At 38.6% G+C, this 72,089-nt stretch overlaps 1 protein-coding gene across 2 annotated transcripts; it reads left to right on the top strand.

Moving 5' to 3' along the window:
- Window positions 1-617: 617 nt before the first annotated feature.
- LOC149256696 (5'-adenylylsulfate reductase-like 3) lies at window positions 618-42,475 on the top strand. Of its 2 annotated transcripts, none has more exons than XM_089460840.1 (4): window positions 618-1,152; window positions 40,870-41,057; window positions 41,203-41,327; window positions 41,427-42,475. In XM_089460840.1, exons 1-4 carry the CDS (start codon window positions 973-975, stop codon window positions 41,897-41,899), a joined length of 966 nt encoding a protein of 321 aa, XP_089316966.1. In that variant the 5' UTR covers window positions 618-972; the 3' UTR covers window positions 41,900-42,475. The 2 variants fall into 2 exon arrangements, with proteins under 2 accessions (XP_089316966.1, XP_089316967.1); XM_089460841.1 differs by having other exon boundaries at window positions 41,215-41,327.
- The last annotated feature ends 29,614 nt before the right edge of the window (window positions 42,476-72,089 follow it).

Raw genomic sequence — 72,089 nt, forward strand, 5'->3', positions numbered from 1 at the left:
AGAATATTGTTACATGTTTTTTTAAATGTTTATACTTTAATTCTTTTTATAATTAATGATAATAGTAATTTAAAATTAAATTATAATTTAGTTGATTTTAATGACTTTTTTAATCTTGACAAATTGAGATGTATCATGAGGTAAATATTTTGGGCCTGAGGGTTAGCTTAATTGGTCGAGTCCTCGTCATTAAAGTACCTTTGCTATTGGTCGAGTCCTCGTCATTAAAGTACCTTTACTATTGAGAAGTCACATGTTCAATTTTCTCGACACTTTTGGGACCAAGTTATGTGGTTGAGTTGAAAAAAAGTGATCCCTTTAGATAGATCTAACAGTTATGATCTTTGAAGTCCATGAACTACACGGGAAAAAAAATAACAAGGTAAATGTTTATAATAATTTTACTGATCGTTACAAATCTTAATTCTCATAAATTAAAAGAAAATTGAAGCCCTACGACCTTTGTTTATTTTACATTACAAGTTTTATTGAGTAGAGCATATTTTTTTGTCAAATTTTCCGATTGTTGAAAATTTTTAAACAAGGTAAAATTCCACCCAATGCTTTTAATACTCCAAAACTTATAAGCGTTAGAGATCGCTTTTTGTAAATGCTCCTAGAAAGAGGGATGGCATCCTAAAAAGCTGACGGGCCTTATGCCATCCATTACACCGTCGGGGATAGGATACTCGGATGTCCGTCGGTTGTTGGAATGTCAGCGGGCTGGATATTAAATAAAAGTGGAATGATCCGGGAAAGAGAGAGCAGGTCGATGCCGTTGAATATCACTTGTGCACACGATCGATAAGTAAAAATATCTGATAACTTTCCTCCCTCCGGTCTTTCGCTTTACCTTGGATCTCAGATTCAACCGTTTCTCTTCTGCGACCCTGAAAGGGTGACCGTGAAGGATCAGAAGGGTGGATTGAATAGCGCGCAAATTAATCAAGGCCATCATTGAATTAATTGGACATGGCCACTTTGGGCGTTCTGCTACTGCAATTTAGTTTAATGGGAATGGCGTTGGCAGGGCCCTTGGGATTTTGTCCAATCCCCAATCTACAGGATACTTTTTCGGACAAATGTATGGCTTCCGATTCAGATTCACCACCACGCGGCGCTTCGGGTTTTCTCCCTGACAGAGTTAGAGAGGTATCTCTCTTCCTTGCATTGTTTTAATGATTTTGTAGGGCTTCTTTCATTTTCAGGGTTTGGGAATTAAAATGGTGGGCAAAATGGTAGAAAGTTACTTGAATCGAAGTTTATTGCCATGTTTTATAATTCAATATTTATGACGTCTAGTCCCATATAATTACACGTAAATTGATAGTATTGATTGCTGCTCAATCACCCAGTATATTTCTGAACTTGTTTTAAGGATCGCCAGGGTTTCACGTTTTTGTGTTGAAATTCAAGTTATTTTGGGATACTCCCTCCTCCATTGGTTTGGGAACGAAAATAATAGACAGAAAGACAGACATGTACTCGAATCGAAGCTAACTGGTTGTGTTTAGCCCAATAGAATTTTAAATAAATGGATAGTATTGATGGCTTTCCAATTACCCATTAAAATTACAAACCTGACAGGTAAGGTTCAGGGTTCAGAATCACTCCGCTGTGGTCTAGTGGTAAGCTGGAGCACGTGCCATGATGATGACCTAGGTTCAAAACCCGGCGGGTGTTTTCCCCATGATATTGTGGTTGGCTATGTCTTCACCATGCGTAAGGTCATGCTAATGTGATAAAAAGTTGATTTGGTTCTAATGCTGAGGTGTTGTTAATGGTGGTCACCGTGCTAATGCGTATTTTTGCAGATGAGGCCAGTTGCAAGTACCAGGTGACTTTGATGGAAACACATTCCTGTTAGTAGTTGCTTTGTAGCATAAGGTGTGTTGTAAAGCTGATATCGTAAGGAGTTAAACAAGCCCATTTTAAAAGCGCTTGACCAATGACAAAGATTCAGTGCTGAAAAATTGCACTTGTAACTTGTAAAACATAATTGAAAAGGGTGGTGTTGTCTGTCATCATTTTTGTCCTTGGATGCTTTGCTTGCATGCAAATTTTAGACGGCATTAGCATTTAAGAAGTAAAATGGAAAACTGGCCATGTTATTTTCCCCTGCTTTCTGTTTTGAAATATCAAATATGTACAGTTCCTGTTTCATCATCTCTTGCTTCGCACTGTGTCATGCCTTAGAAATTGGTATAAGAGCTGTCAACAGTGGTGCTTGGTATGGAATGGTTGATATTAGGAGTACAATTTTAGTTGAAAATGGGGATTAGTTTAGTACATGTCAACCAATTATGTTTTGACATTGAAATAGCTTCTGAAATTTCAAGCCCTTTTCTTTTGGAGCAGAAGTGGACTGCAGGAGAATTACAGTCGCATAACTGTCAAGAAATAAGTTTTATGATAACTACCCAATTGAACAGCACACTGTTCTTCATGATCAAGTTTGCTATTTTTGAAGGATATAGTGTTTTTGTTGCTTGGAATGTGCATGCAAGTTAGTCTTGTTTTCTCCCCTTTTTGATAACTTAACGTATAAACCAATTATGTTTGCCAATCCAAGTATCCTACTTGTTCAATCACTCCACATTGTGACTTTGTAATACAGTTGTGCAAGCATGAAAGAGGAAAAATGTGACAAGATAAGATAATTTTCCTTTGAAGTCGAGTGTGCAATTCTCTTACCATCTATAAGGCTGAAGGAAGAAATCTCTTTGTAGATGATTGGCTAGAAGAACTAGATCTGATCCCGGGGATACCTCTTTTTCTAGAATAGATGACATACTATCGTAAGTTGGTGAGGAGGGATGCCTATTGCTTTGGTGTAAATTGTGTCAGAATCTCATTAGGCAACCCTTTATGGTTCTCTCTATCAAATGTTGGATTGCATTTTGGGGTTTGATAGGTATAAGGTTGGAATGATGCAACTCTTTAGTTGCCTCTTGGTGGCCTTGTCCACTGGGGGCATTGAGAAGAAATATGTAATCTTTTGAATAGTGTTCAGTTGAGTAGGGGTTTGGAGGATGTGAAATCTAAATCAGTGTTGCGAACATCTGGATTTTATTGTGATTTTGCGCCTAGTCGAAGTTTGCCAATTTTTTCCACTATTTTGGAGGTATCTTAATTTTGCTGATATTTGCCGATTTTTACCAATATTTTTTGCCTTTTTTTACGATTTTTTGGTTTTTTGGACCCTAGCTGATTTTATCTTGATGCTGATGTTTGCAACATTGATCTAAATATGAAAGCCTCTCTGATTGTAGTGTTGAGTATTGTTGCTCTGGAAATTGAAAAAGGGTGGAGAGGAGTTATGAGGCTCATTGAATAAGAAGTGGAGTAGATTGTGTATCTCATAGTGTAAGGGGAATTTGCATATATAATGCTCATTTGTTTCTGTCCTTGTCTCTTGTTTATGCCAAATTTGATAAATTTTGTCCTCTTGCAAGATCCAGTGCTTAGCTTCCACCCAAAGTTGATGGGAGCTCACTTTAAGTTGTCCTGATCATGAGCTTATGCATCCAATTTCAAAGCAGAGAAGGGGACCTTATAATGAGGTTGTTATTTAATTGTAGGGAATGCCTTACATAAAAGGCCGTATTGGGTCTCGACTCTCAATCCTCTAGGGGTGGTGATCTAAGTGATCTGTATGTGGTAATGTATTGCCTATAAATATCCTCCTTGATAACTCCCATTCATTTGTTTCTTGCTTATTAGGGAAGAGGTGTCTAGGAGCATCCAAGGACCACACGAGCTACGAATGACAATTTATTGATATACCAAATGATTGAAGTAGGAAATATCAAAGTACTAGCACCACACTCTCTTGGGGTATGTACTAGGTAATGGCATCAATGAAGTGATAAGCAAGATATGGGTACTTATCCTTGCTCGTCATTGAGTTTGTAAATCTTTGGAACATGATATAGTAGCCCTACTAGTTTGATGATAGTCTTGATCTGGAAAGGGTGTGCCACAAACTTTGCTTGAATGACGGGTTGGGGAACCATCCTCTTGCATCCATCTAATAATGCAACAAAGGAAGAGCGTTTGAAGCGGGTCGACATGGGTTGGCTCCCCAAGCCATGTTGACCCACTTCAAACGCTCTTCCTTTGTTGCATCATATAAAATTGCGGGATTAATGGAGGAGTTCTTGAGGTTGAGTTTGGGTAAGATTTCGTATAACACAAAATTGCGGGTCTGGACTTTGACGATGGAGTTCTTGGGGTCTAGTATGGGTGAGATGTCAAATAACACTATTTTTAGTAATATCTATGCTCTTCCCTTTATTATGTAATATTATTGCCTATATCAAGGACAAGGTTTGGCTTCTAGGTTATAGAAGTCCCTTACTTGTAGTAATACCAATAAAGATTCTATTAATGTTTTTGAGAAAATTGTATCTTGTGTTTGATGTGTGCACATTATAAGTTTGTGTTATAGATTAATATTGTACTCATTTCTTATGTTCTTGTTTCTATCACTCAAGCCTTGATGAGTGTTGATCAAACATAGATTAGGCAAGAGCATTAAGTCTAGGAAAAATTGAAGATTAATAGGTTTACCCTTAATTGAGAAAAGTAGGTTCATGATTGAGAAAAGTAGGTTTATGTTTGAATGACTCAGGCACAAAGTTTGGCATGTCGTAAGGTGACTTGGTAGTATATTAAACTTTAAATGCGTTTAGATATTTAAATGTTATACCAAGTTTTGGGGAAATGTGAATGGGGAAACACATCCCATTGGACACGTGGATTCATCCTTGAAATTTTAGGAGATTCCCTAGGGTGATGTTGGGGTCCTTGCCACAGGGTGTTTGTTTTTTTGTTTTGTTTTGTTTTTTTAATTATTTATTTATTTTAAATAAATGAAAAACACAAATGGTACATTTATTTGTCAAATGTTAACGTATGAAAAAGAATGATATTTATCAAGGTGTCTTTATTTCAAGGTGGGTATGTAGGCATCTCGAAAGGATGTACTTTAAAAATGGGAATGTTTTCATTCTTGGTTGGAATGCTTCTCCTGGTCTTCCTCAGCTTCCCCCAAAAAGGCTTGTGGTGAAATGTTTTGGAAAAGTTTCTTTGTTGTGTGATTGTAGAGAGAGAGGGGAGTATGCCCCTTACCTTAGGGAGTGCATCCATGTGTAACATTGGTTATTTATTACGTCGAGTCCATGGGATTGAAGCTTGTATGTAGCCATCTTGAAAGGATGGAAATGTTTCCATTCTTCGGTGGAATGTTTTTCTTGGTGTTCCTTAGCATCCCCCACAAAGGTTGTGGTGAAATGTTTTGGAAAAGTTTACACAAAGAGAGAGGGGAATGCGCCCTTACCCTAGGGAGTGCATCCTTGTGTAACATTGGTTATTTATTAGGTTGAGTCCATGGGATTGAAGCTTGATCTATGTCAATATCCAAACTTTACGCTTGGACTCTTCTAATCATTTAGATATTGATGAATGCTCTATAAGGTTGGCCCCTAATGCCAAATAATATGACAAGAATTATGACTTTGTTCCTGGGATTGGTGTTACATCTTTTTGGTTGAGCTGAGAGGCTCATTCTACAACCCAGTGTGATGGTGATGTGTAATTCTGTCTGTGCTCAACTTGGCCCCTAACTTGGAATTGACACGTGTCTCTTAAAAAATACTTTAAATAAAAAAACATTGTCGGCTATAATGAAAAGATAAATGATTATACATATTTGGTCAGATTTAATCAAAACCATTTAAAATAGCAATAATCACATTTTCATTGTGTTCACTTGGTTCGTTGTTAATATTACAATCCAATATGAAAAAGAACTTTTATAAATAATTTCAATATAGAACTAATATATTTCGATATGAACTCTCTCTTGTATGTGTATATACATTTTCTGTGTGTGTTAATGTTTTCCTTAGTAAAATATTTCAATACTCAAGGAAAATGCAATTAAAGGTAAAATACTTTAGTTACTTCTTAATAATAATAAATTATTCAATGTCAGGCCAGGCAGTAACTCTCTAAAGGCAGAAAAAACTGATTCGTGTATATTCCATAGGTAACTCATTGTTATATACAATAGGGAGTGATTGTTCAGTTCATCTCCCGATGACTGTTCACCTTCCCAATTTATTTATTTACATAAAATTCCCAATCACGAAGATTAGGTGTCAACATTCCCCCCCTTAATCTGAAGGGATGTTGGTGAGTCCAAGCATCATTCTGAATCGTTCAAGCTTTTCCCTTCCAAGTGCTTTGGTGAAGATCTCTGCAATTTGCTCATTTGTGGAACAATGACGGAGATGGATTGTTTTGGCCTCAACATGATGTCGAATCAGATGATATTTAGTATTGATATGCTTTGTTCGATCATGGAACTTTGGGTTCTTGCCCAACTTTATTGCAGAGGTGTTATCAATCATGAGTGGAGTTGATTGTACTTGTTTTACCTGCAAATCTTCAAGAATTTTCCTCAGCCACACAATTTCTTTCGTTGCTTCAGCTGCTGCCACGTATTCTGCTTCTGTTGTGGAATCTGCTGGAACTGATTGTTTGCGTGATCTCTAGGAGACAACTCCTAATCCAAGACTCATAGCATATCCTGAAGTAGATACCCCAGTTTCTTTGTCTCCATCAAACTCTGAATCAGAGTATCCAATCAAGCTGAAGTCGTCCACCTGTGTATACTTGATTCCAAGGTCTTGAGTTCCCTTCAAGTACCTTAGAACTCTTTTTGCGACAGACCAATGTCCCTCACAAGGCTTTTGCATGAACCTGGAGAGGATTCCAACAGTAAATGAAATGTCTGGTCGGGTAGTAGTGAGGTAGATGAGACTTCCTACAAGCTGTCTATACTTTGTTGCATCCTCAAATTCCTTTCCTTCAATAGATGTGAGCTTTAAGTTTTGTTCCATTGGAGTAGAAAGAGGATTGCATTCTGTCATGCCAAATCTGTTTAACAAATCTCCAATGTATTTCTTTTGAGAAAGAAATATGGCTTTTGGATGTTGGGTTACTTCAATGCCAAGATAGTAATGAACATAGCCCAAATCAGTCATTATAAAACTTTTCCCCAATTCCTTCTTTATGGATGCAATGTAGCTTTCATTGTTCCCTGTCACTAAAAGATCATCTACATATACCACAAGATACACAACTGTTTTGCCAACTTTCTTGACAAACAAAGTTGCATCCTCAAGATCAAAATGATTGAAGTTGAGTTTCAGAAGATGCTCAGTTAGTTTTTCATACCAGGCTCGCGGTGCTTGTTTGAGGCCATACAAGGACTTCACAAGTTTGCATACTTTATGTTCATGTCCTTTCATAGCAAATCCTTCAGGCTAGGACATAAAAACATTCTCTTTTAGATCTCCATTCAAGAATGCAGTTTTTACATCCATTTGATGGACTTTCCAACCGTTTTAAGCTGCTAGTGCAAAGAGTGTCCGGATGGTGGCCCATTTTGCTGTGGGAGCAAAAGTTTCCTTATAATCAACCCCTTCCTTTTGTGCAAAACCTTTTGCCACAAGCCTAGCTTTGTGCTTGTCAAGTGAGCCATCATCTTTGTACTTGTTCTTGTAGACCCACTTGCAGCCAATTTGTTTGGTTCCAAATGGAGGATCAACCAGCTTCCAAGTGCCATTCTTTATGAGAGCATCATACTCCTTTTGCATCGCTTCTTTCCATTCATCATGAGAAGCAGCTTCTTTGAAGGAAGTTGGTTCAAAATCTGTAGACAAGTTCAATTCACAATCATAAGTAACATCCATATCAACAAGTGAATTAGAGTCATCTACATCACCTCCATTTTGTCGGTTTGAATTTCTGGTTCCTGTTTTTCCAATTTCATTAGGATGAACACTTTCAAGTGTCTTTGTCAGCCACTTTGGGGGACCTTTTTGAGATGGTCCAGGCTGCTCTGTTGATTGAGTTGGGATTGAATCAAGATTGAGTCTCCCAATTCTATCAATTACATCACTTAAAACATCATCCGTTGTTGGAGTTTCATGCAGGGGAGATTCTTCTTCAGAAGAAGATTCCACATGTTGATCTAGTATAGGAATCCCCCCTTCAAGATGTGGAATCTGATTATCAAATTCTTGAAATGATTTCGTTTTTGCGAATCTATCCAAGCGATCAAGTTGCCGCTCAACAACATTGTCAGATTTGGATGATTCAAGAAAAATGACATCTCTAGATACAACAAACTTTTTATTTACTTCATCATAGAGGCGGTATGCTTTAGAGGTGTTTGAATACCCCAGGAAGATACACTTACGACTTCTAGCACCAAGTTTGTTTCTATGTACCTTTGGTATCAAAGCATAACAGGTTGAACCAAAGATCCTGAGATGTTTTACCGAAGGGACATGTCCATACCACAATTCATAAGGAGTCTTGTTTCTTATAGCATTAGATGGACATCTATTCTTTATATATGCAGCACATAGAACAGCATCAGCTCAAAACATTATCTTTACATTTTTGAAGAAAAGCATGGACCGTACCATATTCAAGATTGTTCTATTCATTCTTTCAGCTACACCATTCTGTTGGGGATTATAAGGCACAGTTGTTTGATGTTTGATCCCATGTTGGCGAAGATAGTGTTCAAATTCATTTGATGTATATTCTTTTCGATTATCAGTGCGAATAGACCCAATATGAGATTGTGCATCATTTTCAATCCATTTATGAAAATTCTTGAATGTTTGAAAAGCATCAGATTTGTTCTTCAATAAATAAACCCAACACATTCTGGTGTAATCATCAATAAATGTCATGATATATTTATTTCCATTTGCAGAAGGAACAGATATTGGACCACATAAATTTGAATGAATGAGTTCAACCTTCCTATGTGCTCTTGAATGTGAATCATGAAAAGATTGTTTTCTATGCTTTCCTAGAATGCAAGCATCACATTGCTTATGTTTCCTAGGAATTGTAGGCAAACCAGCAACACCATTTTTCTTCAATAAGCGGAGACTGTCATAGTTTAAATGTCCAAATCTAGCATGCCATAATAAACTTGATGGAAGTGTACCTTCTTCATGATGAGTAATATATGAGAAATGTTGTGCATGAGCAGAGGTTCCTTGCAGTTTGAGAAGTCTTTCTTCTTGTATTCCCCTCATGACAAGTGAGTGGTCAGATGCTTTTCTTACCTCAAGTTTGCCATCAAACATATGAATGGAGTGACCTTACTGGCGGATGTGGACCAAGGACAACAAGTTTCTCTCGAGCTGTGGGAGATATAGAACATGATCCAGAAGAAAGTCTGGAAGACCAGGCAATTTAAGCCTGATTTTGCCAAGGCCTGATGGCTTGATTTTTGACTGATCTGCAAAGTATACTGCTCCATCAACATTGTCAGTGAAATCTTCAAAAAAATCTTTTCTATGAGTCATATGACAGGTTGCTCCTGAATCAAGCAACCAATCATGGTAGCTTGCATGTAGAAGCATCATGTGATCCATTTCGTTTGCAGCGAATGCAATGCAGATCTGCCTATTCTCCTTGAGAATGTTTGCCCCCCTGCCTCTGAAGTATCTTCCTCTTCCTCTTCGTCCACTTCTTCCTCTTGTAGAATCTTGAGCAGGATGCTTTTCTTTATGAGCAAGGCACGCAGTCTCTTCAGAAGATTCTGGAGCTGTCTTCTTTCTAAAGGCTTTCTCTCTTTCAGCAAACTTTTTCACAAGAGAGTCAAAGGTTATATCTTTAAGATTTCCATTTGCTTGTAAAGACTCAAGATAATTGGAGTAGGTAGGATAGAGTGCCTTGAGAAAAGCAATAAGAGGGATATCCAGCTCAACCTTAGTGGATTTAAATATCATGCATTATAGACTTTACTTCAGATGCAAGAGCAAGAGGATCATTATTTTTCAGTTCAAGAGTGAAGAGTTTAATCATGAGTTGAACAACTTCAAGTGCAGAATGTGAGTCATAGAGTTCTTTCAGCTTTTGTAAAGCTTCAAAGGCAGTTGAATATGATGAAATATGGCGACTTACTTCTTCATTTACAGATGCTGCGATTAATGCATAGGCTTTGCTGTTCTTGTTTTCCCAAATGACGAGCTCTTTGTCTGATGTAGGCTGCACTGGGTCATTGTCTCCTTCTCCGACACACACTCCTTTCCACAACTCATTGAAGATGAGGGTGTGTTTTATCATCCGGGACCATTCAGGATAGTTCTCCTTGCCAGTGAGAACTATTCCTACCATAGAGATGATTGAATGCATTCTGTAAAAAATACTTCTGCTGATAAAAAAAAACTTTTGCTGATAAAAAGAACTTCTGCTGATAAAAAACTTCTGTTGATAAAAAACTTCTGCTGATATACAATGAAGTTGTACTCAAAAGGGCAACTCTGCTGATTTCAAATTCTTTATGCACTCTGTTTTTTTTTTTTTTTTTAAATGTCTCCAAAATTTATAAAATATCCTCCCCTTTCATTTTCTTTTAAACAAGAAAACCATTCAATATATATATATATATACCACAGACTTGGACAATATATATATATACACCCACAGTGCTCAGCATTAATACCCACAATGTTTTCCCCGGATGCACTCAGCTTTAATACACATTCAATGCTCGAATATAGTGAGCGGATTCAGCTTTAAAACGGCGTTAATAATGCAAACGCATTCAAGCATTCAAACATTAATAATGCAAAGGCATTCAAACGTTAATAATGCAAGGCATTCAAACGTTAATAATGCTGCGCATTCAATAAAACGATAATACCACTGCCGTGAGCACTGAGAATTCAAAACTCAAAACGATAATACCACTGCGTCGATTGCAATTGAACAGGCGTTCGCAGGAAGGCAAAACGACAATCACCGTTGCTAGGGATTGAACCCGGGTCACACTTGAGTAATGCCATCGATGGCAATTGAACAGAGCGACAGTAGTGCCATCGATGGCAGCACTCAGCTTATCGAATCTACCATTCAACAGGAAGGACTATTGACGTTGATGGAACTTCATGTGGCCCTTCAAAATCGTCATAGAATAGTGTTCTCCTTCGTTGTATCAGCTTATCGAATCTACCATTCATGACAGTCATGGCCCTTCAAATGCACAACACACCACGGTAATTCAACGCACAGGTATATCGGCCTCAGCGTTAGGTAGACAACGTTCTGCGTGCCACCTTAACCAGAGAGGGCGAGAAAGAAATTATGGCATGGTCTGACTGCTCAGAGAGCGACAGAGGCAGAGGCAGAGTAGCGCTCTGGACAGAGGCAGTGGCAACAATGATCAGGACAGAGACAGTGGCAGAAATGATCAGGAGTTACAACTATTTTTAGAACTGGCTCTGATACCATGTCAGGCCAGGCAATAACTCTCCAAAGGCAGAAAAAACTGATTCGTGTATATTCCATAGGTAACCCATTGTTATATACAATAGGGAGTGATTGTTCAGTTTATCTCCCGATGACTGTTCACCTTACCAATTTATTTATTTACATAAAATTTCCAATCATGAAGATTAGGTGTCAACATTCAAAAATACAATTTAAACAATGAAAAATTAGACATGGTCTATATATAGAGACAGGTAGAAAATGACTATAGAAAGGGATTAAATCTCTTGACGTGGAAATCTTTTTTCAAGTTTTGAATTCTAAAAAGAGGTTTGTTTATAATGAGATTTGATGAGTATTTTGTGCTGAATCAAGTTTCACCTAATTTCTATACTTTTATTTGCAATGTTAATTGAATCATCATTTAACTAGTAGCACATTATGACAATAGATTTAAGGCTTAAGCATTAGTATTCCATAAGCAACATATAATCATAAAGGCATGTGAACCATAAGAGTGCAACACACCAAGTCAACATACACATCATCACATAGGAACACCGGATATTAGTTGGAAAACCCAACTGGTAAAAACCACTGTTGCTGTTGTCTCTGCCTTCTTATTATTATAAGAAAACCTTCTTTTACATCTTTCTTTGGTGCCGACTTCTACCAGTGTGCAGACTCCTGCCTGCTGGAGGTCACCACCTCCTATTGTTTTTCCAGCTATTATTTGAAGGAAGCCCCCACTCCTTGTTCAAGTTCTCCGGCCACCGCCGGAAGGAAGCTACCACTCCCTTACTTAAGGTCCCAACTCTCGGACTTCTTTTGGACCTAGTTTCAGAATCTTTTACATTGGATCCACCTGCAACAAATTCAAATCTTGTAGGCCATGCTTCATCCATTTTTCAAACTGGACCCACTTAGTCTTTATAGCTCAATAACAAAATACAAAACCTCTGCAATAGTCAATCAGGAAATCTGTCATCAATACTTCACTGCATATATCAACAATCAATCTGATATGAAACAATTTCTGAACCAAATTCACTGTATCCAAAACATCCATTCTCAGCTCTCTGCCATAAACCCTAGTAGCAGCAAATTCTCTGCAAAAACATCAGCAACATGTCATCATAACCAATCTCAATAGAGTTCATACAATCTCTGCCATATGAGACCACTCAACAACAGTCAACAATGCATAATACTGTCAACCTCAAGGACTCAACCCCACTCTCAGCTGCAAAGTACCAAGCCTTTTCACACATCAAACACATATATCCAAGCAGCCATCACTTGAAAGCCAACAGCTTATATCAGTGCTTTGCGCCATAGTTTTAAAAACCGGCCACAAAAACCGGTAACTGGTCTAACCGGCCGGTTGGAGGCCTGGCCGGTCCGAACCGGCCTAACAAACCCGGTTTATTACCTTATGTGCCCAAAAACAGGCCCTAACCGGCCGGTTCCGTCCTAAACCGGCCGGTTTATGGACAGCATTGTTTCTTATGTCTCCAACATATGGAAATGCTTGCAGGTGGTTTCTACTATGGGAAAACAAAGAGTAAAACCATCTCTTCTTCTTGCTAAAATAACTACTAGCTCCTTGAGAAAGGTGCCCACTTCTCAGAAGTCGAAGAACAGATCACACTCAACATAACTGCAGTTATGAGGATACCAAAACAAATCACCCATTTTCTTTGCACTCTCAAAGAAATTAATATGCATAAAATTTGGAAGGGAAAAATCAAATCTTGGTGGCCGAATTCAACTTTATATATTGAAAAACAACATCAACAAAACTGCTTGTTCAATTCTCACTGGCTCTCAGCATTTGCCCGTCTTGCACCACTGTTAAACACTTGTTAGAAAATAGTTAAAAATAAACCAGAGATACGACCAATGGGCCACGGTCATTAAAAGTTCAAAAACTTCACACACAGAGCTGCACTTTCAATAAAGGTATCAAGAAAGAGTGAGTACGCTGATAAGTAATCATATGTCTAACAGAACTGAGATTGAAATAGAACTGAATCAAAAAAACTAATGTTTTTGTTGTGGTGAAATTTTTTGTATTAGTTTTTACAATTAGCACACCCAACTCCATCGATTCCAAATAAAATGAATCCAAAATGTACATGGTCCAATATAAGAAGATGAATCCCAATTAAAAAGGATCGCTACAGCTCATGAATATACCCCTCACCTTGCATACTCAGATTTAGGAAAAGGTTTCAAGTTTTCAACAGATTTCAAAAATAACTTCCATTCTATTTTTCATTGCATAGAAGCAATCTTTCAGGGGGTCAAAGTAACATCACCATACCTTCTTCTCAATCTTTTCTTTGACCATAAACAGTTGCTCGTAGTTAAAAAAAAGTAGTTTATGGAGGTACACTGTAGACTTGTAGTAGGCCAATGGCCTCATAGCTTGCAGCATTGTTTTTGGACTTTATAGGCCATTTAGAGCCTCATTTCTTATGTATTTTGCTATTTTGTCGATGATATGTATTGCACTTGGTGCCATTTTGATATATTCACCTTTGCGTGGTATATAAATGAGCAAACTTTGCATATTTTGTCTCTATTGGCTTGGAATCATGGTTTTACATCTTAAAAATAGTTTTGTTTCATTAAAAGTTAATTATTTAATGTATTTTTTAAAAACCGGTTCGTTTAGACCAAACCAGTCCCGGTTAGACCGGTTCCGGTCGGTAAACCGGTTCATTAGGTGGACCGGTCCGGTCACCGGTTCCGGTTTTAAAAACACTGCTTTGCGCATAAGCTAAGCCTCTGCATATTACATTATACAATAGATCCTCATCAACATTCTAGCATCCTCTCACTCTGACTCAGTGCGCTAGCGAGTATCACAAGGCATCTCTTTATACAACAGCCGCATTACAGAGTCACAAGGCCAATACTAGCAGCATACTCTAGGGCCATAACAATTAGGTTGTGTTAAATACATTGGTTTACTCACAGCCATACCAAACATATTATATACACTGTAGTAACCCCTTCCATCGCAAAATGTCAGCATATAAACTCTATCTTTGCCATTTATATTTCTGTTCCAACATAAGCAACCTCACTGTGATCTGCCCTCCATGCATTTATTATGCTCAGTCATACGATTCTGATATCTGACCTCTGTATAAACAATATCAGTCGTAAAAATTTGCCTTATACACACTAGCAGCATATGCAAAGCATCCTGGTATTCTGCCATCAAACATCAGCACGATTAATCCACCACTGGCTCTTCAAGGTCACCGATATACATCAGATTCTACCAATAAAATGAGCACAATACTCATAATGAAACTCAGCAGAATAACAACATTAGACAAATTATCATAATGGCATGTCCTGCAAAACAAGTATGTCAGATAAACATGTGATCTCTATTGCAGCTCAAATCTTAAATTCCACGCATCAATATCAAGGCATGCTCTGTCCATTCAACTAATAAACTCAGCCATGATTTCTCTTTATAACATGCTACATGTATACAATTCACATACAGTTTGAGTCTAATCGCACCATTCGCACCACAGTTAGATCTGATTTTTCCATGCGCGCAGGTTCCTTTTGGCTCAAGTCAATCTCTCCTAACTCCACTCCAATCTCAAACAATGCTCTCACACTGCATCCTGACCAGATTATAATTATTCCATCATCCATGCACATAAATCACATCAAGGAGAGCCAGTCGCACTTGCCTCTGCACACTGGCACATTCACATCATTCTGCTCTTTAAAAGTACTAATATAAAACCGCACTCTCCAACCTCTGTGTAGGAATTTACAGGGTAAGTTCCTCAGACAGAACACCAAAGGACACCGCTCACAAACAGATCACAGATCAATACACCAGTATTTTGACGTGGTTAAAACCCTCAAAGAGGGAAACAGTCCACGGCCTGAGCCAACGCGGCCACTTCAGACAATTTATTAATAAAAGAATGAAAATTTACATATGCTTCTCTCACAGACGGATTACCCTACAAATGACCCTCCATGCTCTTTAAATAGAGATCATGGACCAATCGGGTGTTAAGCCACGGATCAAGTGTCGGTAATACCGAGGAGAGAATGAACTGTCGGATCACTGCATATCGTGACCGTCGGATTGTAAGTTACAAAATGTACATAGTAAAGAAACACACTTTACCTAACTCTATACTAGACCAAGTTGTACTTAACTATTTCTTGTGTGTCGGAATATCCTAACATCCCCCCTTAAGAACAACTTGGGATAGGATTGAAGGATTTACAAATATGACACAATAGGAGAAGGAAGGAGGCACTAGAGCCTATCCCCCCTTAGTGACAACTTCCTGAACTCCAACCATAAATCGAAGTTTAGTGAACTTCGCCTCTGTGAGAACCTTTGTAAAGATGTCTGCAACTTGATCATCTATTGAACAATATTGCACTTCAAGGGCACCGCTCACAAACAGATCACAGATCAATACACCAGTATTTTGATGTGGTTAAAACCCTCAAAGAGGGAAATAGTCCACGGCCTGAGCCAACGCGGCCACTTCAGGCAATTTATTAATAAAAGAATGAAAATTTACATAAGCTTCTCTCATGAACGGTTAACCTACAAATGACCCTCCATTCTCTTTAAATAGAGATCATGGACCAATCGGGTGTTAAGCCACGGATCAAGTGTCGATAATACCGAGGAGAGAATGAACCGTTAGATCACTACATATCGTGATCGTTGGATTGTAAGTTACAAAATGTACATAGTAAAGAAACACACTTTACTTAACTCTATACCTAACTCTATACTAGACCAAGTTGTACTTAACTATTTCCTATGTGTCGGAATATCCTAACATCCCCCCTTAAGAACAACTTGGGATAGGATTGAAGGATTTACAAATATGACACAATAAGAGAAGGAAGGAGGCACTAGAGCCTATCCCCCCTTAGTGACAACTTCCTGAACTCCAACCATAAATCGAAGTTTAGTGAACTTTGCCTCTGTGAGAGCCTTTGTAAAGATGTCTGCAACTTGATCATGTGTTGAACAATATTGCACTTCAAGAACATGGTCATGAATGAGCTTTCTGATGAAGTGCATGTGCAGTTCAATGTGTTTGCTGCGCTGATGTTGGATTGGATCTTTGCATAGTTGAATGGCACTTTGATTATCACACCAAAGTGTAGTCGGATGTTGTTGCTGAAAGCCAAACTCTGACAGGATCTGACGAAGCCACAAGGCTTCCTTACTAGCTTCTACGGCACCACGATACTCTGCTTCTGCTGAAGAAAGAGAAATGGCACCTTGTTTCTTGCAAGCCCATGTAATAGGTCCTGAACCAAGAGTGAACACATAACCGGCAGTAGACTTCCGATCATCAGGTTCACCAGCTCAATCGGAATCAGTGAAACCAACCAATAGAGGAGATGCTTCGACACTGTAATGAATCCCAAACTGAACTGTACCTCGAACATAACGAAGTATTCTTTTAGCTGCTTTCCAATGACTTTCACATGGGTTTTGCATAAATCGAGCAACAAGGCCAACAACAAAGGAAAGGTCAGGACGAGTATGGGTTAGATACAAAAGTTTTCCTACAAGTTGACGGTATAAGGTAGCATCAACTTCAGGAGAAGTACAAGTGACTGAAAGTTTGACTCCAGACTGAAAGGGAGAAGGGGCTGGCTTACAGTCTTCCATGTGAAAATGGCGTAGAATATCACAGGCATACTTGGATTGGGAAAGGGAAATACCTTCCTTGGATTGCAAGACCTGAAGACCTAGAAAATAATGTAAGTGTCCTAAGTCTGTCATTTCAAACTTCCTTTTAAGGCTAGACTTCACATGGTTTATAAGGTTGGGATCACTACCAGTCAAGATAAGATCATCAACATAAAGAACAAGAATGATAAGAGACTTGCCCACTTTCTTGGTGTAGACAATATTGTCAGAATGACACCTAGAAAAGCCATTTTCTAAAAGAAAGTTATCCATTTTGGCATACCAAGCTCGAGGAGTTTGCTTGAGACCATAAAGGGATTTCTTAAGCCGACATACAAGGCTGGAGTCTGTTTGTATAAAGCCAATAGGTTGTTCCATATAGATTTCTTCATGCAAGTCCCCATGCAAGAAGGCGGATTTAACATCCATCTGATGGACTTCCCATTTGAAAGAGGCAACAAGGGAAAGAACAAGGCGGATAGAGTTCATTTTGGCAACAGGGGAGAAGGTTTCAGTATAGTCAATGCCTTCAACTTGTGAAAAACCCTTAGCAACAAGACGAGCTTTATGTTTATCAACTTTCCCATCTGGTCCATACTTGGTTCTGTAAACCCATTTGCATCTAACAAGTTTTCGTCCCTTTCGTAGAGGAACAAGATCCCATGTATCATTTGCCAATAATGAATGATATTCTTCATTCATAGCTGCTTCCCAATCTGGATGGCCTGAAGCTTCTGCAAAGGTGTCAGGATCATAATCCACTGAAGCTTGAGCCAATAAAGAAGAGGCTCTCTCGAACTGAGAACGTGTACGTCACTGATCTGTAGGATCACCGCAAGATCACCTGCTGCATCCCGAGTAGCACAGATCCATTTTGGAAGCTGAGGAGCTGAAGGAGGATCCTGAGAAGGTGGGGGAGGATTTTCATCCTCGCTTTCATCATCTGAAGAAGAAATATTTTCAAAAGTAGAAGAGATAGGGAGAGGTGGCACATCCGCCGAACTAGGCTCACAGGCTGATATATTTTCAACAAACTTTACATCTCTTCTAATGATAACATTTTTGGACTTAAGTGGAATAAGTCTATATCCTTTGACATCTTCAGAATATCCAACAAAAATACATTTTTCACTCTTAGGTTCTAAAGCTTTATGTTTCTCATCTGGAATATGGGCCCATGCTTCACTTCCAAAAACACGAAAGTGACTTACATCTGGTTTGATTGAGCTCCATGCTTCTTCTGGAGTGATATTCTTTAAAACCTTAGGAGGAGTGCGATTTATTATGTAATTTGCACAGTTAATTGCTTCTGCCCAATAATTAAGACTAAGTCCTTTAGATTGAAGCATACAATTAGCCATTTCCTTTAAGGTGCGATTCTTCCTTTCAGCTACAACATTTTGTTGTGGAGTATATGGAACAGTATGTTGCATTTGAATTCCATTCTCAGTGCAAAAGTTGATGAATGTGTTTTTAACATATTCTCCTCCATTATCAGATCTTAGCTTAAGAATTTGATGTCCAGATTGTTTTTCAACAAAGGCCTTAAAGGCCAAGAACATGTTAAATACTTCACTCTTGAGTTTTAAGAAGTATACCCAAGTGTGTCTGGAGAAATCATCAATGAAAGTTAAGAAATACTTGTAGCCAGAGAATGAAGCAACTGGAAGTGGACCACATAAATCACTATGCATGAGCTGTAAAGGGGCTGAGGCGTGCCAAGAGGCACGTTTTTCAAAACTGTTCCGATGATGTTTTCCGAGTACACATCCGGAACAAACACCATCTCTGCAAGATACCATTGGAAGACCTGTCACCATATTTTCTTTACATAGATTCTGAAGAGAGCGATAGTTTAAGTGACCAAATCGCTCATGCCAAAGTTTGCTCACTTCATCATTATGAGCAACAAATACTGAGGGAAGATTTGATGACCCAAAGTTGTGAAACTTATACAACCTTGTAGAATCATCAGCAATGCCAGTAGCTAAAATCTGTCTAGGATCAATTAGGTCCTTAATTACAACATCGTGAGGTGAAAATTCAACGATTTTACCTTCACCTGAATGAGTTATCTGATATACAGATAGAAGGTTGCAGGATAAGGTTGGAACACATAATACATCATTAAACTGACCATTGTCTAGATGAACAGTTCCAGTCCCTACAACACTAAGAGATCTATCATCACCAACATATATATTTTTGGTGTTACAATCATTTAAAGAAGAAAACATGGCATTGTTTTTGGCCATGTGATAAGAAGCTCCAGAATCAATGAGCCACTCATGAGAATGAGAAGAAGAAGATACATTTAGTGCATAGCCAGACGGAGATGCTTGACAACCACATGCAGAAAGTGCCATTCCTGAAGATGAAGTTGAAGTTGAAGATTGCTCCAAATGGATGTTATGCTTCTTCATTGCTGCTTCCAAGGCTTCCATCTTCTTAAAGCATTTGGATTCTAAGTGGCCATCTTGATTACAAAAGTTGCAATGTCTATCAGTCTTCTTCCCTTTGTTTTTATTTGTCTTATCATTTTGTTGAAATGATTTTTCATTTTGAGGCTGAAATTGCTTAGGACCCTTGTTTGGTTTAGGACAATTCTTTTTAGGATACAACTTCTTAGGATTCTTTGGATTTGGTTGCTGCTGGGCGGCTAACGCTTTCTTAGAAGAGTTTCCAAGATGAAGAAGACCAAGGTGTAAGAGTTTTTCTTGTTCTCTTATTAAAGAATCACAAAAGGAATCAAAGGAAGGGGACTTGTAGGTTTGTCCTTGAGAAATGAAGGCTTCTCTTGTAGAATGGAAGGTGGAAACAAACACAGAATAGGCTGGTCCCAACTTAGTAAGAATGGAGTAGATAAGGCTACTATCTTCTTTCTTAACCTTAACACCTTCCAAGAGAAGTCTATGGGTCTTGAACTTGGACAAAAAATCTTCAATGCAAGAAAAATTATTGGGGTCCAATGTAAGCAATTCATTTTCAAGTTGATGGGCTTTAAATTCATTTTTGATTCCAAAGACTTTAGTAATCTGTTTCATTGCTTCATCAGGAGTATCAAGTTCTGCAATATGGAATCTAAGATCTGGAGAAATAGACACCCCTATCAACCCACGTGCTTGGTCTTGCCTATTTTCCCTTTTAGCTGCCTTGTCTTCATCTTTCGGTTTGGTCTCTTGGCCTGTGGCTATTCTGTAAAGACCTTTACTTCTAAGTAAATCCACAATGTAGGACCACCATTGGAAGTAGTTGGTGCTGTCAAGAATAACTTGGCATGGACTTTCCATTTAAAAAAAAAACTGAAGCTATAGATGCTGAAACTAAGTGTTTCAATGGAAAGATCTCGAAAAATTAGACTGTTTAAAAAAAACAGTTCTGAAAACGGCTTCCGGATGAAGAAGTTATGGCTTTTTGAAGAAAATTTGATGAAGTCGCCGACGAAGTGCGGGAATGTGCGGAAATGAAAAATCCGCCCCCACAAAATGGAGACTTGAACCCAAGACCTCTACTCTCATAAATTAGCTTTGCACCAAGTGAGCTATACAAAAAGTTTGAGAGAGAGAGGGGGGTTGATGCTTTGGGTTGCGTGCTTGCTTTGAGAAATCTCTTTTTCCCTACAAAACAAAAAACACAAAACCCAACACGGACATACAAAAAAACGAACCTTGCGGCTCGAAGTTAGCTTTAGCTGGAAACTAAATATTTTCAAAAACGAACCTTGCGGCTCAAAGTTAGCTTTAGCCGAAAACTAAATATTTTCCTCAATGTTTTTGATTTTCCGAGATCACACTAAGGCGCAGCGGAAAAGAGCATATGCATGAGAAAAATCCTTCCTTTCTGTTTCTGATTTGCCCAGATCGCACACAGTCGCAGGGCAAAGAGCATAAGCAGAAATGAAAGGTATAGATCCGGTAATAAAAAAAGCTAAATAAATCGAAAACTGAAATAAACAGAGAGAAAATCACTGTAAACTGCAAATAAACATTGTATACCTTCAGATCTTAAAAATGACGCAGCTAGGGCTACCGAAAACCTTTTCGCGTGAAACGAAAGGGGTTACTCACTGGAACAGATGCTCCCAACACAACAGAGCAGTCCTCTCGGCCCGAAAGCAGTCAGAAACATTAGATCTAGGAAACGGTAGTCGGATGCAGTTCTACTGGCTTCAGATTTGGATCACCAACGAACGCGGCCCTCAAATAGCTCTGATACCATGTAGGAATTTACAGGGTAAGTTCCTCAGACAGAACACCAAAGGACACCGCTCACAAACAAATCACAGATCAATACACCAGTATTTTGACGTGGTTAAAACCCTCAAAGAGGGAAACAGTCCACGGCTTGAGCCAATGCGGCCACTTCAGGCAATTTATTAATAAAAGAATGAAAATTTACATATGCTTCTCTCATAGACGGATTACCCTACAAATGACCCTCCATGCTCTTTAAATAGAGATCATGGACCAATCGGGTGTTAAGCCACGGATCAAGTGTCGGTAATACCGAGGAGAGAATGAACCGTCGGATCACTACATATCGTGACCGTCGGATTGTAAGTTACAAAATGTACATAGTAAAGAAACACACTTTACCTAACTCTATACCTAACTCTATACTAGACCAAGTTGTACTTAACTATTTCCTATGTGTCGGAATATCCTAACACTCTGCTTTGATCAACAGCTAGACTCATAAATGCTAGCTTTTGGACAGAACAATGTACAGGTCTATTGACTATGTTGCCCAACGCATATTATCAAGCCATCTTCACTTCACTACAGTCGAGTTTTTGATGATCAAACATATCGTTTTACTCATCAACATGAGCCCTCAGCTCAATCCACCTTAATGCTTGATCTGCAGGTTTTAGCTCTGCACATGTCCTTTAAATTGAAGTGCACACTCACTCGTAACCAGCACAGGGTATAACAATTCCTCAATTCACGGATTGATCAGATCTATGCTCAAGATTTATTAAATCAAACCAAAATGTAGCCATTTCTCCAGATCTGGTAATTATTTGCAGACAAGAATGTTCAAAAGATTCAGATCTCTGTACCATAAAACATCTCCTCAGATCGCTCGATACTCAGCCATGCACTCCTTCGACCCTGAGCCAGAGCAAAAACGAAACACAAGATATATTGGATGAGTGATGATACCAGATCAGACTCCTCAAGTGCACAAAAATGATGAATCGACCTGTGAATTTATAAGCTTTCTGCCCTTCAATTACCACGTGCAAAAACTATGGATTTGTTCGATGGTATCAAATAGACGTTGAACCCCTTTGGTCACAAGGTTTACCTTGGGAAATTCGGTGGTTTGGCCCTTGGTAATGCACGTTGATCACCTATAGGCATCTGCACAGGAACAGAACTGGCAACCTGATATTAATCTGCGCAGGCATATAATGGGAAGGGAGAAGCACTAGCCCAGTGCCGCTTTGTGATAGTTCATAGACAGCAGCACTCCTCTAAACTGAGGAAAGTTAGACTTTCTCTACCCAGAACTCTGCAACTTGTCTTCAAACCTTCTCCAACACTATCCCAGGACCTGTACAAGCCTTAGCAACCTCTACAGCCACCTGATCATCATGCACAGACTCATCAACCTGTTGACATCAATGCCAACCTGACTGGCACCATGCTGCCAACAATCACTTGAAATCTCTTCCTGAAAAACCAACCTCAATATGTTTAAAATGGATAGTTTAGTGACACTTTCTGTCACCAATAGTGTACCTCTGACATCAGAATCAGTGCATGTTGATTCTAGTGGTTCTCCCTGTCAGATATGGAACTGGATCTTCTGAATTGCAACAAGAACATTCAGATCTGCTATGAACTCTTGCTATATGCAATCAAATATGTCTGAATCTGCATCTTTATTCTTCAAATCAACAATTTAAAATTGGAGATCTCGACAAAGAATTCTCTGATCTCCATTTGTATTCCCTTGAACAGCAGATAAACCTTGAGAATAGCAAGCAAAACCTATTTAAGTCTGCTTTGATTTTTTTTTGTCTTGTTTTGGGTCCAAAGAAAAATTGTGATTTCCATTTATAGCTTGAATTGAAGTTACATTTTTTTATGTGCAACAAGCATGGACTTTTTGCTATCCCTTCACAACAGCTAATCCCAAAATCCCGTCACTTCACAGTACATACATATTTCCATAAAGTAGTCCAACTATCTATCTGCTAGATAACCTAAGTTATTAAAAAGGATCATTTGAGCATTTTTAACAACAGAATCATAATAAAAAGACCAAAAAATTATGCTCAGCATCTTAACGAGGCTTGAGCTCCATTATAAAATGCCTGAAGAGGTGGCAAAAGTGCCTCCTCTAGTGTCTTCCAGAATCATAATCCCTTGTGCAATGTGAAGACCTTCCTTTAACAAGGCATCTGCCTCGTTTAGCTTTGAGAGAAATTTCTTCAAAAGGGCTGGCCACCTTCAGCTGATCACCAATAGGCTTGAGATATATGTTGGATGATTGACTACTAAACTGGAGTGGCCCAAATACATATTTTTAACCAGTGTTGCGAAAATCGTGATTTTTTGCCAAAAAATCATAATTTTTGTATTTTTAAATTTTAAATTTTGTTTTTATTTTTTTAATTTTGCCGATTTTTACCCCAATTTTATCCTGATTTTTACGATTTTTTCTTTTTCTGGACCCTCGCCGATTTATTCCCAATTGCAATTATGGCAACATTGTTTAAGATTATTTCTAGAGCACACTTTAAAGGGCGTCTCAGAGTAAATCAGTATAATTATTGATTTCTGCCCCTATTCGAGCCTTTAATTCTAGAATGTGATCCGTAGAAAAGTTTAATCTGCTACAACACCACTGAGTTATGATGGACCCTGACTAGCAACACCACTGAGTTATGCAGGATCCTGACTAGCTACATCAAAAAACCATGATACATGATAGCAATTAGGTATAAGAACATATGCTGAGGCATGTAGTGGAATGTTCAACATTTGTGGTCGTTTTTCCACCTCTGCACGAATATAATTATACAAGTTGACATCTCTAGGCTTACCAATGTCCTTAATCTGCCCCAATATTATCAATTTAATCATATCTATGTAATAAATAGACGGATTTTTAACCAAATGGTCAAATATGTTTTTCAGAAAATTGCCTAAAAGTAGCTGATTGGCCAAATTTCACCCTTAACAAAATTCCCTGTTTGGCATTATAAACCTTGAGAATAGCAAAGCAAAACCTCTTTAGTCTGCTTTGATTTTTTTTGTCTTGTTTTGGGTCCAAAGAAAAATTGTGATTTCCATTTATAGCTTGAATTGAAGTTACATTTTTTTATGTGCAACAAGCATGGACTTTTTGCTATCCCTTCACAACAGTTAATCCCAAAATCCCATCACTTCATGGTACATACATATTTCCATAAAGTAGTCCAACTATATAACTGCTAGATAACCTAAGTTATTAAAAAGTATCATTTGAGCATTTTCAACAACAGAATCATAATAAAAAGACCAAAAAATTATGCTCAGCACCTTAATGAGGCTTGAGCTCCATTATAAAATGCCTGAAGAGGTGGCAACAGTGCCTCCTCTAGTGTCCTCCAGAATCATAATCCCTTGTGCAGTGTGAAGACCTTCCTTTAACAAGGCATCTGCCTCGTTTAGCTTCCAGAAAATATGTGAGAAATTTCTTCAAAAGGGCTGGCCACCTTCAGCTGATCACCAATAGGCTTGAGATATATGTTGGATGATTGACTACTAAACTGGCGTGGCCCAAATACATATTTTTAACCAGTGTTGCGAAAATCGTGATTTTTCCCAAAAATTCATACTTTTTGTATTTTAAAATTTTGTATTTTGTTTTTTTGTATTTTTTGTATTTTGCCTATTTTTATCCTGATTTTTACAATTTTTTCTTTTTCTGGACCCTCGCTGATTTAATCCCAATTGCAATTATCACAACATTGTTTAAGATTATTTCTAGAGCACACTTTAAAGGGCGTCTCAGAGTAAATCAGTATAATTATTGATTTCTGCCCCTATTCCAGCTTCTAATTCTAGAAAAGTTATGCTGGACCCTGAGTTATGCTGGACCCTGACTAGCAACACCACTGAGTTATGCAGGACCCTGACTAGCTACATCAAAAACCCGAACTTTGTATTTATCGGTCTTCAAATTCTTTCTCTGCCTAGGACTTTTTGGAATTGCAGGCCTAATGTTCACAGAAAAAAATGATCTCATGGTTCACCTGTGATGTAAGTTGGAATTGAGGAGAAATATCTGTTCAGAGGTCAGAGAGTTTCCGGTCAACCAGATACCCCACATTATAAAAGAGGGCAGAGCCACAGCTTTTTTTTTTTGATGGTATTTTCTTTCCAGCTTCCACACAATGAAGTAACCACAAATTTTGTGAAACCTGTTATTTGTTTGGCTTCTGATGGGACTTGTTGAGCGTACTTGCAGTTTAAAAGCAACTGGGATATTGTTTCTTTGTCCCTTCTACACAGCATGCACATCCCTGGGTCATGTCTGTTCCTTCTTTGCAATTTTCTCAAGTCAAAGCCTTATCCCTAATGGCAAGCCATAATAATATAGTAATATACATGTCTTCTTTGGGGCCTTTAACTTTCCAGATCAATTTCCACCTCAATTTCGGGTATTGTACTTAAGAGAGAACATTGCTTTGTGGCTGATAGCCAAGACATATAGTATTACCCCCAAAAATTTGTTTTCAGACCATGCAAGAGAATCATTCTTATCCTTGAGCCTTATATGTCTCTGATGCAAACTATCTATACATGATTTCCTTGGATCAGCTGTTTCCACTTCCATACCCAAAGATTGTGTAATTTTCCACCCCTGTTTCCATATGCTAGTAGTGCCCTGATCTGCCAACTGATTAAGAGTTTGATATCATTTTTCCTTCAGTAGCTCTATAATCTTCATCAGAAATCTAACCATTTTCTTGCACTATATCCAATGATCTGAGCTCTTTCTTACTTGTTCACTGTCCCCCACACTCCAAGCTAACCAGTTCTCAATCGTAAAGGTAGTCTTGGACAAGAGCCTTATAGTGAGAAGCAACATTTATCTCGTGCTTTCTGAGATTTTTCTTCACTCAATTAAGGATCCAGGCCTGATGTATTTCTGCTTTAGTATCTGCTTCCACTGGCCCTCTGACAAAAGTCTCCATAGACTCTTAGCTGCCAGTGAATTTCCAAAGGAATGGACATTCTTTAAATCCCAGTTTCCATCCTCTTCAGGATTTGCGATGTTCTACTATTTGAATAAGGAACTCCCTTATTCTGTTTCCTCCATTATCACAGAAATTTGACATTGATTTTTTGTAAGATGGGTGATTTAATTAATTGCACTAAAGAGATGAAAATTAAGAAACACTAGCTACTACTTTACAGGATGTTCTGCTGTGCCATTCAAAGAAACTAGTGCAGATGTCATATCGCTATGTAAATTAAAACAATGAATCCTGTTGAGCAAAGGAATCTTAGATCTAAATATTTACATTAGGGAGAGCCATAGTAGCAAAATTCAGCTGAATTGGGCCCTTCAATACAGAAACTTGGCCATGAATTCAATTTGGTTGAATTCCCTCCAAATTCAATTCGTACTGTACGAAAGTCATACACAGCAAAAACAACCTTTTAACATGGAAACCTCACAATATGTGGTTAATAAGTCGTATTATGAGGTCTTTGCCTTTTGGGAGTAAGATAGAAATGACATCCATTGTACATTAATGATTAGTTATTCAAGAATCAACCATCTAGATTCAAGCAATTACAAACAAACATCAAATTTTTATGCATATACTAAAAAGTAGACCATTAAATCATTGAAATAGCTTATCTAGCAATTGTCAACATGACGAAATAGTAATCTTTACAAATAGGACATCTACACACTCAAGTAGGAAGACTAAAAAGTCCAAAATCAATTTACTAATCTATCATCTATGACAAATAAAGTAGTGAATCTATCTGCTATTCTCTCCTCTTTATACCACAACGATCATTGCATGGGCCTTCACGAAATGATAGTGAAGTAGATGGTGTTTGTGGAATTGAAGATGAAGCCCTTGCTATTGTTGTTGAAGTTTTGGCACGGGGACCATGGTATTGGATGGGGGTGGCATCTCAACATGATCATCATCATCTTGGATAAGAGCATCCTTTGATATAAGACTCCATCCTCCAAATTATCGTCATTTGGATATTTCCCCGAAAAATGAAACTGTAGCTGCTCAATCATCTTTTGACACTTTGGATGAAACTGTAGCTGCTCAATCATCTTTCTGTGAAAGAAGTGTTCACCACCTGTGAGAGCACTCGTATTGCAAAACATTGTAGCTGTGGAGTAACACTGCCATGGATGTTCCACCACTCTGAAAAGACAAATTCCCTTAATCTTTGAATGCATGTTTGGTCCCAAAGGCACCAATGCAAAGGATGTTGCTGCTCAATCGTCTCTGTATGGTGTCACACTCCTCATTAGGGGCAAATTTCTCTAATGCTTTCATATAACAAGCTTGAACCTTTGGATATTGGTGTGGGTTCTCTTGGCCCCACCACTAGGTGTCGGTGATGAAAACCATGATACATGATAGTAATTAGGTATAAGAACATATGCTGAGGCATGTAGTGGAATGTTCAACATTTGTGGTTGTTTTTCCACCTCTGCACGAATATAATTATACAAGTTGACATCTCTAGGCTTATCAATGTCCTTAATCTGCCCCAATATGCTATCCATTTACTCATACACCTCCCCAATTATTGATCAATCTGAATCTGCAAACTTGATCATGTGATCAATTGGCTTGGTGAATTGCAAAACACATTAACTTGCAACTAAAACTAATTGTCAAGAACAATATCCTTCACTACATTAGCACCATCTCTATGAATGCTCATGTCATCCCATGCACCACTCATCACCATAGCACCCAAAGCTTGTCTCACTTTCAATAGGCACCTAAATTTAAGGCAATAGCTAGCAAATCTAGTTTTTGCAATCTTAAGCAGCTACAACTTGGAGTAAGTGCCATAAAAATAATTGACCCTTGTATGACCTGTGACAAATTTAATGAGTTGCTTCCTTCTCTTGTATAGTTGATCAATCCATCCACATTGTCTATGCTTGACAATATCATGCATTGAAAGTTTCAATGTGTGCATTAAGCTCCAAAACCAAAAGATGTGTGGATAAGTTTGCTCAATCATTTTTCTTCCTCCCTTACAATTTGTTGCATTATCAATGATTACTTGAACCACATTAGCATGACCAACATCATTAATTGTTTTCAATAGGAGATCTACAATGCTTTGAGAAGATGCAGTGATTTGAGGGAGTCATATGTTGTAAGACACACTACACTGCTAGTAGAAACACCAAGAACATTTGTCCAACCATATGATATAATGCATAGTTCGCAACCCCCCTCACTCATTTGTAAATCGTGTCAAAGCTCTGTGAATTATTGCTTTGTCTCTTTTGAATAACAAAGTTATAACTTTCTCATGGTTGGGGCCCTTATATCCTTTTGGGGCTTCATTGATGGCCTTAACCAAGTCATGCCAATATGTGGAGTGAAGCACATTGAATGATATACCTCAAGCACGAAGAAACTACAACACTTTTGCATCCATGTCATCCCCCCCACCAATGTCAAAGGAATTTGCTATTGTTCTTCGGGGCTTCATTGATGGCCTTAACCAAGTCATGCCAATATGTGGAGTGAAGCACATTGAATGATATACCTCAAGCACAAAGAAACTACAACACTTTTGCAGCCATGTCATCCCCCCCACCAATGTCAAAGGAATTTGCTATTGTTCTTCTTATGTGCAACTATTGTTAACGATCAATTTGATGTCCTAGGGCATTTCTATAAGTGTCCTTGCAAATAGATTTATGTTTATGAATGTGTTGTACAACAGCTATCCAAGCTTCTAGTCCATCCTCTATAACTTCACCACCATCAAACCTAATCTAAAGATTTCTATTACTAGGCACTTGGAAGGTGATAATACCTCAAAAGAGAAATCTGTTCCATAAGACCTATATTAACTTTCTGCAACTGGGCAATATTTATTTGCAATGAAACAATCGGTTAGTTCAATTCCTAATTTGGTTTGGAGAAAATTGTCTCATGGGTTTCCTACTCATTTTTAGGTGATTCTTGTTTCATAACAAGGACTTGTAATTCATGTAAAATATAGTTGCTTGTGAGTTTTGGAGATTGAGTTGATCTTCTAATTTTTTTTTTTCATTTTTCTTATCATTTGTGGGGTTTTTGATCTCAATTAGTAATATGGCATATGTTGTGAATACATAACTTATCTTGCATATACATCTTGCCATGCCTGATTGATATAATAATCTAAGTTAAAAAAGATGAATCCTTTATGGAAAATATTGATTCTTTCTATAAAAGATTAATATAAATGTAAGAGAATGTGTTAATTCATTTTTGGTTCCATACAACTTGTGGTGTGAGGATGTTTGACCATCATCTTCTCGTGATTACACCTTGGATGTGATTGATTACATAGATTGTTACCATGATTTGTTCACAAGCTATGACACTAAATGTGGTCATGAGAGACAACTAGCTTGTAGGAGCATGAGTCGTATGTGCATCAGACTCGTTGTGGGCCACAAAGTAGTAGGTGGAGTTCTCACTATATCACTTTGTCCTAGAATTATGTGGACTTATTCAAGTAAATCCACAAGTTCTATCTGATTTTGAGTGGGACCTTTAAGAAGCACAACATCTTTAGCAAGAATTTTTGCTTCACATAGAGTTCGTAGTCTCGAGTTGAAACACTAATTGACACCCTCAACACAGGTTAGAGGCGAATTCTCTTTGTGTTGAAGGCCATGGTGGTGGTGAGAAATAGTAGGCTTATAATAGTAGTTGCATCATTTTTTAGTAATAAGGTTCTCTATCAAATATAGATTGCCATGTACCATCATTTACACAACTCTTGATCAATATCTACTAGGTGAGTCTAAATTGCCTAATGGTACTCAAAACATATTTTGAAAACACCAATTGGAATTTTTAAACACATCCCATGTGTTTATGCAATCCGTGTCATCTCTATTGAGTTAATTCATTAGTTGACGATAAATCATGATGTTAACAATGTGAACAAGCACGTACTACATATCACACAACAAGATTTGAACTAGAGAACCCTCTAGAGGGTAAACTAATGTTACATTTATTGTGTGGTTATTTTATCATTGAGGGCCCTGGTTGCCACAAAATCTAGTAGGTCTGATGCGAGGGCTCACTAGGCAAAGGCTAGACTCTATGGCAACAATGAGGAAGGGTTGCCACTAACACCTCAACAACCTTCCTCTTGATCTTTAGTAGGATTTCAACCATGAAGGAGGCTTGCTTATGCCACCTACATGGTATTGTAGTATTATGGCTCAAGGTTACTTTTGGAGGTCTAAAGATAGCTGGAGGGCTTGGCAAGGCCTAAGATGACCACTTACCTTCCACAAGATCACATTATGTGCAAGTAGTGAAAAAGAAAGCTAGCTTACTCTCTAAGAGACATAATTCACATGTGCAATGATGAATAATGTGAGTGGAGGAAGGCTCTTTTTATATGAGCCTTCCTCCACTCACTTTATAAATAAAATTAACTGAAAGCCCTAAAGACAAGTTCATTTTTGAGTGTTCCACAAGAAAGAGGTTACAAGCCAACCTCATAGCTCAAAAACAAGACAAGTATGCCATAGAAACCCACACATTTGAGAATAATTTCTTCGAAGCATGATGTGAATCTCCAAATGAGCAGCCCTCAAAATGTGAGGTAAGGGCTAAAAGGTGCTCCATACTCCAAGAAATTCCCAAGGATCATGTACAAGTCATAAAAAATATCTCTATGTTAAGCAATGTTTTAAAACTCCGACCCCGACTCGGAAACGACCGAGGGTCGACTCTGACTCGGTATCGACTCAGCCGGTTTGATTTCATTGACTCGGTCCTTGTAAAAAATACATTAAATATTTATTTTTTATAAAAAAAACACAATTTTAAAGATTTTCATTCATGTTTCCAAACACAAAGCTTTAGAATATAGATATAAGACAACATATGATCAAAGTAGGCTCATGAATATATCCATTATATCAAAATGGCACCCATTGTACTGTCCAATACATACATGATGATGATATAGAGATCAAAATAAAAGCACATAACCAAGGAGACTAGAAATGGCCTCTACAACAAAAGTAAACTATGAAACATCACTAGTCATCACTGACTAGTACTACTGGCTACTGCTAGAGGAGCCAACATCATCTGGCTCGACCTCTGAATCAGAGTCAGAAAGGGAAACTCATGGCTCCTCCTCGTCATCATCTCTAATTGCAACTGTAGTAGTGGTAGCACTAGCAAGCTGTGCAACAGCTGCACGCTGAGATAGACGAGATATGCGCTTCCGTCGTGGCTGAGCAGAGGAAGTGCCTGCAACTGGAGGACTTGGGGCTGTGCCTGATGCTAGTACAAGTGGATTTGCATTCAACGGAACATTTTGTTCAAGTGATGCCACCGCCTATAAATCCAAATCAATATCCTCATCAGAGTCAAATCGTGCTGGATGACTCTCCACTACCCAATCTGATGTTGGATCAATATCTTCCAACACAATGGGATCTGAATTAGGTATTTTGTTCAACAATTGGTTGCGTCTGAGCCAAAGGTTGTATTGGACATAGATTAGATCATTTAACCGTTTTTGGTCCAAACTTTATTTCTCCTTTTCGTGTGAATCTTCTCAAAGACAGACCAATTGCGCTCACACCCAGTAGCACTGCAAGTTTGACTCAAAATATGAATTGAAACTTCTGCAATTGAGTACAATAGCTACCAAAATCTTCCCACCATTGTGCTGCAAAAAACATAGTAGTGTAATGAGTTAGATCAAGTTTCAACTTTCAACAAATTATATCCAACTTTCAAATTATAAACAATTTAACAAAATAAGTATTAAGAATTTGAATATTGAAATATTTGTTTACTTGGCTCATCTGCTTCCCTTGCAATCTTTGCTAGGTTCTTCCCAGAGGTACTTGTGGCTTTGCTGAAGGTTATGATTTGTCAGTGTATCTCCAGTTGATCACACTCCAATGGGCTCATGCGATCAATGTAGTCAATCAATCCATCTCTAACCTCCCCACTCAAAGCTCTCGCCGCTTGAGCTTTATAATGATACCGTGGTTTCAAAAAGTACCTAGCTGCATGGAGTTGATTGTTCCATCTTTCATCAATGATTGCCCAAATGGGCCCATACTTAGCCACTTTATCCTTGTATGCCCTCTTTATTTGCTCCTTTGCTTGATCTATAGCCTCATAAATGAAGCCCATAGCCAAACTTTCCCCATCGACCAATCACAACACCTTAACCAGTGGCCCAATAACCTTCACAATCTCTGTTGCCTTTCTCCAAAGTATTTCTTCATTAACTTTCTTTTTCAATTCTTTGCCTTAATGTTTGTTAGAACACTGGCTTTGATTTCATTCATCACTGGAAAATATCTTTTGCAAGTTTCTATGTTGTGAAAGCATAGATTGCAATGTCAAAAGATGAGTTGCAAATCTAGTGATGGCAGGCCTAATAATATCCCCGCCCCTTGTTTGTCTCCTCACCAGACTCAAAATCCATGAATGGTTGTAGATAAATTTTGTTATGCTTTTGGCATGATCTATAGTGTTTTTGACCCAATCTAATTTGCCAATATCCTCAAGCATGAGGTCTATGCAATGTGCAGCACATGGGGTCCAAAAGATGGTTCTGTGTTTTTCCTTTATAACAATTTACCATTAAGAACATAGTTAGAGGCATTATCTGTGATGACTTGAACAACATTAGCCGCCCCCACCTCTTCAACAACCTCATCCAGAAAAATATTATAGTAGCAGAGTTTGACTCAGAGCTTTCTCAAAAAATTTCTGTTCTCTTGAGAGGCAAATGACTTCTAATTTATAGATAAAACCTCAAAGTGGAAAATAACGGCTAGTTGGTTTGATCCCTGTCAAAATAACGTCGATCGTTGATGAATATTTGATCAACTTTTAATCTTTACTGTCGAAAATCTTTATTTTTGAAGAATTTTTGAATTTCTCATTTAATCCATTTTTTATTAGCTCGTAAAAAATTTGACTTTTACTTAACCACCAAGTACAATGGTCCAATTTTTTTTGAAATTTCCAATATTCTCTTGGTGGGGAACTTCCAAAAATTAATTTCTTTGATACCCACGAATTTTTCCACTTGGAGTATTTAATTTCTCGAGGATTTTAATTTTGACTCTAATTAATTAAATTGCTGGGTTAAGACTTTAATTTATTTTTGCCAGAAAATTTGATTAACTGATAGACGAGGGGATTAATAAATTTTTCCACCCTCTAATATTTTAGCCATGGTGTCTAAGTATGAGAGACCATTCACTAAAATATATTTTACATAAGATAATTACATCTCAACCCTCAAAGAGGGAACACTGTTCATTATAGACCGTCAATTTATTACGCAATTCTGCGACTCAATATGATCTAGTAGACCAAGTGATTTGTAACAAAATAATTTAGCCAATTAAGCTTAAATTATTCCCAAGTCACTTTTACCTAAGATTCGACTAAAACACTATGACCCACCTAAGACTTTGACGATAAACTCCACACTAGCTTTGGGGTGAGGCTGGAGGGAAAAACTTTGCCGATCATTCGTGTTTAGAAACACAGTTGAATCAGTGAGACAAAAAACCTCTTAGGATGAAATTCGTCGCCAAGATAATAGACTTACCTAGATTGTTACATACATACATGGCCTTATTAGCATTTCTTGTATTAACATTTGCGGAATGGGTTTGCAATTCTGATAGACTGACGACCTATGATGATGAATCCAAGATGATATGAATGCTTGAACATGATGGAATCCCTTTGCGAAATTTTTTTATTGCTATTAGGGTAGTTGATGCGGAGTGGTCAACAATACCCATACCCATAGTTGACCTAGGACCTTGGTTTTCTTTTAGCGTGTTTGACCTTCAAAATTTCTGCTATGTTAAATTTGAAAATTATAACCTAGAAATTAACTTCTGGGGTAAACTCAAGAGGCAGTAGTTACAGTGCTTTAGTGGTCCGTCCATCTCTCATAATGAGAACAGGGGTACCTGTGTAAGAGGTGAAAAGAGAGAATTCAAAGAGTCATCATCATCATCCATCACTTATAAGTTATGCCAAAGTTGAGCCTGATAATGTCTTCTGGAAAATGGCTAGTGATGAAGGCACTCAGCAGTACTATCCTGCTGTGAGAAGTTGGGAACACTTTGTTGCGACTCATGTAACATCCAAGGAAGACAAAATGCCTTTGGGAAGGAATCTGTCTGTGAGTTCTTTCCTGAGATAGAAAAGATGGCAGTCCCTTTTGTTGGAAACATTGGGGTGGGGGGTGAATCAGTGTTTTAAGAATTATTAGAAAGTTAGTTTTTCAGTTGTTTAGTGATCATAAAGCATCATCAACAATACCGTGCATAAAATCAATAGATCAAGAACCGTGAGACAAATCACATGAGCAGGATATAAGACACTGAGAATTTTTAAGGCAGGATATAAGACACTGAGAATTTTTAAGGCAGAAATCCATAATGGGAGAAAACCACCATTTTTCTTCTTCTCTGCTTAATTCTTTCTTTACATATGTTCATTGGCACCCACCAGTAGGAAACACCCACTCCCTTTACTGTTAACTGGCACCCAACAGTAGGAAGCACCCACTCTCTTCGCTGTTTTGGCTGGTACCCACCAGTGGGAAGCACCTACCCTCTCAGATCAGTTTGCTGGCACCGACCCCCAAATCAAGTGGACCTCCCTTTCATCCATTTTCAGACTGGAACCGGAGTCCTTTAGCACAATTTCAAATCAATACAACCTGTTGTCAGATTTATTCTTTGATCAACAAAACACTCACTCTGTCATGTGGCCCTGTCATCTCAGCAATTTCATACCCCTGTCATCAGAGAAACCCTGCAACATCTATCAGCAGCAATATCATTAGTAACATAACAGTCAGTTCATCAAATCACTCAGCCATATCACTTCTTCTGTCATCATAAATTCATTAGCACCTTGCTGACTTTGTTATCAGTAATCATACACTGTGTACTGGCAACACCTGGACAGTTAGGAGCTCAACAGCAAATCTAGTCTTCAACAAATAACAAAAACCCTAATAAACAGATCTGATAGATTTCATCTCCGACTCTTCATACTAAGTATCAATACATCAAGCTGAGCAGATCAACTTCAGCAGATGCAAAGAACTTACTGCAGCAGCCCTGTCAAATATTAGACCTTCAGCCAAATATCCAAATTTGTCTCTGCAATTTTTCTTCTTACATTAGCAACACATCTTCAGCAATTCGCTTGCAACAACAATATACACCACTAGTTCTTAGCAGCAAAGAGGACAAGCACAGTAAGACAAATCCTTGGAAAATACACTGCCTCTTTTTCTTTGTTCAATTCTTGCAGCTCTGATCATTAGCAATACGTTTTACCATCAGCAACACACTAGCTCAGCACCAGACTGCAACAATTATCAACATGAATATGAAATATCATTTATGCAGCAAAATCAGTGATACCTTAACACACCTGTGGACTGCTTTGTCACACAGTCAGGCAGCTCAACATGCTTGGCAAATACATTCCCTTATTCTGTCATCGGAAGAACTCTGCATTATCCAACTTACACAGCTGCAATATCATCAAAATTATGTAGCAATGACAAACCCTGATATCAACAACTTCAAGCAACATATAAATTCACAATTACTGTCATCAACTCTTACCAAGGGCACTGATTTTACTGTGAAAGAATTAGCCAATTAGACAGCAACAAACGGAATCAGGCTTCCAATACTATGGTCAATACCGATGAGGGTTTAATTCTGTTTCATCAATGAAAAGGCATGGATTTTCACAAACAGCACACCTGGTAACTTAGCATGATCTGATTACCTCATCCAGACCTTACAACAAATTCCGCAATTGAATAGGCTTTGCCCAAAATAAGAATCAGTCCTGCAATCAGTACATTGGTCACCATACCCTAGACACGAGTATTCTGCTTTAACAATCTCGGGTATTCTCAGTGAGGTATATAGTGCACAAACTTTACGAAGGGGATTCTTGGTCTTCAAAATATCAGAAGATTAGCATATACGTACCAGATCTAAATGCAATTCAAGGAGACAACATGCTGCCTTGAGTAGCGAACACAGACCCCTGCAACAGACTTAAGTTTTGTCCAAGCGAATCGATTACACAACACTAATGTTTGCTCAACACTATAAATTGTGATCATGGGGGTTCTGATCATGCCCACACACAAAAGAAATCACAGTGGAACAGAGATGCCCACATCCATCAGAACGAATCACAGTCGTACCAGATCGCAGTGGGTCATAGTCTAAGACTCTGAGTCAGAAATTGCTCAAGAACACAATCATCTACAGGCTGCCAGTTAATGAGACTTGGTCTTGTACCATATATGCACTGATCATTACAATCAGTCCTCAAGCACGAGTCTGGATTATTTGGCCTCTGATCATAATGTTTTTGCCATAATTCTTCTGACTACAGTCGTTACTAGCGCTCTGAAGAGATCTTTCCGAGTGGGACATTAAGGTTTTCTACAGACAAAACCAACTTGGACTCGTTCTGTTAGATATCATCAAACCAGACCAGAACAAAAAAGATTGATTGAGAATAACTTCAGACTTACATATTCTTCTCATGTACTTGGTTGCACAGAGAGCCAATGCAACCATGCTTCCTCATCACGCCAGAATAGAGCAACATGTCTTATATGAGCAAATTGACAAAACAAGATGAGCTCCATACATATCATCATGGTGAATGAGATATCATATGTGGTGATACCTATGTTGTAGGAAACGTGGGGCAGGGGTACGTTTCCGTATGGAAACTGGTACGAAACGGTGAAACGCGTTTGGTATGGCCGTGAAACGCGTTTCCTACCGTACTGCCACGTTTCACGAAACTGAAACGTGGCCAGTACGGCCAGAAACACGTTTCATGGCCGTACAACCCACGTTTCAGCGCTTACTTGTGTTTTTTTTGTCTTTTTTTTTGGTTGTTCGTTTAAATTTTTTAAATTTGTTTTTAAATTTATTTTTAAGGTATGCTAGTGACTTCTAGTTGCTTCTAGATGCATGTCTAAAGTAATAAAAGTGATTTTTTGTCCTAGTGTTGATATGCAGTTCATCAGGGAGTTTGAGGCATATGCAGTTCATGGTAATGTTAAATTCTTAAAGTAAAAGTGATAAAATTTTATCACTTTTACTTAAATTTTTAACATTACCATGAAATGACTCAGGATGTTTGAGAGTGGTTTCGCCCTCATTGGATTTCATATGGAGAAAGTAGAATTTTAGATCTCACTCAAAATCCAGCAGACTTATCTGTTTTTCAGGATTTCAGGATTGGGGGGATTGCAATGTTTCCATTGGGTTTTATCATGTACTAAGGTATGGAACTTGTATTTAATCAAGAGAACCAAGCCCTCTATGCAGGGGAAACTCCCAATAATCAAGAGCATGTAGGGTACTAGGGTATGAAACCTGTAGTTAATCAAGAGCATGTAGGGTACTAGGGTATGAAACCTGTAGTTAATCAAGAGCACTAAGGTTGTTCGACTATGTAGGAGGAGACTCCCAATACAACAGTGGTCCTTCTAAAGAATGGGATGTGGATGCAGAAAATCCTGATTTGGATCTCTCTCTTGCAGCCTTATAGTCTTTATTGTACTTGCAACCTCATATATTAATATAAATAAAGGCTGATTTTGAGATTTGGGTATATAATAAAGGTTGCTTTTGGATATTCCGATATTTTTATTTTCATTATGTGATCATTCATCAGCAAATGTGATGTAAATTTAATCTTAATGTTTATTGTAATAAATTATAATTTATCATTTATGCTTTATGATTGCACACACACACACACACACACACACATATATATATATATATATATATATATTTAAATATTTTATATATATCTATTCGCGTTTCCCCGTTTCCAAAATTTGGGGAGGTCGCGTTTCGTATCGCTTCCCATTTCGGAAACTCGTACCCGTTTCCCCGTTTGGTGCAACCTAGGGTGATACCATTCCATTTTTCATTTATTTACTCCATTGACAATTAGACGTACACCTTCATTGCACCAGACAAAAACGCGAACTCAAACACACAACAACATGAGCTTAATCAACTCAAACCATGAGCTTAATCAGAACATGAGCTCAATTACCCAATCACTCACCTTTTCACAGATCATGGCCTTTGATCAAACCATGAATTTTTACAATTATATTCCTTGATCGATCTTTGCCAGATTGACCCCTACTAATTTGATTCGCTCCATGTGCACCAGACAACTGAACCGATGACTCAATCAATTCAGTACCAACATCCAGTTGCTGACATTCCTCAGGTCAGAGATGCAATCACGCATCAAGTCAGAGACATCAACGCTGATATACCCTCATTGCTCATGTTATTTGCATCAGGTCAGATCACCATCACACTACCATATACTACTGCTCACCAGATCACACATTTTTGCACCAATACTTATACTAGAACAGAGGAAGGTAACCATTTGAACCACACCTCAGCAGATAACATTCTTGCACCAATACTTGTACCAGAACAGAGGAAAGTAACCATTTGAACCATGCCTCACCAGATCACACATTCTTGCACCAATGCTTGTACCAGAACAGAGGAAAGTGACAGTTTGAACCACACCTCACACCTCAGTCATTTGATTAAGAGCTGCATCCTTGAGCAATAATCCAATTGTGATTTTGATATATTATTTATAGGCTTTTTGATTTGACCAAATCAAGCCGACTCTCAAGATACCTTGGGCCTTTACGATGGGAATTTGATGGTAAAGAGAGGCGACACAAGACCAAGAAACCGTCATGAAATACAAGCGGAGAAAACCATGGTTTATGGAGCGCTGGACAGAAAATTATTTTCCAGACTTACGCTGGGCAGACTGCGTAATTTATGCTGGATTGACACCACAAGCAGCAGCGCAGATGCTGTTAGAAACAAAATTGTCAGATACACACTGGACCAGAATAGCAGATCAGGTTCCATCCAAAACCATGCCACTGTTGACATTACAAAACCATACCACTGTTGACATCAATGCCAACACAATGCCATCACCTTTACACTGAGTATGGATAACAATAAGATGAAGTGGCCTCATGGTAAATGGCAGCTAAGCTGCAGTTAAGATTCGTGCAAATTTTATTGTGCACCTTTACTCCATTGCCTAGGTCCTACACGGTCTCCTAAGGATGTAAATACCATTCTCTCAATACCTTCTCATGTTTGTCTTTTGAAGTTAGTGTAGTTAAACCTCCTAGTGCTTTCTCTGCTTCTATTATGATTTAATTCAAATAAGGCATGTGTGAAGTTTTAACTTGAAATAGGCTACCCTCTCTGGTTGGTACCACCCTCCGTATTTATCTTCGGCATCAAGGATTCAAATATTATACCTATGTAAAGTATTCTAGGTGACTATTCTGGTTTGGAAAGTCATACAGATAAAATGTAGGCAAATATTCAATAAAAACATGTAATGTATTTTTAAAAGTGGTAAATTTTTGGCTAATATTATTAATTTAATCATATCTATGTAATAAATAGACGAATTTTTAACCAAATGGTCAAATATGTTTTTCAGAAAATGGCCTAAAAGTATTGGCCAAATTTCGCCCTTAACAAAATTCCCTGTTTGGCATTATAAATTATGTGAAATCTCCACAAAAGAGGTATGGGCAATCAATGAGATCATCAGTTAACCGAACAGGGAATTTTTTTAGGGGATTGGCCACAACCATAAGCTATCCTGGGGATGGATGGTTTGAGGCCTAAATGCCCAGTACTTAATTTATTTTTCTCTGGTTATTGATACAAAGGATCATTTAGATTAGCCTAGATCCTGGGTCAACATTTGATGATAGAATTTTTACAAGTCTTTAAGCGTTGAGGTTTGCTCTTGGCTAATATCCTCCTCCCTTTCTCTTGGTTGGAAGTAAAGTATTCATTGTAAGATCACATGCATTTAGGGCTGTCTTCACCTTAAACCCATCACATCCAATTTGGAACACAAAAGGTCACGTCCGGTGATTGAAGTCCTTGCCCTACGCATTCACAAGGTGAGACTGCAAGATGGACAACTGTGGATGATGGACGTGTGTGGCATCTAAGTAGGCCATGCGTTTTAAGTAATATTAATGAAATGCTAATCTTGGTAGCTAAATGTCATTGCTTTGTACTAGAATGAAAATCTATTTAATACGTACGCAGGGAAAATTGTTTTTTTGGCAATTATCCACCATTGTTTTCCATGATCATAATAAGAAGGGATTATATATTACAGGATATACATTTGTGTGCTCCTTTTTCGCAAATTCTGTTTTTACCTTTGTATTCTCTTGGCATCTGGCGTTTGTCTTGGTTTGGACAATTGTCTACTAGAGGCAAACTGTACATCTATTTTATCTTCTATTAATATGAAATGAATTCTGCCATTTGTTCCAAATGGAACTTTAGCTGTTGTAAATTGGAATTGAATGTCTTGCAAAAAATATATGGGCGTTTCCATTTATATGGTGTTGCCAATAAGAAAATACGTCTGGGAACTAACAGTCATATTTGTTCATATGAAGTTGGATGCGGTTTCATTGGAGGCAGCGTTGGATATTCTGCAGAAAAGTTCTAATACCTATATTGCAGTCCTATTTTATGCATCTTGGTGTCCATTTTCAAAGCAGTGTAGACCTGTTTTCAATGTTTTGTCATCTATGTTTCCAACAATTCACCATGTTGCAGTGGAAGAGTCTGCTAGTAAGCCCAGGTAGGAATTGTGTTACGCAGTTCTTTCCTAATTCTATTGTTTGACTCACTAGGCCCAGAAAGTCAGCTTTGTGGCCATTTGCCTTGTGTGTAGTATATACATTTGAGATAATAGTTGTAATCTGGATATCATCTGATATTTACAGTGTGCTTTCAAGATATGGAGTTCACAGTTTCCCAGCACTTTTCCTACAAAACCAGACATCAAGGGTGCGTTATCATGGATCAAGAAAGCTGGATTCTATCCTTCACTTCTATGAAAATATTACAGGTATCTAAAAATTCCTTGTGCTGTTAAAATCTTCTGAATTTATGTTTTTATTATGGTTCACGGAGTTCCATTAACCAATGCGTTCTCATTTCCATGCAGGTATTAAATCTATTTCTCCAGACTTTACTCCACAAGCGAGTAGCAGCAGCTTGAGAGGCCTTGATATGGTGAAGGATGTCGAAAGTGCAGTACAATGTCCATATTCGTGGGCAAAATCTCCCGAAAAACTGCTGCAGCAGGATACATATTTGATACTAGCAATCCTGTTCCTGGTTTTGAGAATGCTTCAGTTTCTATTCCCAAAGCTATTAATATGGGTGAAGAGGGTTTGGAAGAGACACGTTTGGCCTGAAAATGGTGCAGCCTTGAGAGAGAATCATCCGACATTCATAGAGCAGGTTTTGAACATTTTCAATGTTAATAGAATTAAGAGTAGTCTGAAATTTTGTAAAAGAAGAAACTTCCAAGAAGGAGCTATGAATGCAAAAGCATGGGCCTCAAAATCTTTAGCTTCCGTTTCTCTTGGTGAAGGCAGTTCAAGTAAAGTTGGTTCAGTTAGTGAAGCTCATTAAGGACTTAGCAGGGGACGGAATTTTGCTCGTGCACATAAGTCGGAACACCAAGGGAATACATGCCGTAATCAAAGATCAGACTGAAGTTTAGCAAGGAGTGTTTATGGCCGAAAAGCTCATTTCATTTGTTTTGTATACAAGCGTGGCATTGAGATCCATGAATCTGTGTAAATTGTCTGCCTGCGTATAGTTAGAAACTAAGCAGGTTGATTATGAAGGTTTTAACTTCAAAATTGAAATTTAGAATGAATCATGACCCTAAGAATTGCACGTCTTCGTATGGCAGGCTGTTTGGGTGGTTCAGCATGAATTTTCAGCCTTCAAGGCATTCATTCCCTTTGCTTTCAAGATTAATCTTTGTAGCAATTGTCCCGTGATTCGTTCTCTAGAAAGTCTCTTCCATCTACCTCTGGGGTTTAATTCTTTATCTAGTTTCTATTTTAATGTAGCCCTATTGTATATTCACTTCACGTCTTAGAACCAAGATATTTTTTGGGAATGATTCATTCAGTTATGTGAAGAACCTCCGTCCTTTGTAGTATTATATAAAATTGATGCTGGTAGTCTATTGTATAATGTTGCATTTGGGAGTGTTGTACTCTTATAAAGTAGAAAGCGAGGCTCTTCCCATCTTCACCCTAAGTGCCACTTTCCAGATTTTTTTATACTTCGAGTATTTTTTTGCTGTATTGCGACATCAAAGTCTATTAACTGCAATTCAACAGTCTTCGATATCTGTAGTAGCATGTGTTTAACAGCATTGCTTTTTATCTTGGGCATATTTTAGTTTTGACTATGACGAAGATATTGATAGTTGCTGGTGTTTAACAGCACTTTTTTTTTGTTTAAAATTATATTCTTGGAATACATTAGTTTTATTGAGATTGATTAAGGTATTGATGAGTTTCTGTGCAGGCAGTCCTGACACTGTAGATGCTAATGTGATCTTGTTTGTAACGTGGGAATAGTAATGATGATTATCAAAGCTATATTGCAAGGTTGATTTGTCGATGTAAATATTAAGTAAAAAAGAGATTTAAATTTAATTTATTAAATAATTGTAAAATAAATGCATTGAAATTTGTTAAGAGGTCTTATCTTTCAAATGATAGAAGCATACGATTCACGAAAGAATTTCTGGTCTGAACTTATCGTTTCTTTTTAAGGGGTCGAAGCTGTCTAGAAAAATGATTAAAGAAATGTTTATACATATTTAATTCTATGCAGTTATCTATTGGCCGAGAGAACATTTTTCACTACTAAAATAGTGTAGCTTGGGTCGAATTCAACGTGATGGACTACTCCAGGCTATATCTATCAAAAGCATGGGTAACGTTATAGATCTTTTCGATGTTTGAAGGAGTAGATATTTAAATGCTATTAGTCGGAGAACAGATAATAAACTTTAGAAAACAAATGGTGACAGGCCAGGATGAAAGAAGTTTTAAATTTCATATATGTATCTTTAGTTTGTGTAAAAAAAATTGTTTTTAAATGTTTATGTTTTTAAACAGAAACAGGTAAATTTCAATTAAAAAAATTGGCAGTGAGGCTGAACATCAATGAGTACAAAGAAAGCTGCCATGGAATAAGATGACCAATGCAGGCAGGTAGGATATGTCAATAATAAAATTTCTAGATTATTCTTTGCTATAACTTCCATAAAATCCTAGTATAGTATATTCTATACTCAAGTGTCCAACCTTAAAGGTCTATCTCACAGGGTTCGAGCTTCCAAGGGTAAGTGCTCCCTTCCAAGTGCTTAACACTCCTAAGTAGGTACTTTCTAATTGAGCGACTTTGCCATTGTGTCCACCCAATGGGTTAGTCATCATGACAGTGATCATGCCAATCAAGTGAACAAACTTCAAGGCAATGGCGCTATGCTAGTACTCCAACCAAGGTCAAGCGAACACCTCAAAACTAAACCATTCATATATTCATAAAGCATCATCAATGGGCTAAACCATTCATATATCCATAGAGCATCATCAAGGGATCATTGCTGGGTGAAAGTACTTCTGTATTAACCTCAGAAGTTAATACTTTTTTTTGAAGGAATTTTTTTTTCACCAATCAACTCCCTTTGAATTTCAGCATGTAACTTTGATGCTTCCATAAAGTTGAAATGATACTTTTTCATCATGACGGAATATCGTACCTACTCTGCAAGTGTCATGCCCAGAACATGTATGCATACCTCAACATTCAAGCAATCACTTGTAAAAATGTCCTCTTCGGCTAGTCATCTGACATGGAATTTATCCAGGACAAAAAATTAAAGGTATTACAAACTCTTGCATGGATGTGCCTATGTTACTTTATGCAACGGATCGATAAGATTGCGAAATACATAGACACTGAAGCAGTTAGCGAAAACACAATAGGAAAACATGTAAATACAAGAAGATTAATAAGGAGTTCACCCAATGCTCTTGGGCTATGTCCCCTAGTCCAGCGTTTATTGGTGGCCTCTCTATTATGTTTTCAAAGCCGAGTTTTTACAACAGTGAGCTCAATTTGAGTCTCACTCAATAGGTATGAATCAGTGGCACTGGAGTACACAGACTCTCCTTACTGAAACTTGATCTCTACTAGTCACAGTAGTATGAGCCCAATCTGAGACTCATACACGATAGGCATCTACAGAGGAGTTCGCTTGAACCTCTCAAGCCTTCTCTGGAGTACACAAAGTCTCTGACTCTCTTTGGGTCTGTCTCGATACTGCGTTTGCTCTGTAGGTCAACTAGACTTATTTTCTCTGTTCTCTGCTCTTAGCTTTCTTACTCGCTTTTCTCACTGCTTTCTAGCTGCTTGCTTTGTCTCTGTCGGTTTGTAGCTTTAAAGCCAATCTGCTTTTTCACTGTTCGTTTCCGCTTCCTGGTGTTCGGGTTCTTCTACCTCTGTCCGTTTGAAGTCACCTGTTTTGCGTCATCATCACTGTGTAACGCTTCACAGGGAGGTGGCCACCTGTTTCATAACGAATTGAGTGTCAGTTCTCTTAGAAATGTTTGAATGGTCATTATTTCCATTTAACTCGCAGATTGCCCGTGAACATGATTGCCCTGCTAACTCATCGTTCACGCCGGACTTCAAACTTTATATAACTCGGCCTGTTAACCCCGTTGAATCAGGTCATCCGTCGGATTGCATGTCTGTCGTCGATCTGGAGCCTCCAGATCCTACGGTCTCTGTCCATATTGGGCGGGTAAGTTGCATGACGTTTACCCGTCCGATGTGAGCGGTTTTCTCTCTTTCCCGCCGGATGCGTGGCACCTAGTGTGTGGCATCGTACGGGACTCGGTTGAAACCGTTTATCGCTTGAAGCCCTTTCGATATCTTGACGGTTTTCGTGTGGGACTCGCCTCTGACGGAATCGGTGAATTCCATATTGTTTTTTACTTTTCGGTTCCGGTTGCTTGGGGCTTTTCCTTCTTTGAGGGGTTTGCCCGGCGATACCTCCCCTGTTTCTCCAAAAGACCTCCCGTTTCGCTGTTTCGTGGCAACACGCGTTACCATGGGCCAACGGTCTGCGCGCTTGACCGAGGGTCCTCGTTGCTCCCCACTGCTCACAAATTACCACTGTTCCTAGGATATTCCTGATAAGCTCGACTTTTGTAAGTCTTTGGAACTTTGGCATGAATTTTACAGAGTTATGAAAACTTAGAGAGAGTTTGGGTCCAATTCGGATCACGACATTCCCACTGAAAAAGTTTTTGGACCACCAAAAGTTGGTTTTTAAGCATCAATCAATTGAGGGTATAAATTTCTCACTTGCCCAATTTCTATCCATTTTGCACTGCTTGGTTTTGAACCTTTGACTCCAATCCTGAGGTAATCAACATTTCCTCTGCGCGTGGTTCTCACCTTTTTGTTTAGCACTGTATCTTCCTGCAATTCATTAAGATATTCAGGGAACAGACCATCAATAGAAGGCAATTGACTCTGCTCTTCGGGATCTTCAATCAATGAAGGTTCAAATAGTCTTAAACTGTCTGCATTAACAACTGAGTAGATGTGCATGTAAGTTGGTAAATCAAGGCGAAAAGAATTCTCACCAATTTTCTCAAGTATCTTGAAAGGTCCATACCTTATTGGCTTCAGCGTCTTACCTTCACCTTGCATTCTGTCTTTGTTGATATAGCCAGACTTGATCACCAACTTGGAAACTATGCTCCATCCGATGCTTATCATGCCTTGCCTTGTACTTGGCTTGGCTCTTTTCCAGCTGTCCCTGTATTCCTTGGTGAATCTCTTGGATTTGTTCGATGAATTTGGTTGCCTTGTCCACATCACTATGTCCATCAATTATTATGTCTTTGCCAAAGACAAAATCCAAAGGAGACCTTGGTGTGAAACCGAAACAGGTCTCAAAAGGAGGCTGAACCTATCCACAACAACATATAAATAGTCATGACCTTTCCTAGATTTAGGTAGTCCCCCAACGAAGTCCATGGAAACACTTTCCCAAGGATGAGAAGGAGTGTACAAGCCTAGTTTTCTATCGCTGGGCTTGCTTTTAGCACACATGGTACACCCTCTTACATATCTAGAAACTGTCTCATTCATTTTTGGCCAATAACAAAATCTTTGCAGCTGTGACACTGTTTTACTTACACCAAAGTGACCCGATATTAGAGAAGTGTGTGTTTCTCGAATTATCTTTACTCTTTTATTTTGTGGAATGCATAACTTTCCAAAATGATACAAGAGTTGGTCTTTAACATGATAATCCAATTCTTCTACTTATTTGCCATGACTTAAAGTTGCATATACATCCTTAAAATCCATATCTTGAGCATACTGTTCAATGTAGCTTTCATGCAATACTGAATTATGCTTAAGTATAGTAGATGCATTTATGATTGGTCTGGACAACATATTTGCAACTTTATTGTGTATGCCCTTTTTATATCTGATGAGTAGATGAAATTGTTGTAGAAAACCCATCCACCTATAGTGTCTTGATTGTAGCAACTTAGTTTGGGAGTGTAAATATTGATGTGGTTGATGATCAATATGTACAACTGTCTCTTTGCCCATTAAATAATGTTTCCATTTTTTCACACTTTGTATTAATGCATACAATTCTTTATCATATGTGGGATAGTTAACTACTGCAGAATTAAATGTCTCAGAATGATAACACATGGGTTTATCGTGCTACATCAACATTGCTGCCATGGCATAGCCACTGGAATCCGTTTCAATTTCAAATGGTCTTTGAAGATCGGGCAGTGCTAGTACTGATGGTGCACTGATCTTTTTTTTAAGGCGTCGAAGGCTTTCTGCGGTTTGCCTCCCCACTGAAACACCTTGTTCAATTCTGTTAAAGTATGTAAGGGAGTTGCAATTAAGGAAAAGTTAGCAATAAAATTTCTCCAATACTGTGCTGCTCCTAAGAAGCTTCTAACTTCTGTAGCAGATTTGGGTTTAGGTCAGTTTACAATGACTACAACCTTAGAGGGATCTATCTTCAATTCACCACCCCCTACAATATTACCCAAATAATTCAAAGATGTTTTGCCAAATTCACATTTTGAGAGCTTAACATAAAGATTTTTTCTTTTCAAAACATCTAGAGTCTGCTTGACATGCTTTAAATGCTTTTCCCATGTTTTACTGAATATAAAAATGCCATCCAAATATACAATGACAAAATCATCAAGAAAAGCTCTGAGTACATCATTCATTACTTTCATGAAAGTAGCAGGAGCATTAGTTAAGTCAAAAGGCATAACCAACCACTCACACAATCCCTGCTTTTTTTTGAAAGCAGTCTTCCATGCATCTTGCTCTGTAACTCTACCCTGATGATAGCCACTATGCAAGTCCAACTTGGAAAAATAAACAACTTCTTTTAACTGATCTAATAGATCATCTATGCGAGGAAGGGGATAACGATTTTTTATTGTTATCTTATTTAGTGCTCGGTAATCACTGCACATTCTCCATGAGCCATCTTTCTTTCTCACCAAGACAATTGGAGACCCACATAGTGATGTTCTAGGTCTGATGAACCCTTTCTCGAGTAGCTCCTGTACCTGCTTTTTGATTTCTGCATTCTCTAAAGCGGACAACCTGTACATTTCGATGTTAGGCAATGGAGCATCTTGCTGCGAATTAATATCATGTACTATTTCCTTTTTGGGTGGCTGACCTTTAGGTTCTTGAAATAATATATCATATTCTGAAACAACTTTTTCTAAATCAGCTTGCTGTTTAGCATCACAACCTTCAAATACGTTGGTTTTATTAGGTTTTTTTTCCTTTACAACCACATGAATTTACAATTCTTTTCATCTGCCCTGAGTTGATAGTATAATTATTCTTGAGTTTATGAGCTCTTACAATATATTTGATTCCATCTTTAACGAGTTGATACTTGTTCTCAGCTCTATAGAAAATAGCTTTCTTATCATACAAGTAAGGACTTCCTAAAACAATTCCTCATATATCCAAATGAACTATATCTAACTCAACCTTGTCTACAAACGCTGACCCAAAAGAAGACTTGAGTTTACATTGTCTAGTCACTTGTAGCTTTGCTTTATCACATAACCAACCTAATGGATATGGTTTCTTATGAGGTGTGGTTAGTAATCCCAACTTCTTTACAGTTGCTTCAGAAATTAAATTTACTTGTGAGCCACTATCAAACAAAGTATCAATCTTTCGATGCTTGGAAATAACTTGAATATGAAAAGCTCATGCCTTTTCCTTTCATTTTCTTCATTATCAGTAGATTGTGCAGAATTACTAGTAGATGTTTCAGAATTTTTACTTTTTATACCTGTCGCTGTGATTATTGTTTCATCTCCTGAGTCTGACCCCAAATCCTTTTGAATAACAACAACAATCTTCTTCTTTTTGCCCTCGAATTTCTTGGGTCTCAGCTTTGGATGCAGGATCCAACGGTGTTCATCATCATGCCCATCCTTCTTATAGTGAGCACATGAAGATTTGGTCTTTTGTATAGTGTTTGTCTTCCTCTCTTTCCATTTCTGTTTTCTCTTTTCCTTGCTTTTGCTTGCAGTGGGTTTTGATGATCCCCCAACTTCTGGGTTCACATTCTTGCCTCTAGCCTCTAGATGTGTAGCCTGAACAGATACCTCATCTATGCTAGTGGGATTAAATATGAAAATATTGTGCCTTAAGTAGCTGTGTAGACCACCTATATACTTTAGCAGAGTTTCAGGTGAGTCTAAAGAAATTCTTAGAATCAAAGCTCTTTTCCTAAATTATTGAGTGTAGCCTTGTACACTTTGCCCTTTTAATTGGCGAAGAGTTTGCCAGCTCATCATAGCTTGCTGCATATAGGTTAGTGGATAGAATTTCTTTTTAATTGCAGAAACAAATTCACTCCAGACAGAAAGTATTTTACCATGCTTCTTCATGTTAGCTTGTGTCCTGCCTTCCCACCATACCAAGGTAGTGCCTCCAAGGCGTAGGCTGGTCCGCTGAATCTTACTCTTGTCTCAATCGATACTCTGCACTCTGCAATAAACATCAATCTGTCTAATCCAATTATTCAGCTTCTCTGCATTCAACTCTCCATCATATATCGACAAATCAAATTTAACATATAATTTAATCAAAGATGTTTTCTTTTTATTTTCAGGGCTACTAAGAGGTGTGGGAAGTTTTTCTTCTTTCCCTTTGCCTTTAAAGTGGTCATGGAGGAGAGATTCTTTTGCTCCTTTATCTTGTTTGGAGTTTGATGGATCTTCTTCTCTACCTTCCTTAAATTTTCTATACATGTCCTCTACCATGGCTTTCATGGTCATGAAACCATCCATGAACTGAGAGTCTGATTCTAAGGGGCTTTCTTCTGACATTTTCCTTTTAGGGTAAACTCTTCCAATTTCAGGGTTAGCTTCAACCAATTCTTTTTCTCCTAATTTAAGCTTTGATCTAGTTCACATTCAACAAGAAAATCCAACACAAGCTAGTCTAACCTCAGTAACCTAGAGCTCTGATACCACTTGATTTGGAATTTATCAAAGACAAAGAATTAAAGGTATCACAGACTCATGTGCATGGATGTGCCTATGTTACTTTATGCAACAGATCGATAAGATTGCGAAATACATAGACACTGACGCAGTTAGAGAAACACAACAGGAAAACATGTAAATACAACAAGATTAATAAGGAGTTCACCCAATGCTCCTGGGCTACGTCTCCTAGTTCGGCCTTTAGTGGTGGCCTCTCTATTATGTTTTTCAAAGCAGAGTTTTTACAACAGCGAGCTCAATTTGAGTCTCACTCGACAGATATGAATCAGCAGGACTGGAGTACACAGACTCTCCTTACTGAAACTTGACCTCTACTGATCACAGTCGTATGAGCCCAATCTGAGACTCATACATGACATGCATATACAGAGGAGTTCGCTTGAACCTCTCAAGCCTTCTATGGAGTACACAGACTCTCTGACTCTCTCTGGCTCTGTCTCGATGCTGTGTTTGCTCTGTAGGTTAGCTCGACTTATTTTCTATGTTCTCAGCTCTTAGCTTTCTTACTCGCTTTTCTCACTGCTTGCTTTGTCTCTGTCAGTTTGTGGCTTTAAAGCCAATCTGCTTTCTGACTGTTCGTTTCTGCTTCCCGGTGTTCTGGTTTTTCTGCCTCTGTCCGTTTGAATTCCATTGTTTTGCGTCATCATCACTGTGTAACGCTTCACAGGGAGGTGGCCACCTGTTTCATAACGAACTGAGTGTCAATTCTCTTGGAAATGTTTGAACGGTCGTTATTTCCGTTTAACTCCTAGATTTCCCACGAACATGATTCCCCTGCTAACTCATCGTTCATGCTGGACTTCAAACTTTATATAACTCGGCTTGTTTACCTTGTTGAATCTGGTCATCCGTCGGATTGCATGTTTGCCGTCGATCTGGAGCCTCCAGATCCTACGGTCTCTGTCCATATCGGGCGGGTAAGTTGCATGATGTTTACCCGTCTGATGTGAGCAATTTTCTCTCTCTTCCGCCAGACGCGTGGCACCTAGTGTGTGGCATCGGGCGGGACTCGGTTGAAACCGCTTACCGCTCGAAGCACTTCCGATATCCTGTTGGTTTTCGTGTGGGACCCGCCTATGACGGAATCGACGAATTCGTACGGTTTTTGACTTTTCGTTTCCGGTCGCTTGGGGCTTTTCCTTCTCTAAGGGGTTTGCCCAACTTGTCGCTAATCGCATATCAGAAACCTCCCCCGTTTCTCCAAAAGACCTCTCATTTTGCTGTTTTGTGGTAGCACGTGTTACCATGGGCCAACGGTCTACGCGCTTGACCGAGGTTCCTTGTTGCTCCGCGCTGCTCACAAATTACAACTGTTCCGAGGGTATTCCTGATAAGCTCGACCTTTGTAAGTCTTTGGAACTTTGGCATGAATTTTACAGAGTTATGAAAACTTAGAGAGTGTTTTAGGATCCAATTCGGATCATCAACTAAGAAATCCATTGTTTGGCCTTTGGAGGATGAACACACAGAAAACAACAAAGCAATTTGGTTTACACTATCAAGCCATGTTACTCTTTTGTCTCTGTTAGGGGCTTTGAAATTGAAGGAACCTTCCCTGGATCAATATTGTTGAACTTTGATATCATTCTAGATCAAGGAGCGAAAGGTAACTTGTGTCAGTAAAATCAACATAATAGGCGAAAATCTTTAAGCACAACATCAAGAATTGATAGGGCCGTCTAGCCAAGACAATCACATCTATAGCAAGACCAGTACAAGGGGATCTGCATCATAAAAAATAGAAGATAATATCTACATGCATCTCAACTCATCAATCTTGAATTACATGTTCATGGTAAGAGTAACAACCACCCATAAAGGATCATCATCAAACTGTGAGCATGGGAATCCCTCTCAAGAGCCTCAAAACATTTGGCAATTGATCCAAAATGGATTTTGGATAGGCTTCCAAGTTTAAGTGTTTCTCACAGAGGAAAATGGAAGTCTAAGGATGCTCCTGGAAATAGCCCCATTGCGTAGATCTTTTCATTCTGAATCTACTACAACTTGAATGCGCTAAAATGGTCTTCGGACGCAGAAGTTATCGCAAAAAAAAGTTTGCCTTTGTTTTTTGAAAAGGAGGCAAAATCTTCAAAAAATGGCCTAAAAGGCTTTATAAGGGAAAATCGCATCGGATTGGTCCAAGAGGCCGACTTAACGCAAAGGCGGAAGGACCCCCGATCAACGATCTCCAATAAATCGGATCAGAGGTATGCCTTCGCTCGATATCGGTGCCTCAAACAAGGCAACATGCGATTGCGATATCGGCAATCGGGGTGATCAGTGATCGGAGGAGCAAAAGGCATAGACCCCCGCCGATGCGATACGCGAGGTGTGATATCAGCAATCGACAGATCGACGGATCAGCGGTCGGCATACCCAAAGGACAGATTGCCGGGCTGTTGCGATTGCGATTAGTGATTAGGGCCCGGACTCGATAGGGATTATGGACTCGATTGTATAAAATTTGAAATCATGGAACTTCAGAATTTCAATGTATTTCCCATGTATTTTGGTTTTGGCCATTACGCCATACGATAGCGATTTGCGATAAAATAGTGGACCCAAAAGGTTTATAAATGTAGCCCTATAAATTTTGAAATCCATGGTAAGCGGGATTTCGGGTGGGCCTCAGGCGGTAAGTGGTATTGAATGAGCTCTGCCTGAACCCATACACTAGTCGACACGTGGCATGGCTTAGGAGAGAGAAAACCGCCTTTTCGGGCGGGTAACCTCCGTGCACATAAGCCACCCGAAACGAACTGTTAGCCGTTGGATCGACGATCACGCAGATCAATGGTGGGCTTGCGATAGCCATAAAAGGTGGACTTGAAAGGGTTTTTAGGGGCGATTCAATAATATTTGAAGACCAGTTAAATGCTCCATGAGGTGTTTCGCTGTTATTTCCGGTATATCTCTGTGTATTGGGAAATATGGTTAGTTTGTTTGTTTTGTTTTTTTGTTTTTGTTTTTTTTGTTTTTTTTTTCTTCGGGTTTTCACCTGAAGAAAGACCCTCGATTCCTTGTAATTTCCCCTGACCATTATGCCACGCTGCAAGCGGGCGTTTTATAGGAAATGATGCATTTGTAATGCCGAGAGAGCCACAGAGCCAAATGGCCAGTCGAAGAGACAAGGAATAGAAGAAGCCGCAGAGGAGTGATTACACACAGATAAACGGCTGGGGAAGCCACAGAGTTGGAAGAGGCCTCACAAAAGCCAGAGAGCACGATTGCTGAGGCAGGGCAGAGAGTTTTGGGAGTCACTTGGAGGTCGAGTGAACCAGAGAGCTCAATTGACAACAACGAGTTGTTGCTGAAGAATCGCTTGGAGGTCAAGCGAGTTACAGAGGCACGCAGAGGCCGAGAGAGAGAGCTCAAAGAAGCCAGAGTCGAAGAGCCAGAGCCAGAGCCAGAGCTAGAGCCACGAGCCAGAGCCAAGAGCTAGAGCCAGAGCCAGAGCCGAGAGCCAAAGCGAGAGCCAGAGCCAGAAAGCCGGAGAGCTTCCGAGCCAGGGATAAGAAGGCATTCTAAGCCCATTGTTTCTGTGTAATACAGTGGAGTTGAGCGTGGAGCTTGTAAAAGGACTTTGCCATAATCCCAGAGAGCCTAGTCGAGTTAACTAGAGCTCAAGGAGACGTAGCCCAAGAGTTTTGGGTCAACTCCATATTATATTGTTGTTATGTGTATTTTCTTGTTTCTGCATTGTATCACTGCTTTAATTGTTGTTATATGTTTTGATATCAGTTCAAGCAAATAAACCTAAAGCACATAAACAATTTAAAGTCAAACACAAGCATACACCTATTTTCAAACACTTTTTAATTCCGCAATCGGTTAATCATAATATCTTGGGAATATATAAGCTTTGGAAGTGGGAGAGGTTCTTGTAAGCTAGACAAGAATGTTAGGATATTCCGACACATAGGATATAGTTAAGTTCAACTTGGTCTAGTATAGAGTTAGGTTAGAGTTAGGTAAAGTGTGTTTCTTTACCGTTGTACATTTTGTAACTTCCAATCCGACGGTCACGATATGTAGTGATCCGACGGTTCACTCTCACCTCGGTATTACCGACACTTGATCCGTGGCTTGACACCCGATTGGTCCATGAGTTCTATTTAAAGCGCATGGAGGGTCATTGTTCGGGTAATCCGTGCATGAGAGAAGCTTATGTAAATTTTCATTCTTTGATTAATAAATTGCCTGTAGTACCCACGTTGGGACAGGCCGTGGACTGTTTCCCTCCTTGCACTCTGAGGGTTTTAACCACGTCAAAAATACTGGTGTATTGATTTGTGATCTGGTTGTGAGCGGTGTCCTTTTGGTATTCTTTCTGAGGAACTTACCCTGTAAATTCCTACATGGTATCAGAGCTATTTGAGGGCCGCGTCCGTTGGTGATCCAAATCTGAAGCCGGTAGAACTGCATGCGGCTGTCGTTTCCTAGATCTGCTGTTTCTGACTGCTTTCGGGCCGAGAGGACTGCTCTGTTGCGTTCGGAGCATCTTTTCCAGTGAGGAACCCCTTTCGTTTCACGCGAAAAGTTTTCCGGTAGCCCTAGCTGTGTCATTTTTCAAATCGGGAGGTATACAATGTTTCTTTTGCAGTTTACTGTTATTTTCTCTCTGCTTATTTCGGTCCCAGTTTATTTAGCCTTTTTTTTTAACCGGATCTATACCTTTCATTTCTGCGTATGCTCTTTGCCCTGCGACTCTGTGCGATCTGGGCAAATCAGAAACAGAAAGGAAGGATTTTTCTCATGCGTATGCTCTTTTCCCTGCACCTTAGTGTGATCTAGGAAAATCAGAAACATTGAGAAAAATATTTAGTTTTTCGGCTAAAGCTAACTTTGAGATTTTTTTTTAAAATTTCTAGTTTTTTTGCTAAAGCTAACTTCGAGCCGCAAGGTTCATTTTTCTTTGCATATTCGTGTTGGGTTTTGTGTTTTGTGTTTTGTAGGGAAAAAGAGCTTTCTCAAGGCAAGCACGCAAACCAAGGCCCCCCCCCCTCTCTCTCTCTCTCTCAAATTTTTTGTATAGATCAATTGGTTCAAAGCTATTTTAAGAGAGTAGAGGTCTTGGGTTCAAGTCTCCATTTTGTGGGGGCGGATTTTTTCATTCCCGCACATTCGCGCACTTTGCCGGCAACGTCAACAATTTTTTTCAAAAAGCCATAACTTCTTCATCCGGAAGTCTTTTTCAGAGCCGTTTTTTTTAAAACCGCCTATTTTTTCGAGATCTATCCGTTGGAACACTTACTTTCAGCATCTTCAACTTCAGTTTTTTTTTTAAATGGAAAGTCCATGCCAAGTCATTCTTGACAGCACTAACTACTTCCAATGGGTAGAATACATGGAAGATTTACTTAGAAGTAAAGGTCTCTTCAGAATAGCCACAAACCAAGAGAAGAAACCAAAAGATGAAGACAAGGCGGCAAAATGGGAAAATAGACAAGATCAAGCACGTGGTTTGATAGGGATGTCTATTTCTCCTGATCTTAGATTCCACATTGCAGGACTTGAGACTCCTCATGAAGCATTAGAAAAACTTGCTAAAGTTTTTGGGATTAAAAATGAAATTAGAGCCCATCAAATAATTTTTCTTGCATTGAAGATTTCTTGTCCAAATTCAAGACCCTTAGATATCTCTTGGAAGGTGTTAAAGTTAAGAAAGAAGATGGTAACCTTATTTATTCCATCCTTACTAAGTTGGGACCAGCCTACTTTGTATTTGTTTCCACTTTCCATTCTACAAGGGAAGCTTTCATTTGTCAAGGACAAGACTACAAGGCCCCTTCCTTTGACTCCTTTTGTGATTCCTTAATAAGAGAACAAGAAAAACTCTTACACCTTGGTCTTCTTAATCTTGGAAACTCTTCCACGAAAGCGTTAGCCGCTCAGCAGCAACCAAATTCAAAGAATCCTAAGAAGTCATATCCTCAAAAGAATGGTCCTAAACCATCTCAGCCTCAAAATGAAAGATCATTTCAGCAAAATGATAAGACCAATAAAAACAAATGGAAGAAGACTGATAGACATTGTAACTTTTGTAATCGAGATGGCCACTTAGAATCTAAATGCTTTAAGAAGATGGAAGCCTTGGAAGCCGCAATGAAGAAACATAACATCCATGTGGAGCCTACTTCAACTTCAACTTCCGGAATGGCACTTTCTGCATGTCATTGTCAATCATCTCAGTCTGGTTATGCATTAAATGTATCTTCTTCTTCTTCTCATTCTCATGAGTGGCTCATTGATTCTGGAGCCTCTTGTCACATGGCCAAAAACCAAGCCATGTTTTCTTCTTTAAATGATTGTAACACCAAAAATATATATATTGGTGATGATAGATCTCTTAATGTTGTAGGGACTGGAACTGTTCATCTAGACAATGGTCAGTTTAATGATGTATTATGTGTTCCAACCTTATCCTGCAACCTTCTATCTGTCTATCAGATAACTCATTCAGGTGAAGGTAAAATTGTTGAATTTTCACCTCATGATGTTGTAATCAAGGATCTAAAAGATCCTAAACAGATTCTAGCTACTGGTCTTGCTGATGATTCCAAAAGGTTGTATAAGTTTCACAACTTTGGGTCATCCAATCTTCCCTCAGTATTTGTTGCTCATAATGATGAAGTGAGCAAACTTTGGCATGAGCGATTTGGTCACTTAAACTATCGCTCCCTTCAGCATCTATGTAAAGAAAATATGGTGACAGGTCTTCCTATGGTATCTTGCAGAGATGGTGTTTGTTCCGGATGTGTACTCGGAAAACATCATCGGGACAGTTTTGACAAACGTGCCTCTTGGCACGCCTCAGCCCCTTTACAGCTTGTGCACAGTGATTTATGTGGTCCTCTTCCTGTTGCTTCATTCTCTGGCTGCAAGTACTTCTTAACTTTCATTGATGATTTCTCCAGACGCACTTGGGTATACTTCTTAAAACTCAAGAGCGAAGTATTTAACACTTTTTTGGCCTTCAAAGCCTTTGTTGAAAAACAATCTGGACATCAAATTCTTAAGCTAAGAACTGATAATGGTGGAGAATATGTTAAAAACACATTCATCAACTTTTGCACCGAAAATGGAATTCAAATGCAACATACTGTTCCATACACTCCACAACAAAATGGTGTAGCTGAAAGGAAAAATCGCACCTTAAAGGAAATGGCTAATTGTATGCTGCAAGGAAAAATCACACCTTAAAGGAAATGGCTAATTGTATGCTGCAATCTAAAGTACTCAGTCTTAGTTTTTGGGCCGAAGCAATTAATTGTGCAAATTATATAATCAATCGCACTCCTACTAAGGTTCTAGAGAATATCACTCCAGAAGAAGCTTGGAGTTCCATTAAACCAGATGTAAGTCACTTTCGTGTGTTTGGAAGTGAAGCATGGGCCCATATTCCAGATGAAAAGCATAAAGCTTTAGAACCTAAGAGTGAGAAATGTACTTTTGTTGGATATTCTGAAGATGTAAAAGGTTATAGACTTATTCCATTTAAGTCCAAAAATGTTATCATTAGAAGAGATGTAAAATTTGATGAAAATAAATCGGCCTGCGAGCCTAGTCCGGCGGATGTGCCACCTCTTCCTATCTCTTCTACTTTTGAAAACATTTCTTCTTCAGATGATGAAAGCGAGGATGATAATCCTCCCTCACCTTCTCAGGATCCTCAACTTCCAAGATGGGTCCGTGCTACTCGGGATGCAGCAGGTGATCTTGCCGGTGATCCTACAGATCAGCGACATACACGTTCTCAGTTTGAAAGAGCCTCTTCTTTACTGGCTCAAGCTCCAGTAAATCATGATCTTGACACTTTTGCAGAAGCTTCAGGCCATCCACATTGGGAAGCAGCTATGAATGAAGAATATCATTCATTAATGACAAATGATACATGGGATCTTGTTCCTCTACCAAAGGGACGCAAACTTGTTAGATGTAAATGGGTTTACAGAACCAAGTATGGACCAGATGGGAAAGTTGATAAACATAAAGCTCGTCTCGTTGCTAAGGGCTTTTCACAGGTTGAAGGCATTGACTACACTGAAACCTTCTCCCCTGTTGCCAAAATGAACTCTATCCGCCTTGTTCTTTCCCTTGCTGCCTCTTTAAAATGGGAAGTCCATCAGATGGATGTTAAATCTGCCTTCTTGCATGGGGACTTGCAGGAAGAAATCTATATGGAACAACCCATTGGCTTCATACAAACAGACTCCAGCCTTGTTTGTCGACTTAAGAAATCCCTTTATGGCCTCAAGCAAGCTCCTCGGGCTTGGTATGCCAAAATGGATAACTTTCTTTTAGAATCTGGCTTTTCTAGGTGTCATTCTGACAATACTGTATACACCAAGAAAGTGGGCAACTCTCTTATCATCCTTGTTCTTTATGTTGATGATCTTATTCTTACTGGTAGTGATCCCAACCTTATAAACCATGTGAAGTCCAGCCTTAAAAAGAAATTTGAAATGACAGACTTAGGACATTTACACTATTTTCTTAGTCTTCAAGTCTTGCAATCCCAAGAGGGTATTTTCCTTTCCCAGTCCAAGTATTCTTGTGATATTCTTCGTCATTTTCACATGGAATACTGTAAGCCAGCCCCTTCTCCCTTTCAGTCTGGAGTCAAACTTTCAGTCTCTTGTACTTCTCCTGAAGTTGATGCTACCTTATACCGTCAACTTGTCGGAAAACTCTTGTATTTAACCCATACTCGTCCTGATCTTTCCTTTGCTGTTGGCCTTGTTGCTCGTTTTATGCAAAACCCCCGTGAAAGTCATTGGAAAGCAGCTAAAAGAATACTTCGTTATGTTAGAGGTACAATACAGTTTGGGATTCATTACAGTGCCAAAGCAGCTCCTCTGTTAGTTGGTTTCACTGATTCTGATTGGGCTGGTGACCCTGATGATCGGAAGTCTACTGCCGGTTATGTCTTCACTCTTGGTTAAGGACCTATTACATGGGCTTGTAAGAAACAGGCTGCCATTTCTCTTTCGTCAACAGAAGCAGAGTATCGTGGTGCCGTGGAAGCTAGTAAGGAAGCCTTGTGGCTTCGTTAGATCCTATCAGAGTTTGGCTTTGAGCAGCAGCATCCAACCACACTTTGGTGTGATAATCAAAGTGCCATTCAGCTATGCAAAGATCCAGTCCAGCATCAGCGCAGCAAACACATTGAACTACACATGCACTTCATCAGAAAGCTCATTCATGACCATGTTCTTGAAGTGCAATATTGTCCAACAGATGATCAGGTTGCAGACATCTTCACAAAGGCTCTCACAGAGGCGAAGTTCACTAAACTTCGATATATGCTTGGAGTTCAGGAAGTTGTCACTAAGGGGGGATAGGCTCTAGTGCCTCCTTCCTTCTCCTATTGTGTCATATTTGTAAATCCTTCAATCCTATCCCAAGTTGTTCTTAAGGGGGGATGTTAGGATATTCCGACACATAGGATATAGTTAAGTTCAACTTGGTCTAGTATAGAGTTAGGTTAGAGTTAGGTAAAGTGTGTTTCTTTACCGTTGTACATTTTGTAACTTACAATCCGACGGTCACGATATGTAGTGATCCGACGGTTCACTCTCACCTCGGTATTACCGACACTTGATCCGTGGCTTGACACCCGATTGGTCCATGAGTTCTATTTAAAGCGCATGGAGGGTCATTGTTCGGGTAATCCGTGCATGAGAGAAGCTTATGTAAATTTTCATTCTTTGATTAATAAATTGCCTGTAGTACCCACGTTGGGACAGGTCGTGGACTGTTTCCCTCCTTGCACTCTGAGGGTTTTAACCACGTCAAAAATACTGGTGTATTGATTTGAGATCTGGTTGTGAGCGGTGTCCTTTTGGTATTCTTTCTGAGGAACTTACCCTGTAAATTCCTACAAAGAAGCCTTTGGTGTCCCATTTTCAAATCAACAATTGAAGCAACAACCCCAACAAGGTCATGCCTCTCTTATTAAGTGAACTTGAAGCAAAGTGTATCATTTTTTCATGTCCCTTTTCTCGAGAGAATCCCACAAACTTGTCATTGTCACTAATATTCTCATCACTAGCTTCACCACAATAAGTTTTCAACCTATCACACCCTTTTTCAATGTCAAACACTTGAAGATGAGTACACATGGAGAATACAACATGAAAGATCCACTCTCCAAGATCAAGTACTAAGTAAAAATGCACAATATCATCAATATCATATTATTACTAACTATCATATCTGCAGTCAATCTTTCTGCAAATCTACGAGATGCAAAACCAATACTATCCCTAAAGGAGAATGTTGGAAGTTCCTTCTATTCATAATAATCATTGAAACAAAACACTGTTTAGAACAATGTAACCCTTTTCGTTATGAATCTACCAAAATAGATAAACAATTAATCATCCATCTATCATAGAATGAATAAGCCCATCTTGGGCTAAAAAATGAACATACAGTCAAATAGTTAAGCATGCCCAACATAAGCATGAATTCACTCCAAACATTGGCATCCACTCTCACAAATCAGCCATCTATTATAGCCCCACTATGCATCAAATTCAATGAAACATAGATCACATATAAACGGTGAATGAAGTCAATCTACCACTTATCACAAGTGAAAACACTAGTACCTTATTGAAAAAAATCAACTACCTCTTGCAAGTCGTCTTAGGTATCACAATGATTGCAGATAAATGCATACTTGTGATCAATGAAATGGAACAAATTGACATTTATTGGAACGAGTTGACCACCTATTATAGGTCCTCTTGAGCATCATACCTCTTCAAAATAAATCATACTAATAGTCAATGATGTAGATCTACCACCTATCATTGGTGAAAACATACTTGTATCCATTAAATAGATCAACCACCCATCACAGGTCCTCTTGATCATCTCATCTATTGAATATAAATCCACATCAATGCACAAATTTATGACCTGCCACATATTAGCATCCCCTAGAACATATCAACCACCTATTAGAGGTTCTATTTGTTGAAATATGTAACTAGGTTCGGTCTTCATAATGACATATGTAATCATGATTTTATGTATTCAATGTAAAAAGAAAAATAAAATTATTATTGTTATGTCTTTAGGCATGGGTTTCATGCTCAAGGCTATTTGATTTATAGGTCAAGCACCCATTAAATGCTTCTAGGGCTTGTCATTGAGTCTACAAGTCAATTGAGTCATTGTCATGTATGGAAGACCCTCTTGGGCATGTTACATATTGTAAAAGAAAATTTATGTAAAGTCAAAAGTGTAAAATAGACCCTCCAAGACCTTGTCATCATGCAAAGAACAAGTCGGCCTAAGGAGAGGACAAGTCGACGTCATTGGACAACCATTCAACCTCTAAGGAAGACTATATATAGGAGTCATCGACCTCACCAAAAGATCATTCATTCATTTGTCAAGAAGTTCAGTCAAGCTAGAAGAAGCCTAATACTTAGCGAAGAAAAGGAGAGATAAGGGAAGGACGAATGAAGCAATTTAGGGACTGTTTTCGGCCTCATTCATCTCACATGTGCGAGCAAATTAGGGCTCTTATTACAACAGAAAGACCAAAAATTACAGTCACTCTAGAAGACCAAATTTGGTTGACGAAAGGATCATATAGCACATTGGATTGTTGAAGAAGAAGCAACTCACCAAGAAAAGAACAAAGGAGGACCATTTCTCCATATTCTCACTTACACATGTGGCCTAAGGTTTTCGAAATAACGCCGAGTTGTAGTCACGAAGTTGCGAGTCCAAAAAATAGGTCAAAGGAGAAGAAATAACTACTAGAAAGTGAGTTTGACTGAAGTTGACTTTGTGAAAGGGAAGTTCATCAAAGAGAGGCTTTGACTTGGTCTTGGTCAAGGGTCATAGGTCTTGGAATTCATCAATTGAAGTTTTATAAGAAGAGAATAATTCTTGCGGGATTTCCTCTCAAGAGGAGAGGTTTTGGCTCTGGCTGATCGCCTATATCTTGTGTCCTCTTGTCTTATTATTCTTTATGGTTTGGTCATTGTTTGATGATAAGAACACTAAATAGAATCAAGCAAAAGAAGGTAATTAAGTCAAGTAAAACACGTCACAAACAATTATCAAAGTAAGAGAAATCGTTTAATTTGCTACCCCTAGATTTCTCAACACTATTGGGCATCTCACTCATTGAAAATAAATTCCTACTAGTCATAATGAAGTGGATATATAACCTATCGTGGGTGATCACATACTAGCATCCATTAGAATACATGAGCAATTATAACAGGTCCTTCTGAACCTCTTGCTCATTGAAAGTAATCGATATTGACCATCAACAATGTAGATCTATCACCTATCCTAGATGGAAAAAATACTTTCACCACGAGAAACTAGGGTTTCAACCCATCAAATCCTTCACGGGTGCAAATACTCAACTCAAGCACATTGTGTTTCACCACTTGACAACCACTCCCAAGTTCAATCAATAAAATATTTGGCCTTTAGATAAGAAAGAAGACAATTTTAGTCAAATCAATGTTGATACCATCTACAAATTTTGAGAATTGGGCAGTGATTGCAACTTTTGAAATTTTACCTCAATCTTAAGGTTTCTTGGATCTATTTCTAGAGGAACTTAAAACCGTCTTGTTGAATTTGAAACATTAATTTCAATCAATATTTGTTGTTGTGTAACTCAATTCACTAGGTGGTCCAGGGAAATAAATATGAAACAAATGTACTTCACACCCACAAAGTCATAGCCTTTAGGGCATACTTTCCAATCATATAACATATCTAAAATGTCTTATTACAACATATTATAGCAACAACAAATATGTTCTTTTGTTTCCAGTATCTGTTAAATCACTTAACCAATTCAAGGATAGTTGATAGTTGGACTAATGTATACATATCTATCTATCTATCTATCTATCTATCTATCTATATATATATATATATATATATATATATACACATGTGTGCATGCACACACACGCATACACATCCCCTAGAGCCATATTTTTTAGCTCATTGTTGAGGGCAATAAATAGTTCTTCAATTGTGGATGTAGGAGTATGTGGTGGTGTTGTTTCCAAGTGAGGGGATGGTCATATATGCCCTCCACGCCTATAGTACCTCCTCGTTTCTCACACAAATCTGTAGTGATGGCTCATAATCTTTATTAAGTCTAGGTATGATGTAGGTCGGATTCATGGTTGTTCATATTCATTCGTTTGAAAGTGCTCCAAGTTTGGTATTGAATATGGTTCTAAGGGAATCTCTCTTAATCCTCCAATGATTTGTTGTTGGGTTGAGGAGGGAATTGTTGCGTTATTTCAAGGTTTGACTCTTACGATTCATGAATGCTAAAAGTTGGGTTTTTATTTCTTTTCATTTAGAAGTGGTCAATCTTCAACTCTGTCTTTTAGCTAGGAGAGGTTGGCATTGGTCAAGGATGGCAAGCCATAGTCCATTTAGATGATTTTTCTTTGTGTGAAACCTCTTGCATTCACAATGTATAGAGGGGAAGCAATTGTATCTTTGTATACATGTCGGTATAAAAAATTCAGAGGTTGTCTTGTTAGAGTGGGAGAATTGAAAAATTGGAAGCAATGTGCAACGTTTTGTATGCATTGGTCTTGGGTCTTTCCAAAGGTTCTTAATCTTTAGTTTTACATTTAAAGGCTTCAATAAATTCTATTCCAGCTATGGTCAAGAGGAGATTGCCTAGAGATTTGGAGATGGAAAATGTTGAAGTGGTGCACCAACTATACAAAAAGGCCAAGTAAGAAGTTGTGAGTGGGGATTTTTTTTTTTTGGGTTAATTCCAAGTTTTTAAATGCTTTGTAAGGTATTTTTTTTTCTCTTAGCTTAGTATGTTGGTATTTACACTAATTGGCTCATTAACTATACTTTTTAAACATTGACATGTCTACTTATATGCAACATTTTTGTAATTTTTGATCTTTTTGAAAGTCAATAATTTGATAAGAGTCCCTTTTGGTTTGCATTACTATGTTGAATAGTATGGCCACAACTACTTTTTAATACAAATAATAGCTGTTCAGATTTTTATACCTAGCCACCCTATTGAAACAAAAGTTAAAAACCTAGAGCTTGAGAGCTCAAACCCGACGATGGACATGTAGACTCGGATACTAGCACCAAAGTTGTCTTTCTGTCCACTTGTGCATTTCAACATGTCTAGGGTTCGTAAAGCTTGAGGAATACAAAGGCACTAGTGTGGAGAGCGCAAAGCTTGTATGATGCAAGTTATGTGCCCTGGAGGAATTTATGGTGTTGATGCGAGCATAATGAGGATCTTTAATAGAGTACTATCCTTTGGTTGGGATTGATTCTTGCATAAGAGGTGTTTGTGGTTATAATTTTCTATGGTTTCCCTAGATAAGGTCTGGAGTGCTTGACTTATACTAGCTTTCTGATAACAATGTTGCATGTACTTGTCTAGCACAAGATCAAGATCAAAAGCATCAACAACAAATAAAATGAATCTAATAGAAGTTAACTTGGCAACAAGAGAAAAAATATCACCGTGTTCTATTTCCTCTACTTGAGAATAACCATTTTCTATTAATTGAGCTTTTTATTTCTCCACTTTTCCTTCTGCATTCAACTTTTACTTAACACCCATTTGGTGCCAATGGGATTTCTTCCATAAAACAAACCACTATATCCTAAGCCTCATTCTTGTCCAAGGCTGTTGTTTCTTCAACCATAGATTTTTTCCAAAGTTTTCCATCCTCTAAATCCACTGCCTCCCTAATACTTCTAGGATCATCTTCTATAATAAAGAAAAGAAAATTTGAATGGAAATTAGGTGGAGTATACCTTTCTGGCACCATATTTCTCGAACTGATCTCCTGAGTTCCAAAGTCTACGATTTTTCTTCTTTTGATTCATGTTCTTCTGTAGAGTCTAATCAATCATCCTTCAATTGGAATGCTATGAGTTCCAAAGCTTATCACATTTTAGACCATCTTTATATCCAATAAAGATACACATTTCAACTTTCTCATCCAATTTAATCCTACTCTCCTTTGGAACATGTACATAAGAATCACAACCAATACCTCGAGATGTTTAAGTCTAGGTTTCTTACTAGTCCATACCTCATGTGGAGTCTTTTCATCCAATGTTGATGGGGGTGATCTATTTACCAGATAAAATGAAGTGTCCACTACCTATGCGCAAAATTCCTTTCCCAACCCAATACCGCTAAGCATGCTCCTTGATTTCTCCATCAACATCATATTCATCCTTTCTACAACTCCATTTTGCTGAAGTGTGTATGTATTATTCTTTTTCCTTGCTATATCTCACTTCTTAAATAATTCTTCAAATTCATTCTCGCAAAATTCTCAACCATTCTCTGTCCCTAACACCTTAATTTTCTCCTTTGTCTAGTTTTCCACAAGAGCATTAAACTCTTTGAATTTATCAAAGACTTCATATTTCTTCGCGAGAAAATAAATCCATGTATTCGTAAGAATTCATATACAAATGAGGCATAATACACAAATTTACCCAGTGATAGAACCACCACGGGTCCAAACACATCATTGTTCACCAAATGTAATATTCCCCCTGACCTTGTAGAACCAAAGGATAATCTTACCTGATTCTGCTTCCCTTATAAGAAATGTTCATAGATAAAAATCCAAAGAGAAATTAGACATACCTTCTACCATACCACTACCATGCAGTACTAAAAGGCCCTTGTATCCAACATGTACCAATATTTGACGCTGCAACATAGTCTTTTATCCATATATTGTAGGATTCTTTTCTCCTTCTATTTCACTTTCAAGAACAATGGAATTGTTACACCCATTGACAATGCTTCCCAATAGATTATATAGAGTTCCAATCCAAACTTCCCTCAACAATACCATTTCTCCTTGAACCATCTTGCATGTATCTTTTTCAAACAATGTTTTTACATTTGCCTCACTCATCTTGATTATAAAAATCAAAATTTTGGCCAATCTTGGGTTGTGCATAACACCAAGAAGTTTTCTAATTTTTTCCACCCATGAACTTAAACTTGACTTTTATTCATCCTATGATTATGGATTTCAAGTCAACTCCTAAGAAAAATTCACCACCACTGAATATTTCATACTTAAAATACCACTACCTGTGTGGAGTCATATCAAACGATGTATTTGAGCTGACCAACCATGCCTCGCGATCTACATGTACACTTGAAGAATCCAAGTACACATCCACTCCTCCATCAATGGTAGCTTTCTCTTCTACAAAAGGAGCATCTTCAAATCCCTTCCCTTTCTCAACAATTTGAATCTATAATCTTTCTTATGATTGCCTTCTTTTCCACATCTCCAACATACCTTTATAAACTTTCCTGGAGATTTAGATCTTCATCTATATTTAGATCTTCCACTAGAGGAATTACTTTTATTTATTTTCTGCGAGCATCCTCTTATAGACAAAGCATATTTATTCTAGATTTCCATGTTTTTCTATCTCATCTTCTTTGATAACAAGGATGATTTCAAACACACACATGGCAACGACAGAATATTAAAGATAAGCAGGAGAGTACATCTATTATTTGAAAATGATATACATTTATAGTACATTTGTGTGACTGTTGGGTTCCACATCCCAAGGTCTCTTGGACTCTCATCGCTGTTCAAATTCTACACCAACCCATAAAGGATTAGGTGTCCAACATTCCCCCCCTTAATCCGAAGGGGTATGTATGAGTCCAAGAAGGGAGTTGTAATACAAAATGTGCAAAAAACATGGCAACACTAGGCTGAATGTGCTCTCTGAAATGTTGGTATAGAGGGCAATGGTTTAAGGATGACCACCAACACTGGAATGCTTAGTGCAGTTCCCAGAACTCTTCCAATTCTGGGATGAAGTCGAGGTCTTCTGCTAGAGGAAGTGCTCCTAATGTTTTGAAGAGGGAAACCTTCAACCATGAAAGGGAGGTCTCACCCTGCATAAAAGGGAGAACCTCAACCTGAAAAGGGAGGTCTCAACCTGTGATGGTTTAAGGATGACCAACAACTCTGGAATGCTTAATGCAATTCCTGGAACTCTTTCGAAACTGGCAAGAAGCTGAAGTCTTTTGCTAGAGGAAGTGTCCCCAATTATTTGAAGAGGTATCATTCACTGAAGGCATGCTCAGGGGCATATTTGTCTCTGGCTACAACTCTGAATCTTGTATGGCAGGTTGTGGCACAAGCTCGCTTGATGTGACTTTGAAGCTTGTAGATGACCATCATTTCCCCCCCCTGTCAGATACAAGGTGAGATGATGGAGAAAACTCAACTGCAAGACTATTCAATACTCTAGAACAAGTTCGAACATATGACTGAAATTTCTTGGCTGTTGATGCTCATTGCCAAGAAGCGATCCATCCAATATGAATCTTTGTTCTTGCAGGAGGTTTGTTTCTGAAGCATCTGTTTGAAGAATGACTGGTTTTATGATGGTGCTTACATGGATGAAGATTAAAACAATGATATTTCATATGGCCGACTTGGTCACAGTGTTGGAATTTCACAATCTGTTGTTGTTGCTGTGGAAAAAGAGTAGATTCTGGAACAGCTGAAGGTGAACTGTCATGAAGGAATCTAACACTCTGAAATTGAGTGGGCTTTGAGTAATATGGAATATGAAAGGACACGTCCTTGTCATATCCAAGACCAGTTGTGTGCTTGTTGTGGACAAGCTCTTCCCAAGCTCTGATGATGGGCTTGGGAAGTGCAAACTGAACTTCTACATCTGCATGTAACTCTGCTGCTTTATTGGGCACTCGATCTGAATCAACTGTAACATTATTGTCTTGCTACTTATGGGAGTTTGTTTCAATCTTCTGAACAGGTTCAAAATGATGACTCCACTGCTGTAATTCTTCCTGTTGTAGTTGAGATTCAAGCTGCAAAAACTCAATATTCTCCTGTGCATTTTGCAGAGATATTTTAATATTGGAAAGAGAGGTTTTGTTGATCTTAACCATCTCATCAATAGTGGAATGTATTAAATTATTCAGTAGTTTCAATACATCATCTGTTCGATCCATTTCAAACCAATATAATCAGAGAAGCGATGCTATCTTCAGTGACAAGTTGACCTATAAAATGATAAATAGCTGCAACTATTAGATGAGTAGCATGATACCAATATCACCAAGTCACTGTAGCAGATAGCCCAGTACCAATTTCAATGCAGCAAATGACTCACTGCTTCAATGCACTTACTTCTCAAACTACTCACACTGTGCAAAAGAAGAGCCAATCTTCTACTTTCTTTGCAAATGAAATTTGTCAGTTCTAGAGCCTACTTGCAAAACATCTTTTCATTCCAGCTTCACAAATACAATCATCTTCCAGATTCTTGACATACAAATTGGTGAAATATATATATATATATATATATATATATATATATATATATATATATATATATATATATATATATATATTTTAGACAAATCGCATTATATTGACTGATATAACATTTTACAAACAAGGAAATAAGTGAACGTGGGCTTGTTCCAGCAATGTGAATTCAATATATTAGTCCCTTCTTTGTGTGATTCCAACACTGTAAATTTCAGGTACAATGGCTCTCAATTGGCTGTGAACTTTGCCCTTTCTCTCAGGAAATTCCTCCACGAACTGGCTGTATGTATAGTTTTTTTCAGTCAGCAACACATTCCCAAACGTAACTCCGCCCCAAGACTAGCAAACTCTATCCCCTACGAATAGACTTCCTAGGCCAATTAACTCGACCTGTAGCAGCATTGGTTTGGGCTCTATGGCACAGGCATAAACTCATACCCACTGTGCAACAAACTCAACCCAATGAAAGAGGTAACACGACCCTTCTTAAATGGCAGAATTGACCCCTTTATCAGTGACACAATTCGGCCAGCAATATCACATGAACTCGACCCTCTACTAATGATAGGACTTCGGCCTCTTAAAAACTCCACGCGCAACAATATACTCGTCCCCTTTTTAAGGGAAACTCAGCCACTCAGTCACAGAACTTGGCCCTCTCTGCAACCAATCCACTCGGCCATGGGATATATCTCCTTGTCCAGCTAAAGATGGTTGTCACACCAAATTTTAAAGGTAATGTCGCCTCCTTTGTCCAGAAGGATTCAGCCCCTTGTTGGTCACTTCCGACCCTCCAACAATTTCGACCCCCTCAGCAAATTAACACAACCTCACCACAAATTCGGCCTCTTTAGTCAAGGGAATTCAACCTCTTAGGAAATTTCGCTTCTTGGGTGTATAGTCTTCTCCCTGCAATAAATTGTTTTCCCAAGTACCGACAAGAAGTTCTGCAAAATTTCTAGAAATGAGAACAAACTAGGGTGGCAAGTAATCCACATATTTCATTGCATTTGTTCCTTATGTAGCTTCACTTCCCTTTGAGACATGGATTGCTCCCAAGGAACACGCTTCTCATTACCAGGAGATAAAAGACGAACAAGCAATGGATCTAGCATATATATTGAAGCATATTCTGCAAAAGTTGGATCTGTTAGCTCTGCTACAGTTTGCAACATTTCATGGGTTAAAGCAGGTCAAACAGTGCTGGTTTGGGTCGCAGAGGAGTTGTAGTTGTTCGTTTCATCCTTCTCCTTCATCTTTATTATGCCCTTATAACTCCCATTCCTCCATTGCTTCCTTCCCCTTAAATCCTGCTCATTCCCCTTCAAACCCCTAAACCCATTATTTTTTTATCCCTGGGCACTTAAACTCTTAACATTTTAAAACCTGTTTAAACCCCTTTATACCCTGTCCCGCGCGTTCTTTGTTATAATTTTGTAAACCCCGATAACCTTATAAATCCCATATTAACCTGTTTTTGTTTTAACGCGCGGATATAACAAAAATCATAGCCTCGGTGGGCCCATACCTGTCGCATCGCCTGTCATATCAACCAAAATGTGTTGTAGCTCACCACCATCCGATCATCTTGCCCTATCATCCAATGGTTATTGCAACCCCTGCTCTGCCAACCTGCTCGTTCGATAGCCCCTGGGAAAGTGGTTTTCCCCGCCGTTCTCCCAGCCACGTGTCTTCATTTCATTGCATCGCACTGCCTTGTATGATTACCACCCGCGGCCCAAAAGCAGTGCGGGGAAACCGCTCGCCCGTCATACCGCCGTCCTCCCCGTGTGTTAATTATCCCGCATCTTCTACTCCCGATCACCGTCGGATCTGCCCGACGGTGATCCAACGACTTTCGTTAAATCCCGATCCTCCGTTCAAATTCCTTCCCAATAACCCCTCAGATCAGATCTTGGCCGTTTATTTATACCATCCGACGACTATCTTTGGTTCTTAGCTCCTCATTGATTTTCAACGCAATTTCCATGATTTGGCCTGCCCTGCGCTTCCAAGGGATGAAGGTGATCATCCTCCAGCCATCTGCGCATTAATTCTTCACCCACCTGCATTCAACACAGCACGACCAAGGACGAGGAGAATGATCCTCGAGCAGTTCAATGACAACAACAGTTATTGAAAATTATAAAGATAATATTTCACCTGTTCAAGAAGTACACCAGAGTACAAAAAGAGCCATTTTGTTCATTAAAAACATTCAGATTGTAACAGAGGACCCATATCTAACTGTAAATGTGGTTGGTGGTCAATTATGACACCTCCACGCATAGCCTAGCAGAGATATTTTGTAAACAGATTCTATATATACTCAGAAAAACGATGTAATCAGGTTGATGAGTGTTAGATGAGTGATATTATGTTGTAAGCTTCAACTTCTGGAGACTATAACTATTGTGTAACCTACAACTTCTGGTCTTTATTTCCAGCTAATACAAGCTTCTTTTGTTGTTAATTGCTCACTTTCCACTTCTTCTTCTTGTTCCAGGCTGTGTCTGTTTTGCAATTGTTCATGTGCTGTTAATGTTTGGCATTAGAGGGGCTGTCATCCCACCTCTGTGTTAGGATTTAACATGTATCATTGAATTTGCTTGTAGTTTTCTGTTGTTTTTATGCCAGAGAGCTGTCATCCTGTCTGTGTATTAGAAATAGATTTACAGACCTTTTAACTGGTTGCAGCTGGACATCACAGGGTCCTGTGCATTTGCTGGTGTGATCAGTGTTCTCTGTCATCACATTTTCTCTAAAACTGTGAGTAGTTGGTGGCTAAAAGCCTTGTAGTCTGGGGGTGTTCACCCATGTCTGGGGTCAATCACAGTAGAAGTGGTTATCTGGCTTGAATATGCAACATTTCTTTCATTCATCCACCATTTACCCAACATTTTGTTGAGTTTGTAATGTTCCCGAGCATCACTGATATACAACCCAGGTGAGTTTCTTGGGGTGATAACATTAATTGGCGCCGTTGCCGGGGAGAGGAGAATTGAAGCTTAGCTTCCTTGGGGGAATGACACAGCTTCAAGCTTTGATGACAGACAAGGTTTGAACACAGTTTCTGGTTGTAATCATCTGTCTGGCGACTCCATTGGTGGAAGACCATCCTTTGGTGACTCCACATTGAAGTTTTGGCTTAGTTTGTGAGACACACTCGAAGAAATCCTCAGAAATCACTAGCTGAACCAGTGCCTGAACTTGAGAGGACTGTTAAATCAAAGAATGCTTCACAAAAAGGGGAATCAGGATCAGGTAAGCCTAATAAATCTAATTCATCTTTGAAAGATAAAGTTATTGCTGAAGATTTGCAGTTTGAAGATTTAGAGCACAACACTGTTAATAAGGAAATTCCTTCAGAGATTAGTTCAACCCCTTGTGCACTTAGTTCCCCTTTGAATCTCAGTCCAAAGAAAGCTTCCCATTCAATCCAAAACATCCCTTTGTCTCTCCCATCCATCACATTACTTCCTATTGCTCCATTTGCTACTATTCTTCCAAATATTCCAATCATGGCAGGACAACAAGCACCTACTAGGATAGAGAGAATTGTAGTTGCCAGATATGGACCATTGGTGTTGCCTGTGCCTTTGAATCCTATGCCTATGGGAGAATATCATAAATATATGCCTAAATTCACTGGCACAGAGGGAGTAACAACAGAAGAACACCTTGAAGCTTTTTACAGTTATGTTGATAATTTAGATATAAGTGAGAATGACGTGTGTATGAGAGTTTTTGTCCAGAGCCTTGATGGGGAGGCTAGGAAGTGGTTTAGAGAATTACCCCAAA

Source organism: Pinus tabuliformis, chromosome 7 (assembly GCF_031772625.1).
Source record: "Pinus tabuliformis cultivar Carrire ecotype Pingquan chromosome 7, CPIR1, whole genome shotgun sequence".
In the NCBI taxonomy this organism is placed as follows: Eukaryota; Viridiplantae; Streptophyta; class Pinopsida; order Pinales; family Pinaceae; genus Pinus; species Pinus tabuliformis.

What these genes read in the sequence shown, in the direction of transcription:
- LOC149256696 (XM_089460840.1), top strand. Translation starts at nt 973, where the DNA reads ATGGCCACTTTGGGCGTTCTGCTACTGCAATTTAGTTTAATGGGAATG. An exon ending in GAGTCTGCTAGTAAGCCCAG is followed by an intron (nt 41,058 to 41,202) that starts GTAGGAATTGTG and finishes TGATATTTACAG; the next exon opens with TGTGCTTTCAAGATATGGAG. An exon ending in CTTCTATGAAAATATTACAG is followed by an intron (nt 41,328 to 41,426) that starts GTATCTAAAAAT and finishes ATTTCCATGCAG; the next exon opens with GTATTAAATCTATTTCTCCA.